The following is a 65,370-nucleotide window of genomic DNA, read 5'->3' as shown; positions in this document are numbered from 1 at the left end:
GGGATACCCAGACGTGGCTGTGCCGGTTCCTGCCGTCTGGGGTCCTCCACTCTACAGCCAGGGGTGAGTCATCAACCATGAGCAACAAGGTCTCTGTCCTGGACCCCACCTGGTCCAGGGAACAAAGAGAAACCCATCAGCCCCAATAGCACGAGGCCCACATCCATGATGCTCTCCGGCAAAAACTGCAGGACTCACTAGGAGGGGCCGAGAGAAGGAGACAGTCAGACAGGCCTCATCCCGGCTCACGTGCAGGCAGCGCAGGGCATCCTGGGGGTCAGCTGGGGGGAGACACAACCTCAGGTCTCCTTAAATCCCTCTTCCAAGCCCTAAAAGCCCAGCCTCTTTCCCCACTGCTCACCTCGCCCCAGGAGCCAGCGGTGATAGAACCAGGCACTCTGATCATTGGGGTCGGTGAAGAAGGCGTTCTGTACCAGCTCCAGCTCTGCGGGGACCAAGGAGGCACAGGCTGTGACCAGGATCCTCATGGGCTCCTGGCTTCCCCAACATCTCACGCACACCCAGGAGTCCCTCCAGCCCTCAGTTTCATCTATCTGTTGGCTTTGCACGGTGGCTACATATATCAGCTGTGTCTTTCCCAGGGGACACCTGAGTTCCCTGTAGCCATCGATCGACTCTTATGCACCCCCAAGGCCAGGCACAAAGCAGGTGCTCAGTAAGCCCAAGTAGCAGGTTCAGAAACAGGGTTAGGCATCAGGGCTGGAAAGTATCACTGCAGAGTCCTCAGCACCCTCTGACCCTCCTTACCTTTGAGAAGCACATCCTCGGGGAGGCGTCCCTGGGGTCCAGACTCTGGTTGGGGGTGCAGCTGGGGCAAGAGACAGGAGCGGTAATGCCAGGAGGAGTAGTTGGAAAAGTTTCGGGTGATGAGACTGTCAGTGAAGGCTAGCTCCTCTGCAGGGGGCACGGCTGCCTGTGCAGCCACAAACCGCCGGTAGTCCCAGCAGTGAACTAGGAAGAAGGGGGACAGCACATCTCAGAAGCTGGGCAAGAGGTGCTCCAAATGCCTGGAGTTCCCATGGAGGCCCTTAGAAACACCTCTGTGGAACCATGGAGCATGCGTTTGTCTCCAGCATCCCTTCTGCCATCAGCTCAGTGGGCCTGTCCCGGCCATGCCTCCCAACTCTGGGCTTCACTGAGGCCCCATACCACGAGGTGGGACAGAATCAGCAGGCACGTACAGTTCCGCTCATCGACCTCGAGGAAGCGGGCACATAACTCCAGCTCCCGGGCCCAGTTGGGCTCGGGCAGGCGGCCCAGCAGCCAGCAGCGGTGGTGCCAGGTACCATAGGACTTGGGGTTCACCCGCAGGCAACTCTCCAGGAAGCCCAGTTCTGTTTTCACCAAAGAGGCCAACTCCTCAGGGGACCTGCACTCAGAGGGAAATGGGGCTCAGGGATCTCCAACACCCAACCTTCCTACACTCAGCCCTCCACTCCCCTCTGCTTATGCCCCTGGCTGCCCCATTCTTCCTCCATCGCTGGACCCTGGGCAGGGCAGGGCCAGTGCCATCTTCCTGGGGCCTTTAACTCCTACGCACTTTTGGGCCTCCAACTGCTGAAGCACCTCTCGTCGACAGTTCCAGAGGGTGGCAAAGTCAGGATTGGCTCCCAGAATCTGGCTTGTTAGTTCCAGCACAGACTCATCCAGCTCACCAGCCTGGCGCTTAGAAGACAGGTAGCAAGGTTAGAGGTCACAGGTAAATAAATAAATAACAAATAGAACCACCAAATATTCTGTGAGCCCCATTCTATACAATAGGTAGCATGCAGAACGTTTTATGTGTTTAAGGGTATTCTCTCATTTAATATTCACAACAACCTTATTCAGTAAGCCTCATTTTGCAGATGAGCAAACTGAACTTAAAGAGATTCAGTAAGTTGCCCAAGGTCACACATCTTCTAAGTGACAGAACCCACATATGGATCCAAGCAGTCCAACTCTAAGGCCCACCTCTTGGCCTCTGTGCTATCCTAAGAGGACCACCTGGTAAAGGGGCTACCTCCTGAGGGCCCCACCTTCTGGAAGACAGTCTGGGTGGCTGACTGGTAGAGCTTCAGCTTCTGCTCCCGCTCTAGCCTTTTGGCCTCTGCCTGTTCTTCCGATGTCTTCACCTTCAGGCGCCCGTGCTACAGGGATGGACGAGTTGGAAGGGTGCAGGCTACTCTGCAGGGGCTGACCCACCGAAACCCCCACTGCGGAGCCCCAGGTTTATACAGGGCAACGGAAGCAACGCCACGCGGGGCATGGACATGCGGAGGTGAGGGGCTTTGCTCAGACTTCTCACCATGGTGCCGGGTCAGGGTTCAGGACAGGGGAGGGGTCCTGTGGTAGCCTGAGAAACCTGGGGGGAAAGTGTCAATCATGGGAACCCCGCCCCCGCTAGCCCCGCCCCCAGCGATTCCCCGGTAGCCGCCCGCAAGCCTGGGAGGAGACCCCTGGGGTGTGAAAGGGTCCGGGGAAGAGCAGCGCCCATCCTGGAAGAACGCTCACCCAGACTGGGACTCGTACCCGTGCCGCCCTTCCCACAGCCGGATCTTCCGGGACCAGACCCGAGCTGGGGCACTTAAGCAATAGGGACGACTCCGCGCCTGGAGACTGCCGCTACCCGCCCACCCTACAGATCCCAGACACTCCCGCCCCCCGTGGGCCGACCCACCTGCGCGGAGGGGAGGCGTGGAGGACGCTTAGCTGCGGCGCCTGCCACCGAGTCCGGGCGGAGGCTAGAGCGGCGCAACGCCCCGTCTCTTCAAGGCGCAGCGCCCTCTGCAGGCCTGGGGAGGGGTCGGCGGCGGAGTAGGCGGGCTTGGTAGACGCGTGCGCCGGTACTCTGTAGAAAGGCTAAGTCCCTGTTAAACTTCTTGTGCCTAGGAGTGCGCATGCGCAACAGCGCGAGCGCCCGCGGTAGGGTCTGCAATTCTAGTCAGCTGCTAGAACTGTAGTCTAGTTGCGTAAGTTTCTTCTACAGCCAAGAGCTCACGCACTGGCCATCCTACTGACCTCATTCCGGCCACTGACCATCTCCTCAGTGCCACACCTAACTGGTGGAGTTTCCTGTCTTTATCTCCACTGATCTCGGAAGCTTTCATGTAGCTGACTTCCTTCCACTTGACACCCTTTCCTGGCTTCTCCTGTGCCTCTGCCCCTATCTTCTCATCTGTTCACCTTCGTTTACCCTAAATGTTGAGATCTCCACGGCCCTTTTCTCACCTTCTTACACATCACACACTATTCCTGGGAAGACGTTTACAAATCAAAGCCTTCTCCTGCTTGGAGTTGGAGCTCCCCAGACCTCTGTCCTGGGCCCACATATTCTGGCCCCACACTTTCTCTGGGTGAAGTCATCCACACTCATAGTTTTAATTACCACCTGGGAGCTGATAACACTCAAATTTGTGTCCTCAGCCCAGATGTCTCATGAGCTGTAATAACAAACATATATGTGCACACATACTCAAAAGCCTATTAGATATCAACTGGGTGTTCCAGAGACACCTGAAACTCCAAAAGTAAAAAGGTATCATGGTCTCCTATTCATTCTTAAACTTTGGCCTTTATGTTTCCTATTGCAGTGAATTGCAGGATTCCTTCCCCACTTTTCCTTAGTATCTCTTAAATACTCGCTCCATTCCCACCACACTAGAATTTAAGCTCATTTCTTCCCAGATTGTTGCAAGTCTTTTCAATGTTCCCCCAACTCCACTCTGTCCTCTCCATTATGAATTCATTCTCTGTGCTGTTGGATCAACTTTCCTAAAATGCAGGTTTGATTATATCATGTCTCTGTCTAAAAGCCTTCCATGGCTCCTGGACCAGCTCAGAAAGGTTTCCTGGAGAGGCTTCATGGCGTTCAAGGTGGCCAGTGAGTGTATATGCGTGAGTGAGCATATGTGATGCATTTGTGAGAAGTGTCTGTCCACATGGCATGTGTTCCTAGCTCACATTTAAGAATGTATGGCTTTAGGGGCGCCTGGGTGGCTCAGTCAGTTAAGTGGCCAACTTTGATTCAGGTCATGATCTCACAGTTCATGGGTTTGAGTCCCGCGTCAGGCTCTGTGCTGACAGCTCAGAGTCCGAAGCCTGCTTCAGATTCTGCATCTCCCTCTCTCTCTGACCCTCCCCCACCCATGCTCTTGTTTCTCTCAATAATAAATAAACATAAAAAATTTTTAATTATAAAAAAAAGAATGTATGGCTTTCAGTTCTGTGTATTTCTTCCACATCTTTCTCAGGCCCTGGAAATGTATACAAATTGCCCACTAAATAGTCTGTCTTTTCCTAGCCCCCATAACAAATTACAGAGGAAAAGAGACACTTTCACTGGCCTTGCATACTTGTGGTCCCAGTGAGGAAAGAGTCATACCACTTCCTGGTTGTCTTTGTGCTGGAGCTTTGCATACACACAGGATTACATGTGGAGGCAGGAAGCAGAGTACTTGTGAACGGGACTCTTGGGTACCTGGGTGCAGATCCTGGTTTGGCCACTTATGAGCTATGTGCTCTGGGAAAGGCACTTAACCCTCTGTGTTGAGTTTTCTTTGTGTCTCAGTTTCTTCAGTAGTAACATGGAAAAAATATTACTTACTGGTGAGAGTTCAAGTGAAAATTAAATAAAAGGACCTAATGTAAATGCCTAGCTTAGACAGTGTCTGTACCAAGTAAGGGTTCAGTAAATACTAATAGTAGTAATATTATTATTATTTCTAATCTTCATGATAAATATAGAGGACATTGAGGCTCAGAAAGACTAAGTAACTTGCTAAGGGCAATCCACGTAGTAAGTGGCCAAATGGGACCTGTGCGAGGTCTGGTCCAGCTCTCTCAGCTCGTCAAACTCTTTGTTTGCTTCTGTAAACACTCATGTGTGCAACCAGACACCTGGGAACACAGATGCCCACAGAGGCAGATTTGCCAGGTAGAATCTTATATCTTAGTCACCAAGGGAGGAGGAAAGGGGGAGGGCCGAACCAGGCATGAAATATTTTTTAGTGATTAGCAATCTTGAAACTAGGGAGGCTGAATCAAGTAGGCTTAAGAGAGGAAATGAGTCTTACTTATGACAGAATCTGCTTCTGAGAAGGTAGGGCCTGGTTTAGGAGAGGGCAGGAAGGGCATTTCAGGCATGTACTGTGACGTGAAAAGCGGGCAGAGAACAGACTTGGCTGGCTGGCAGATAGCAGGAGAGCCAGGTGCCTTTGGAGATAAGAGCAATGGAATGAATGACAAGCCGCTTGCTTTAAGGCAAAGAGAGCTGTCAGGAGTTATATTTGGTCACCTGTGTGTGATAAGTGGGAACCATACAGGTGCCTGAGGGTTATGATATGATTGATGTTTAAGGAAGAGATTTTTACTGCCCTCTATGTAGAAAAACGAGTAACAATAATTGAAGACCAACGGAACCCCAAGACATTTAGTGTAATCAGCACCTGTATGAAGTTGGTGTTATTACCCATATTTCATCATGAGGTAACAATGCATACAGTGGTTTCACAGAGGTTAAGAGGGTTGCCCAAGGTCCGAGAACTGGGAGGAAACACTGCCAGAATTTAACCCAAAGCCTGGGTGGCTGACCCCACCTATGCAGTGGGCATTACTAGAAGCTCAGTTTTGAGCTTCTTGAGGCCTGGAAGCCTGGGTCTCTTCATGCTGACCACCTCTTCCCCTGCCAATTACCTCTCTGCAGCCACTCCCCAACACACACACACACACACACACACACTCACACTCACACACAGGCGTGCGCACATTTACAATGTCCTTAGAATCCTGAGCCAGTCATGGACCAGAGATGGTTTGGAGGAAGGAAGGAGACCATGAGCCCTGAGTCGGCGCCCCTGTCAAATCTTGGCTAGAAGCCGTGGTCTGAAGGCAGGGAGAGCAAGGATGAGGTGGGTACTGGCGCTGGCGCTGCACCTTGTGCAGAGAGTGGCAGTGTGTGAAGTGTGTTATTTGTTTACTATCAGAGCTGGGATGCAGTGCAGGGCCAGATGGACTTGATCTCTGCCTTCCTGGAGCTAGACTTAGTGCAGTGCTGGGCTAGACTAGATACCTTTCTGCAGTGTTGAAATGTTCAATGTCTGTGCCAGCCAATATGGTCACCGCTAGCCCCAAGTGGCTACTGAGCACTTGAAATGTGGCTAGCGCAACTGAGGAAACACATTTTTAATCTAATCTAATTTTAATTTATTTCCATTTAAACAGACACGTGGGGCTAGTGGCTAATATTGGACAGAACAATTCTCATGGGTGAGACAGGCATGCCGGTATGTAAGCTAAAGTAGGATAGGGGCCCAGGGGCCCACAGAAGGGGCACTGACTCAGATTGAGGTCAAGGGGAGTTTTTCTGATATATAATGTTTTATAATTTCTTCTTTTCTTAATTTTTTAAAAACATTTACTTATTTTTGAGAGACAGAGAGAGGCAGAGTATGAGCAGGGGAGGGGCAGAGAGAGAGGGAGACAGTGAATCCGAAGCAGGCTCTAGGCTCTGAGCTGTTTGTTGGCACAGAGCCTGAAGTGGGGCTCGAACTCACAAACCATGAGATCATGACCTGAGCTGAAGTCGAATGCTCAACCAACTGAGCCACCCAGGTGCCCCACAATTTCTCTTCTTAAACTCCTGTTACTTTTTTCTTCTTGTAAAACTTGTCAATGAAGCACAACATATATACTAAAAATGTACAGCTTTGATCTTCCTACTTTAAACTCTCCAGCCACAGGTATGGGGAAGGGGGTTATCATTATCATCTCCTAGAAATACAGGGTGTAGAGAAGAATGTGAGGACAGGGGTCAATGAGTGGATATAGACCTCGTTATGAGGAAGGACATTCTAATAATTAAAGCTTTCCGAAGATGCAATGAGTGAGTTGTGAGCTTACCATCATGGGAGATAATCAAGCATGTGCTGTTCAACCACTTTTTGGCAATGTGGTGAAGGACATTCAAGGACGCACCCCAAAGTTCTGTAAGGTTCTGATCCTTGGGATGGGCCAGGGGATCAGAATGAGTGAAAACCCAAGAAGATCCTCTCTACCGCCCATTCCCCCAGAGTCCTGGGGTTCCTTGGGCACTTGGTCTGGATGATTGGAATTTTTGTCTGCTCCCCAGTTGCTTCAGCCAGGCTGGGAGAATTCTTCAATGGCCAGCAGTGTCACCATATGCCCATAGCACACTTGTGTGCTGAGGGAAAGGAGGGAACAGGCTAGCTGATGAGAAGGGCGGGCAGGCTCCAAAGACAGAAGGGCCTCAAAGGGAAAGTCCCTGTGATAGAGCCAGGGCACAGTGGGTACTGACTCAGTTGGTATTTTATGGGGGAAGAGATGCTGGGAGAGCAATTAGGAAGTGGGGCTGAAAGCTGGAAAAACTCCCTGCACCAGAACTGGAGCCATTCTTACTGGAGCCAGGCACTGCACAGGGTTGCTGAAGATGACAGCATTGCCTTAAAATTGCTCAGAGTGAGACAGGGAAGCTAAAGGGACTCCATTTTAGAAAGGCTCCATTTCTGTTGTTTCTCTGCTAGGCCCCATTTATGCATACTCTATATTTCCCTTTGCATCTGAGTAAATCTAAGAAGCTGTGCTCCCTTTCCAAGAGGGAGGCTAGAAAGTTAATTGTTCTTTGAGTTTCAGCCTGGACCCCTACACACCTGATAACGTTTAAGAAGAACCAGATCCTAAACACATTCCAGGAGATTACCTTTGAATAAACCTCCATGGACACTGGCGTCAATACCCTCTACCTTCAGTGGTTTATGGACTAACACCTGACACTTGCCTTTGATGGGCCCCTACGCTGGATGCCTGAAAGAACATGTCCTCTGGACCCCTTTCTGATATAAACCCCTAAGCCCAGGCGATGGAGACTCTTCTTTTCTGAGTCTCACAGATACCCCATCTGCTATACTCTATCACTTACACTGTTCAGTAAACTCACTCTTACCTCCTCCAGGCTCAACCTTGAATTCAATCCTATGTGAAGCCAAGGACCCTCTGAGCTGGTCCTGTGGAACCCCTTCTGGGTCTTGGGACTTGGCATGCCTATGTCAAGAGCACGGGTAGAGTTGGGAATATGGCCATGAAGCTCGCTGCCTGGCAGGGCCTGAGTGGCAACCACCACCACCCAACTCCAGGGGGTGCTTTGGGTTTAGGGCATATAAAATGTGAGTAGTGCCAGGAGGCAGCAGCCCTGAGGTTCTATGTCCACGTGAGAAGCAGAAGGCTTGGAACAAGGTGAGACTGTGGGCATCTGGACCAGGAAGGGGTGGGCACTTGGGTTGGTAAATGAATGCAGGGGATGAACAAGTTGTCCCAGAAAGAAGGTGGTAGGTGGACCTTGGACCAGTGGCGTTGGGCAGGGGGGTGTTCAGACCTTTCCCCTTCCCTGTGTCATTCATTCATTCAACAGATAGGAACTGAGTGCCCTCTGTGCTGGACACAATGACAGGCATGGGGGTCATAGTGGTGAGGCAAACACAGCCACAGTCCCTACCCTCATGGAGTTAATGGCCCAGAGTAGGACTGTCCAGTAGAACTTTCTGGATGATGAAAATGGTGTAGAGAGACAGTCACATAGGTGTATAAGCAAGTGTAAGGTTACAGTTATGCGCTTAGAGAAAGGGATGTAGTGCTGGGTGTGTCCTGTGGGTGGGGGAACTGCACTATCTGGGGAAGGGGGTAGGATTTCCCAAGGAAGTGAGCTTAGAGCTGAGGCTGTTGGTGTGGGACAGGAGCCCTGGCTTGGGGCTGGCCGCACACCTCCTCTGTGCTTCTCCCACAGTGGGGTCTGTGATGCCTGCATTCTAGCTCATTCTGTGGGGTGGAGCACCCCCATTTCCACTCTCACTGTCAACTACACAAGGAGGATAGTTTGACTACATGCCCCTCACCCAGCCTGGTGCCACAGGGGTTGCTCAACCTTTACATAATCCAGCCAATCATTAAGCAATATTCATGGAACCCAGAACAGCTTACCCCACAGCAGTGACTAAGACCACCAAGGCGCCTGCTCTCATTGAGCTTATATTTGAGTCTGGAAGACAAAACCTGTAGAAGCAAATACATACAAGAAATGATTTTAGTCAGTCATAAGTGCCTCTAGGAGAATTAAACAAAGTATTGACATAGAGTTGGTGGTGGTGATGGGACTGCTGGGAAAGAATGACTGACTGACTGACTGAATGAATGAATGGGTGAGCAGGGAAGGTCAGAGCAAGCACACTGAGCCCCACTGGGCTGGGTCAGGGATTAGGAGAGGAGCCAAGACTCTTAGATCCCAGGGTAGGGGAGCTTGGGGCAAGGTAGGGAGGGGTGGTCAGGGATGGATGCACTTCAGGCCTCATGGGCAGGTCTGCATGACAGGGCAGGAAATGGACAGGGAGTACTCTAGAACCTCAGAATTTCAAGAAAGGAAAGAGAATACGTGGAATTGCTGACAGGAGCAGTATTGGGTGCCAGTCCCCCTGTGTGCCCAACCATGTCTCAGGTTTGAGTTCTGAGGGGGAGAGGGGGAGGGCAGGGAGGTCCTGGAGTGGATGTTCGGGGAAGGTTGCCTTGGGATAGCCAGCCTCCATGGGGCCTGCCCCCACAGCGAGCAGCCCTGATCACAGGGCCTGGAGGCCGAGGTGTGTGTTGTGAGTGGGACCAAGGCTAAGTGCTGAGGAATACTAGAGAGCAGCAGGCTGGGGACGGTCAGTCTTGAGCACATAGGCTGGCCCAGTCCACCTGACTCCAAGTAGGCAAGTGGGCCCTCACCAAGGGCTCTCCTCGGATTTGTGGGCTTAGTCACACACTGGGTGGTGTGGACACTGCAGGCACTGTTCTGTTCCGTCTGCAGGGTTCAAAGATTCTGTAGGTGTGTGTGTGTGTGTGTGTGCGTGTGTGTGTGTGTGCGTGTGTGTGTGTGTGCATGTGTGTGTATCAGAAGGTGTGAAGTATCTAAGACACAGCCCCTGACCTGGGGGGACTGTCAACCTTATCTAGGGGATGGTATGAGGACATCCATGGCTCTGATACTAGTCGAGAGGCAAGTGACTGTCATAGGTTACCCAGAAAAGGGCAGGAGCAATGGAAGAAGGTAGAAATTTCTAGGAGGTTGAGATGAGCCTTGTGAGAAAAAATTCTGGCAGGTGGAAAATGGGGCTGGGGTTGGGAGGAGGTGGTACCTCAGGGACAGAACAGCTGGAGCAGAGACATCGAAGGAAACGTGGTCAAACAGAGAAGGGCAATTCTGAATTTGGCCAGGGCATCTTTGGCTTGAGTGAACTTGGGAATGCTTTCACCACTCTGCCCAATCTCCAACCCTCTTTGCCAAAAAGAAAAGGTCCTCCAAAACCAAAACCAAACCAACTCCCCAAAAAACCAAGCAGCAGACACAGGGGAATGTGGGGAAAAGAGCTCACACTCTGGAGTCATACATTGAAATGAGACTCTTTTGCTATAAAGATTTGCGACCCACAGTGCCTGGGCGGCTCGGTTGGTTAAGCGTCTCTCTGTCTCTGTCTCTGTCTCTCTCTCTTTCTCTTAAATAAAGTTTATTTATTTATTTTGAGGGAGATAGCATGAGCAGAGGAGGGGCAGAGAGAGGGGGAGAGGGAGAATCTCAAGGAGGCTCCACGCTGAGATCATGTGGATCATGAGGTCATGACCTGAGTTGAAATCAAGAGTTGGATGCCTAATAGCTGAGCCACCCAGGGGCGCCAAAGTGTCTGACTTTTGACTTTGCCTCAGGTCATGATCTTGCAGTTCATGGGTTCAAGCCCTGTGTCAGGCTCCACTCTGACAGTGAGGACCCTGTTTGGGATTCTCTGTCTCTCTTTCTCTCTCTGCCCCTCTCCTACCCTCTCTCTCTTGAAATAAATAGATAAAATTTTTAAAAAATTGTGTCTTTTAATCTAGACAAGTACTCAACCTTTCTGAGACTCAGTTTCTAAAACTGTAAGATAATATTTACCTCATATGGCAGGTGTGGAATGATGAAGTAAGACCTAGGCAGAGAGGTTAGCTGGTGCTCATAAACATGAATTCTCTCAGTCCCTAAAATAACACAAGTCTCTGGCTGTCTCAGCTGTGTTAAAGGGACAGGGAAGGTCCAGAGCCAAGTCACCTTTGCTCCCTCCTACACTAGCCCCTCTGGGGATGCTGGGCATTATCTGTTTGTGGAGTTCTGGCTTTGCTTGTTTCTTCTGGAACCACCTCTTCAAGAAGTGGGGAGCCAAGACTTGCTCACTGGAGGCCAGGTGCCTACGTGTCTGTACTTGCTAACAGAAACTGCGCCAAGCTGACCCTACTTCCTCCTTCTGCCTCTTACCCAACATTTCTCACAGTCTCCTACATTTTCAAGGGCCTAAAAAAGAGTTCCTTTTCTCACCTAGATTCTCCCATTATCAGGTTAAGCACAAGCAGCTTCCAGTTCCTTGGCTCTTCCAGCACACAAGTCCAGGCCAACTCTGGACTCCTTGACCTTACTCCAGGTAAGCTGGCCCACTTCTAAGCACCCTGAGGCACCTTGGTACAGAGGGCAGTGGCATTTACCCAGAGAAGGACCAGCCTGTTCCTGTCCTTAACCCCTGTTCAGGGGATGTTCTGTCTCTGCAGCTCAACATGAGCTTAACATTGGCCAGGTAGCCTGGTCAAACAGGAAGCCTCAGGGCTCTGTCCCTGGGCTGAGGTACCTGGGGTTGAGTGTGGAGTGGGGTGGCTGGCTGAGGCATATGTCAGGGAGGAATCAGGGCTGAGTTGAGCAAGAGTGTCCCTGGATACCTGGAGGCAGGAACCGAGACAGAGAGATGAGGTTTTGCAGGAAAAGGCAGGGAGAAGAATGATGTAACACTCTCAGGAAGGTGAAACCTGAAAGGAACTAGAGTTGTGTGTGGCCTGGGGGGCAACCTGGCTACGCTGACCCTTCCTGCTTCTTTGAGTCCTCACCCTGGGTCTCCCCATGGTTGTCTAATTATCTCATGATGTAACCGAAAGCACTTTGAGAGCCAGACCTTTGTGTTACAGGCCTGCCTGTACCCATCTGCCCTTCCCTGCCCAGGGCTGGGCACGGAGAAGGCTGCAACCAACGCCAGCTGACTGGGAGATGGGAGGGCAGGGAGAAGACCCTGCGCAGGGCCCAGGGAGAGAGGGCAGGTGAAGATGGGCTGTAGGGGCAGGAGGAGCAGTGGAAGGACGGGGCGCCTAAGAGGGCATAGGCAGAAGGGCCCAGGAGAGGGACTTTGTAGAGGGGTAGACTAACCAAGGGGGTGAGGACTAGACCAGACAGGATGAGGGTAGGCTGCAATGAAGCAATTTCTGAGGTTACTGTGGAGCTTCTGCCCAGGGATGGGGAGGCCAAGGAGCTGAGGGACCTCAGGAAATGTCTTAGAGAGAGTGTCAAGGCCTCTGGTAGGATAGGGTTCATAGGAGCCAGAATGAGGAAGGAAAAAGGGCTGGCCTGGGCCCAACCACCTCATCTTGATTTGTCCATTGAGCTTGGGCTCCTGTGGGGTCCTCGTGTGGGCTTTTCTTTCCCCTTGCCTGAGTCCCCACCCCCACACTCTCACTCACATCACCCCAAGGGGCCTTCAGGGGCCGATGGGAACTCCTCCTCACTGACTTGTCCTGAAAGCTGGAATCCACCTCTTGGTCCAGCCCTTGCTTAAGGAAGTCTCTGGCCAATATTACTTCCTTCCTGTTATCTAGTTGCTTCTTGTATTTGTAGGGTGTTCTGGGCTATTCTCACTAACTTCTTTTTTTTTTTTTTTTTTTTTTTTTTTGGTTCTCACAAACTTAACGAGTCTTCCCTGGTGCCTGGCATGGTGCTGGGAAGAGGGTGGGCATTTAATAAACTTCTTTTGAACGAACATTGATCATCCCTGACATCCTGAGACTCTCTGCTATTTAGTTTCTTAGATCTTGTCTCTTCTACCTCCTATCAAAACTCACTGTCCATGTTTCATTCCCTCAGAGCTCTGTACTCTTTTGCTTAGGTTTCCATGAGTAACTGATACTAGTTGGAGGGAAGCAGGGTGGTGTTCTGGAAAGAACACTGTACCCTCCGGTTTCTGGGGATGCCAGGACTGAGGTCTAACTCCACACAGTGTGGACACTTGGGGCCTCAGTTCACTCACTTCCTCCAGTCAGTGGAAGGTCTAGATGACTTCTAAGGTCTTCAAGGGCTGAAGTGGAAGTCCTCTGTGGGCCAGGGCCTGGTTTGTCTTATGTTCTGCACTCCCAAAGCCAAGAATGGTGACTGGTGCAGAGTGTGTTCTTAAAAATTTGTTGCGAGAAGGAACTGATGACCTTGATGGTTACCTATTGCCTGCCATTTTATAGGTTTTATTTCATTTCATTCCCAGAGTAATGGAGTCAAATTTGTATGTACATTTGCATGACTCTGAAGCCCATATTCTTCCCATAATACCTTGCAGCCTTTAGGAGACCATGCCGTCACACAGGATTTGATCTAACGATGGCTGTGGAAGGCTGCCCGAGATCTGGAGGTCCTTATTCTTATTATAGCATGTAGGCAATGCCTCTGCCCCTCACCGACCTTAGAAGATAATAGGAACTTAGGATGGTAAGTGGAGGAGGGTGAGAAGGTGGTGAGGATATCTGATCACTGTCATCTAAGTGGGGTGCTTGTGGGGCGACTGGGTTGCTCAGTCGGTTGAGTGACTGACTTTGGCTGGGGTTGTGATATCATGGTTTAGGAGTTCAAGCCCCACATTGGGCCCACTGCTGTCACCGTGAAGCCCGCTTTGGATCCTCTGTCCCCGTCTCTCTCTGCATCTCTCCTGCTCACATTTTCTCTCAAAAATAAATAAACATTAAAAAAAATAATAGATGGGGTGTGTGGTTAGTTCCAGTCATGTGCTAAGCCATCTCTCTCTCTCTAAAAAAATAAAAATAAATAAATAAAATCCCTGATTAGTAGCATTTGTTGGTTTCTATGGCATATACACTCTCACTGGGGCTAAATCCAAGCAACAAATGTGAAGTCACCACTGACTGCAGAGCTGGAAGAGAAGCACATAGTCAGCTCTTTTGCAAGCCAGTGAGTCACCCTAGCACACAACTGGAACAGCAAGCAGTGATGTCCCAGAAAGTCACAGGAAGGTCACAGCTTCTGCACATGCTATGGGCAGCTTTGTGAAACGTCAGCTCTCCCTTTGCCATTTTCAAAGATTAGAAAGACCAGACTGACAGTAGCTGTCCCATTATGTCGATGGCCATCTAGGCTGCTGCTGGGAAGGCTCCTTCAGAATAGTCCCGAGCTCCCCTTTGGAACACACTCCCTGCTGCTTTGCCTCAGGCTGGGACAGCCCCCAGAGCTGGCAAGGCAGCCCTAGAGGGCTCTTGCAGTGATTCTGCAGGAAGCACTTCAGGTGGTACCACCCGGAGAGGAAGGATGAGTGTGTCGGTGCCATCAGCTTCTGCCTCTCACTTGGACTTGGCTTGTGCTTTCCTCCCAAATTCCAGGAAATCATAAACACCAAGGAATCTGCCCTTGCCGTCCCGAGATCAGGCCCAGCTAGAAGGCAGCAGGCATCCCTAAAGAGATGGTGGAACGAGGGGGTGGGAAAGTACCGAGAGAGATATGTGTGCCTGCTTCTGGATGTGGAGGGACCTGCTCCCCAGCTGAGGCACGGAAATGGGCCTCGCAGCTGAAGGACAGGTGTCCCTGAGCTGAGCAGCTCTAGAGGGAAGAGCAGGAAAAGATATGGAGGAAAGGGGCTTCGTCTTGACAACGGAGCTCCTTGAGGACCTAAATATCTTGCGTGTCTTGGAGTCTTTCTCTCAAGCACTTAACACCTGCTGAGCACAAATAGAATCAGCAGTCAAAAATTCATTCAAAGAGAAATGAGACTTTTATTAGCCTGCAAAGTGTTTGTCAATACTATGGCAAGAAGTAAAATGTAGGGGCAAGTAAAATTAAGGCATTGAGAGGGATCCAAGGGCCCCCAGGGCTCACCCAGGACATACACTGGAGGCCTTCTCTTCATATCAAGCATATAAAGTAGGCAGAAGAGGCTGTCTTGTTTCACGGAGTTAGGCCCTACCACCTAGCCCAAGGGAGAACAGTTGTGATGTCAGGCCAGGAGGGTTAGAATTTGCTAGTGTAGAGGGTCATAATCCACTTGGGCACACGGAGGAAGCCAGGCAAGTAGGAGGCCAGCCAGCCCATGTTGGAGACATGAGAGAGAACTGAGCTCCAAGACAAATAGTCTTGGACGGGGCGGCCTGTGGACCACAGGAGGAAAAGAAGGTTACACTGTCATTTCCCACTCCTCAGACACCTCCACCTAGGCTGAAGCGCCTGAGTGGGATGTGAGGGAGGAAGGAACAGGGAGAAAGTGTGGGAGGAGGAGGAGTGAGCAGGGAACAGAGGAAGGGAGGTCAAGGCTGGCTGCGGGGCCAGAGTTCTTACCGTCTACATCTTGAAGGCCATAGCGTCCAGCAAGGTCACAAGATGGCAGCACTTTCCCACTCAGGCTCAGGATATTGGGGTCTGTGGGCACAAAATCAGCTGAGAAGGCATGGTTGGTGATGCAGTGTGACAAGGTTTGGGCCCAATGGGACAGGGTACCACTGAAACAGGCTTAGGTGCCCAGAATTATTTCTTTCTGTTCCTAGGCCTCTGGCTCTGGGTACACTTCCTACAAGCCAGTTCCTGAGCCTCCCAAACCTCAACCTGGGCCCACTTTGGTCTCCAGAAGCCAAAGAAAAGAAGGGCATATACCTCAACCACCTCCTGAGCCAGGACCCAGAACTGGCTACCACCACCCTGCAGATTCTCCATGCCCTTTCTTGTTACCACCTGCCCCTGGTACCTGTTGCCAAAGCTACCACACATTTGCCGCTCATTTCCATGGTCTCTGCAGAGGTGAAACGAGCTTTGAGCTGAAACACAGGGGCAGAGAAGTGAAGGGTTAATTTCCAAGAGAAGTGCCTGAGTTTCTTTCCCACTTTTAGCTTCCATTCCAGGAGAGACAGGCCCTCATCACTGCACCTGCAGGGCTCAGAATCTTCAAAGGTGCTGGAGCCACTTTTTCCTACATCCTGGTACATCTTGAACCCTGGCACCAGGACCCACTGCCTTTTCTAAGTAGAAGGATCTTGGGAAGGATCTGGACCTTCTAGGGTAGTTCAGTGCAGGGGTCAACAGCACGGGCTTCAGGGAAGGAAGCTTTTCCATTTATGGCATACATGACCTTGAGCAAGTCTCTAACCTTCCCAGGTTTTGGAATTGCCCTCTGTAAAATGGAGATTGTACCTTCCTTACTGGATGAAAGGATATAAAGTGTGCACAATGCTCAGCCCTGCTCCTGGCACAGTAGGCAGCTAGGTATTTACTCTTTGTTACCGTCTTGTCACTGAGGAGGGAGAGGCTGAGTCCTCTGCATTCCCCACCTTCCTCGCCCTCCCCTTGCCAACCTGCTTCAGTATGGGATCATCAGCATTGTTGTTTTTCAATAAAATCTCCTTCAGCAGTTCTGTCTGCACCAACCCTGGCCACAGAGACACATAGCTGACCCCATGGCGCCGTAGCTCCTGGGCACAGTCAGCAGCCAGCCTGTCACACTGTAGAAGGACAGAAGACAGGGTGAGAGCCAGGGCACCTGGCTGCATCACCTTCCTCCCCTGCCTTCCTTGTTTCTGCCAAGGATGCCCCGGCCCTTCCCAGGAGCCCTGTGCCAGCTGTCTACCTCCCCTGGTGTGCAGCCTACTCTGGGCACCCAAGAGGGGCCCAGGCAAAGAACTATTTATGGAGGGGCAGAGGGAGAGGTGGGGGCCAGTGGGCCTGACTACTCTGACCATTGGGGATCGTACATCCTGAGCTTTAGGTACCGTCACTGTCTGATCTTCCCTAACCCCTATGCTCTTGGGTCCTCACCGCAGCTTTGCCAACACCATATGAGACATTGAGGAGATACTGCAGTCCCCCAACCGAGGAGCTGACCACGATGAGTCCCCGGCCGGCTGGCACCATGAGCCGTGCTCCATATACTGAGCAGAAGTAGTGACCTCTAGAAGGTGGGGCAAGGAAGGAGAAGGAATAAATGATGTTCACTGCTGGCCTGGCAGCTTCCTCTGCCCTCTAGTGGTCGTGGTCAGCAGAGAGAAGGCCACACAGGGGCAGCCCCAGACGGGGGAAATCAAGGGCTAGAGGCCGCTTTCTGGGAAGAACACTGGTAAAAGGAACCACCAGTGGATGAGTGCGAAGGAAAAACTCAGTTCTCTACGTTTCTATGTAGGGAACACCCAGCACACACATACTAGGTAACAAGAAAAACATTTCATTTGCATGGGAAACAGGACCCTCCAAGTGAAAGCAGGTAGAGAGAATCATAGTGTCAAAAGGAACGCCCAACCTAAGGTAATGTAGAAGAAAGGCATGGTACATGGGTATGTGAATGTGTGAAAGGTAGGATGTGTTGGTGGGCTTCCAAGAGGCTCACAAAGTGGCCTTCATCTTGGAAAATTCATCAGGGGGGACCAAGGCCTGGGCCTCTGTCTTATAGGCTCAAAACTCTGACCCACAGAGATGAGGGAGTGGAAGGCCTCTCTTTGGAGGGCTAAGCATGGGGGCATTGCCAATTATGAGCATTTTGGGTTTTCTTTTCTTGCCTCTTGGCTGACCATCCCTCTCTGTCCTCATAATCTTTCTTCTGCCTTGGAAATCACAGCTGGATTATAATCCTGCTTCCTTGGTATTTCCACTAGAAGCTGTGGGTGTTCTTGAAATGCTGTAGGCACAGATTTTCAGATATTCTCTTAGTTACTCCCACAGCGCTGATCACAGCCTCATGGAGTGCAGTTTCTGAGGGCACCACTGTTCCACGATGAAAAAGAGACACAGCTGGCGCTTCATGCTAGGTGAACTCTCGTGCTGTGTTTCACCCCACTCCCATGCAGATGTAGGTGTAACTCTGACGTGGGAGTGCCCTCGCCTGTGAATCTGGAGTGAGGATGTGGAGGCTAACGTGGCTGGCACTCATTCTCTTTGACCTTCTCTTGACCTAAGACAAAAGAATTTCTTTCTCTAACCATTTTTATTAATATCAGCTACAAGTGGTGTGCATTATTGAGAGAAGCTTCTTTCCGATCATTCACTTGGATGTGCAGAGTGAGGCTGGATAGAGGCCTGTCAGTTCTGACAGAAACAAGGTAAAAGTCAGTGTTCCCAGGTACAGATCCACCTGGATAGAAATTTTCCAGAGGTGTGGGACAAACGGGACAAAAAGGAGAAGAAGGAGATGGGGAGGTCAGGGGACAAGGGGAGGGCATATGAGGAATGGTCTAGGCCCTTGGCTGAGTGAGGGGAACCCAGGCCCTTGCTATGGGACAAAGGGAACACTCACCTGAGTCCAGCATTGTTGATATCATCCCAGATGGAGGCAGGGCTTTCCCAGAATGCCTTGTTAGTGTTCTTCATAACTGCCTGGAAGGCAAAGGGAGTGTGGTGACTTGGGTGATCTAAAGGCAGGCAGGTATGAGGGGCTAGATAATGAAAGGTACAATGAATGGGGATAAGGACTCAGGACTCAAGGGTCAAAGGGGGAGGTTACGGATATAGAGCTGGAGTCAAAGTTTAAAGGGTACCTGGACCCCGGCATAGGCGTTGTTGACCAGCACATCCAGGCGCCCCTGCTGTTCCCGATCCACTTGCTCAAACAGGCTTTGCACTTCACTCTCCTGGCTTGAATCGCATACCACAGGCACACACTGGCCCCCTCGAGATTGTGCCTGGAGAGAGACAGAGGGGATATGAACTTATAGATGCACATGAGTGTGAGACACAAGGCAACTCTCTTTAACTCCCAGCTTGGGAGCACTGAGAAGGCAAAAGTAGGAATCAAAGTCCGCCAGGCTGAGGGAACATGGTGAGCAATACCACCCTCTGGTGTCTATTTGAGGAGTTTCAGGACTGCTAGATCCTCTCTATAGAGGGAAACAGATTGGGATCTCAAGCTTAAAATCTACATTTACAAAGGCCTACCATGTGCAAGGCATTATACTCTCTTCGTGAAAGGCAAGGGACAAAAAGGGAAGGGGGTGAAAGGCGTATCTCTCTTTTTCCTCATCCTTGATCATTTATATCTCTCATGCTCTGAGCTCCCACCCTTCACCACTCACGGGTAACGTCTCTTCAGTCCCAGCCCTCTTACCCTCACTTCACCAATGCTCCTGCCTAGTTAGTAAGAAACCAAACTCTCAGACGTGAACTATTTCTACTTTCTGTTCTATCTCACCCTCCATAAATGAGTCCCGATCCTCTAACTTCAAAGGAAAAAGAAATACCTTATTTAAGACCAATCCTCCTATTCTCCAGATCCATGCTCTGGTTCCCACCTCTTATTACCTTCTTGCTCTCTAATTGCTCACCCATGATCCCAGAACATTCTGTGTCTGCCTCTGATTTCTCACTGGGTCCTATCTTTCCAAAGCAGAAGTGACATCTTATTAATCTTGGTAAACCCAGGGCTTCACCCTGTGCCTAGCAAACCAAATATTTATTTAACTGAAATCCAATTGAAAAAAAAAAAGCCAAGTGAAAGTGTACAGCTCAATAAAGTCTTCCCTAAAATAAAGGAAAGCACAGGTCCACGACCTTTCAGTTGCAATTCTAAAATCCCTGAAGGTCTCAAACAGAAGGGTTTTTCATAAAACTCTCTTAGTGGTAACATTTGACCTGATCTGACTTCATACGGGAGCTTCATTTGTTCCAGTTTGAAAAAATATTCACATTTGATTGAAGAAGATAACGATTTCAGGTAAGGGGATAGTGGAAGGCGAGGTTAAGGGGAAGGGCTACCTCAGGTGATTTCTGCCCCACTTGGCAGAGAGCACCCACCTCCTTAGCAGTGGCCCGCAGCGTGTCCATATGGCGGCCAGTGATGTAAACCGTGGCACCTGCCTGACAGAGTTGCAAGGCGATGCCGCGGCCAATGCCTCTGGAAGCACCTGTCACCACGCACACTTGGCCCGTCATGGGAGTTTCCATGGCTAACAAGCAAAAGGGAAAAATCTGTGGAAGCAAAGACTTGCTCTGAGGGATACCTGCATCTTGTGTATGTGGAAGGGGGACCCGGATAGCGATAGAAGCGGGAGCCAAAGTTGGGATCCTTTGAGGAGAGAGAAGTTTCAGAGCGGGGCAACAGTGCAGGACTGTTTGGGCTTTTTGGCAAGCCAAGGAGTGAAGAAAGAGGCTCGGTGGACTGTCCAGGGCTACCCACCCGTAAGGACTCTCTGAAAGGGGCTGACCGAGTGGGGGGCTTCGGGCGCTGAGGCCCCTCACAGCGGGTCCACGCAGCATTCTGGGCTATCTGGAGCTCTGGCCTTTGGCCTGGCCTTGTGGGGCTGAGCCCGGAGGCGCGGCTTCCAGGTCGGGGGTAAGAGCGAGGCCCGGGATCGCTGAATCCTAAGTAGAGGGAGTTCGCGCCCCTTACCCGTGCGCTCTTGCAAGCCCGCCGCCGTCTAGCTGGCGAAGTCCTTGGACTCTAGAACTTCGATTCTGGCTGAGGGGGCGGTATGAGGTGACTGCCACTGGATTCGAGTGTGAGGCCGGGGTGCTAGTCTGCGTTCCAGTCCGGATCAGCGAGGGGAGTGATGGAGAGTGTCAGAGCGCACTATAAATGCAGGTGGATTCTGCTCCGGGGCAAGGACTGGCGACTGGAGGCGGGGCGACCTGGGAACACCCACTGCCATTCCGCCTGGGGCCGTCGCGGGACTGTGACGTATAAGGTGCGCGCTGAGGGCGCCGGCCTCCCTAAACTCCGTCCGCACCCCGCACGCTCCTAGCTGCGTGACGTTCCTGTGCGACTGGAGAAGGTTACGCGGACCGACACGAACTTTAGCACTCATGGGACAGGGTCCGCGCTCCTTCCACAAGGCTGGGCGCCGGTTTCCATCTGGTGGCAAAAGGGGTCGCGGGGCCAAGGGGTCGGAGCGCCCCCCACCGGGACGCCGGCGGCCTCCCGATGGGAGCTCGGAGCCAGCCTTAGATGCGCACCCTCACCTCAGCACCGAAGCTCTGGGGTATTTCCGTCAGGCGCTGTCTGCCCTGAAAGAGTCTCCTGAGACCGGAGAAGAACGAGGTAGGGCGACTGCAGGGTGAGACTTAGAGAGGGATTCGTTGGGCATAAATTCTGGGACAGGCAGGGGAATTTTCATGGGTCTAGGTCGTAGGGACTTAGTCTATATCTCCCAGATCCTCTTCATTGCTCCCCCCTCCCTCATTTGGTTAACTGATGGAACATAACCATCCTCCTCTTAGTCTCTAAAATACATCTTTTCTTGTCTGTTCAGAACTGATGGTGCACAATGTTTTGAAGGAAGTGGAGGCTCAGGCCCTAGCCTTGGCCACAAACAGGACTGGCAGTGAGATTATGCAGGAACTGCTGGGATTCAGTCCTCTGAAACCGCTGTGTCGAGTCTGGGCTACTTTGCGCTCCAACTTCCGCTTTGTGGCCTGTCATCGATGCGGGGTGCATGTATTGCAAAGTGCTTTGCTGCAGCTGCCTCGATTGCTGGGGAGCCCTGCAGAGAAGGAGGAGGAGGATGTGGAGGAGGAAGAGGATGGCGAGGATGGCAAGGATGGCCCCGTGGAGACCCTGGAGGAGCTGGTTTTGGGACTAGCCTCCGAGGTGTGTGATGATTTTCTTTTCTACTGTGGAGACACACATGGCAGCTTCGTGGTCAGAACTCTGCTGCAGGTATTGGGAGGGACTCTTCTGGAGTCTGAGAGAGCCAGGCACCAAGGCTCTCAGTCACCTGGTAAGTGTTACAAGAGAGGGAAGTGGACCTAGAGGGGAGGTGGGTTTAGGAAGTCCAGTAGAAGAGAGTAAGCAGAAGAGTAATTCTTGATGACGGTGAAGAATTGGCAGACAAATTAGGCCAAGGCTTAACAGGCCAAAGATGAGTACACACAAAGGCCCAGTTGTGATGATGCATAGGTGTGTTTGGGAGACAGCTGATAGAATGGGCCAGGGGTAAGAGGTGATTCATGAGGAATGGAGGTCAAACTTTTTTTAAACTATAACCCACAGAATTTTTTTGTTTTAATGTCACTGAACGTGCTTATGTGTACATATACATATATTGGACTCAAGCAGAACTTTGAGAAACCATATCCTTAATATATACAACCCACTTTGTTATTTCCTGCTCTGTTTTACTTTATTCTATTCTATTCCATTGAAAAAATGCTGGTTAAGATCCACTAACGTGATTTCATGTTGCATTCATAGGGAGTGACCTACATTTTTAAAAACTCTGGGAAATAAGGTTAGAGAGTTTAGATGAGGCCTGATTTTGGAATACCGTGAATTCTGAATTCCTGACTGAGAGTTTGGCCTATCTTCTACGGACCTCTGAGGCACTGTTTGAAATTTCTTAGAAAAACTAAAACAGAATTGTAGTCTTGGTCCTGTCATCCAGATGAGAAGAGATATCCATATGTGTTCTGCATCTCCAAGCTGAGTCCTTGCTCATCCATGGAATTATTCTCCTTCCTGGATGGTAGTTTATGATCCCAGCATCGCACGTGTTCTCATTCTTTCAGAAGTGCAAAGGGCCCCAGCTCGGGAAGGTAGGCCAACTGATTTTGAGGTCCCTGAAACCTTCTTGAATCGCCTTCAGGACCTGAGCTCCTGCTTTCTGAAGGACATTGCTGGTAAGGCGGGCAAAAGGAGGAGGGTCTAAGACCTACTTTTCCGGAGGTGTCTGTCATCATCTGGGGCCCTTCGATCAGTCTTACTCCTTTTAAAATCTGATCTGGTTTGGTATTTCAAAGACTCTGTATAGAGTCTTTGCATCCATAGTCCCTGATACTTTACTGCTTGAGGTTTGAGGTTGTATATGTTGTCTGGGTTTCAGAAGAGCTGCTTTTATTATTTCTGCCCTCCCCCACAGTATTTATCACTGACAAGATCTCCAGCTTTTGCCTTCAAGTGGCCTTACAAATCTTACATCGCAAGCTGCCCCAGTTCTGTGCTCAGCTCTGCAGTGCTGTGATTGGCTATCTGAGTAGCCGCAATCCCTCAGCTGACGGCAGGTATGGTCTGGGCCTCAGGGTCCCCCAAGCCTGATGAGGCTGCAGGAAGTGAATGGAGTGAAGTGGGTATTTTAGATGAAGTAAAGGTTGCTTGATCACCTTCTCCTTGTCCCTAGTCCCCTACTGCTATTTCTGCGGGATCAGACGAGCTCCAGACTCCTGGAGCAGGTGCTGCTGGTGTTGGAGCCCCTGAGGCTCAAGAGCCTCTTTGAGGATCACTTCCAAGGGCAGTTGCAGACCCTGGCTGCACACCCTATTGCCAACTTCCCTTTGCAGCGTTTCCTGGATGCTGTTACTACCCCTGAGCTGGTGAGTCGAAAGTGGGGCTGGATCTGTTTCTGTGCTGTTATTTCTGCTAGTTTTTGTTCACTGGGCCTTATTGTATTGTGTGCCTGCCTCTGCGTCTCCTACAGTGTGCTGGCCATTCCCCTGAAGTTATTCCTGGGGGTTATTCAGAGCTTGTGACCAAAGTGCCTTCTTCTCAGAAAGGATTTAGTTTGGCTTCTCAGGTGCCAGTGCCAGCAGGTGACTGGCTTAATCCAAATAGACAGCTTCAGGTTCCATGGCCCGTATTTTTGGTCAAATATCTGTAGCAATACAGACTTGGGAGTTGGGATAGAAGAGTAGGTTGTTGGTGTTTTTTTCCTTAAGATTTTATTTTTAAGTAATCTCTACACATGACTTGGGGCTTGAACTTACAACCCAGGATCAAGAGCCGCATGCTCTACTGACTGAGATAGCCAGGCACCCCTTGAAGAGCAGATGTAATTCTAGTACCTCCTCATATTGAGAGTGTGGCCATTTGGGGCACCTGAGTGGCTCAGTCGGTTGAGCGTCCAGCTTTGGCTTAGGTCATGATCTTGTGGTTCATGGGTTCAAGGCCCCATGTCAGGCTCTGTGCTGACAGCTAGCTCAGAGCCTGGAACCTGTCTTTGGATTCTGTGTCTCCCTCTCTCTCTGACCCTTCCGTGCTCACACTGTCTCTCTCTCTCTCTCAGAAATAAATAAAATACATTAAAAAAGTGTGGCCATTTTTTTAATGTTTTATTTTTATTATTGAGACAGAAACAGAGCACGAGTGGGGGAGGGGCAGAGAGCGAGGGAGACACAGAATCCGAAGCAGGCTCCAGGCTCTGAGCTGTCAACAGAGTCCGATGCAGGGCTTGAACCCACAAACCGTGAGATCACGACCTGAGCCAAAGTTGGACATCCAACTGACGGAGCCACCCAGGTGCCCCAGAGAGTGTGGCCATTTAATGTATCCCTGCTTTCCTCATGTGAGGCAGCTCCTCTAAGACTGCCCCCTTGTCTTGGACTTTATCTGGCCAAACCCAAATCCTGACATTGGCAGTGCTTATCTAGCACCTCTAGTTGTTTTCCACAGGAAGATTTCTCTGAATAACTCAGTCCACTGTTACAGAATGCCAAAGATTCTTCATTCTGTGTCTCCCCTCAGCTGTCCCCCGTGTTTGAGGAGCTCAGCCCTGCCCTGGAAGCTGTGCTGGCTCAAGGTCACCCAGGGGTGGTCATTGCCCTGGTGGGGGCCTGCCGCAGAGTTGGGGCCCACCAAGCCAGGGTCCTGCAGCTGTTGTTGGAGGTGAGTAGGTATTACCCATAACCCGTTTATGGCCTCAGTTCAAATTCCACCTGTTAGGACTTCTCTGATCTTCAGTGGTTGTATCTCTGGACTTAAGAGGTCTAATGCCTAGGGAGTTCACAGATCAAGGGAGAAATGAGGCCAAACCCATTTCACAGCCCTGGAATGAAAATTGTCTCCCAGAACTAAGCAGTTTATCTAAGGGATAAGTGTTTATTCAACCCCTGTTATGTGTACAGAGGCTGGGAATACAGCAAGGCAGATGAGATCCTGCCCTTATGCAGCTTATGTTCTCACATCTCTTCATTGCTGTCTGTCTAGAGAGTCGGGGTTAGGGATGAGGTAGTTCTCCAATTCATCCTGTCCTGTCTTCTCCTCTAGGCATTCCACTGTGCGGAGCCCTCTTCCCGGCAAGCGGCCTGTGTGCCTCTGTTTGCCACTTTGACGGCTTATGAGGTGTACTATGGACTGGTGGAGGAGGAAGGGGCAGTGCCCACAGAGCACCAGGTGAGGTAGGAGAGGGGCCAAGTCAGTTCTAATTGAGGGCCAGGGCTTAAAAAGTCCTTCACCCATGTGGTGAGGGTGGGGAGATCTCTGGCTTCATCCAGGCAGGGGTGGCACTTTGGTGGCTGCCTCCTAAATCCCCATCTCCGACCTACCAGGTGGAAATGGCCATGGCCAAGGCCCTAGGGGAAGTGACAGTCCTTGGGTCTCTACTGCTCCAGCATCTGCTGCACTTCTCTAGCCCTGGTATCATACTTCGAAGTCTGGGCGCCTTGACGGGACCACAACTTCTGACTCTCGCCCAGAGCCCTGCTGGCTCCCACGTGCTTGATGCCGTCCTCACCAGCCCCTCCGTGATGCGCAAGCAGCGCCGCCGTGTGCTGAAGACCCTAAAGGTTCTGGTTTCTGCTCTGATTCCCCCACCAACATCCATTTAAGAGAACATAAGCTCGGCCTGAGACTGTCCTCCAGAGTCAAAGAGAGGATATATAGTTCCCAGACACTTTTGACTCAGCCTGTAAACTTCTGAAACTTCACTTCCCCATTGCCCTCCCCAGTGCACTTTTGTGGGATGCCCTAGAGGGACCTACCCTGCTTGTTTCACTGCAGGGACAATACGTGGCTCTGGCCTGTAGTCGCCATGGCAGTCGAGTGCTAGATGCCATCTGGAGTGGAGCAGCCTTGGGGGCCCGGAAGGAAATTGCTGCTGAGCTGGGTGAGTACCAGCACCTCACTCTGACCTTTCCGAACTTCCCTCCCTCCAGGTGGCTGAGTGGCTAGCGGGGAGACTTAAATTCAGCAGAGACTTCAGTTCTAAAGGGTGGTATTGGCCATGGGTTCTAGGCAGTCTGCCCTCCTCCCCTTCTGCTCTGCTCATTATACAGCCCTGTGCTCCCACCCTCTCCCAGCTTCCGTTCCTTGGAGACTGAGATATTAATTATCCCTGAGGCCAACCCAAGGCCCAGGGAAAATGGAGGGACCTTCACCCAGAGAGTGTCCCTTTGAGCACGGGGGTGGGTGGGTGGGGGCGACTGCATGATGATACTGAACATGAGTGATTCCCTTTGCAGGAGAGCGGAACCAGGAGCTGATAAGAGACCCATTTGGCCACCATGTGGCTCGAAACGTGGCCTTGACTACTTTCCTCAAGCGCCGAGAGGCTTGGGAACAGCAGCAGGGGGCAGTGGCCAAGCGGAGAAGGGCTTTGAACTCAATACTTGAAGACTGAGGCGTTTGGACCTGGAACTGACTGGGTGTGGATGAGGAGGGGTAAAGAGTGTCTCTGTCCTATCCCCTTCTTAGTTTAAGTTGGAATCAAAAGTCTTATAAACAAACATTTTTATATTTTTATTGGAAATGTTTTTGTTGTTTTAGGGGAAAGGATATAAAGAAATAGAGACCTTAAGGTGAAGTCAGAGAGGGCTGAATTCAGTGCACTGGGAACCTTAGGGACGGGGAGTTGCAAGGAATCTAGATGTAGATCAGGGGAGGGTGTCAAGATACTTGTGGCCTTTCTGGGTAAGTGGGATGCTGGAAAGATGGCTAGGAAGGGACAGCATTCTTCAGGAAAGGGTATAGGCTAGGGGTGTAAGGCATTATGCTGATGGGGCCTGTCACAACGGGGTCAGAAGGCATTGGGGAAATCAGGTGGGTTATCTAACCTGCACTGTCTTCAGATCTCCAAAGCTGATGCTGCCACAGTCCTCACAGTGTCTCTTGGAATGAGTCTAAGGGCAGAAAGCAGCTTGGAGCCCCTTCTCAGTAGGGATGGAGGCGACCCTGCCGCTGCCAATGCAATTGCTCGGCCCCTTCTATTAAATGGCGGAGGCTGGACGAAATTCCCAGTAACATATGGCCCAGCCCTTGCAGTAGTGCAGAGATCCAACGGAGGAGCTCCCTGAAGGGCAGAGACAAGATGAAGTCGGATGGGTGGGGGAACGTGGGAGAAGGCTATAAGAGGGGGTTTTCCCCAAGGGAGAGATTATGGGTAGGTGAGTACTGGAGAAGGAATTTGGGGTGCTGCAACTGGAGGGGGATGGGGAAATATGGCATGTTGGTCTCTGACCTGAGTACTTTCTTTGGGCCGAGTCCTTGAAAGTCGCAACTCATGGAGTAGAGCCCGTAGAATGTGGCTTTGATATTGAGGCTGCCAAAGAGGTCTCGAGGGTTTTGCTTGTATACATCGAAGGTGATACGGGCAATGTCCTTGCTGTGCTTGGGCTTCTCCCGGCCCAGGCCATATGACAGCATCCCACTCTGTAGGGAACCCTCATCAGTGCAATGCACCCTCACACACTGACACCCACAGTGTGCACTGGGTCACACAGTCCCCCACCAGCACTGGGTCAGGCCCACCCTTGCTTGGACTGTTTGCCCCCTGTATGGTGTCCTTGGCAACTCCTCACCTCTCCCAGTGCCTCTGGCCCCAAGATCATGGCTAGGCTAGAGGAGTTGGGAGAGATATAAAGGACTGGTGGCCTACAGCAGCCCCACTATGGGCCTCTCACCCTGCTGGGGGTCCAGCTCTGCCCGCGCTCCAACACCATCAGGCACGTGTCATCCTCCAGAAGCTGGAAGAAGTCCTCACTCTCCACGGCGGTCCCATCCTCTTCCAGCACCAGTGTTAGCATCCCATTCAGCAGCAGGGCCTCCAGTGCCTGTCCGGCCACAGGAAGCAGGAGGGAAGGGGCAGAGCTTATCCATGCCCCTCCCTCTCCAGCTGCCCTACATCCACCAGTTAACTCTGGATGTTGGTTGACACCCCAACTCTACTTCCTGAGAAACTGCCATTCTTCAAATGGCTCCAGCTCCTGGTGCTCAGTTGCCAGGGGACCCTCACTAAATAAAGGCTGACTTTTTTAACCTATTTGCTCCTCTGTTGTTGTCCTCTTCCCCTGTTACCCTCTGAGCCAATCCTACTGGTGTGGAATTGAAAAGCTAGCTAGGTTCTCTTGAGGTCCATCCTTCTGTCTTCTCTCCAGTGTCTTACCTCACTGTCCCCCACTCTCAGAGAACTGTTTTCAGTAACAATGACCCTTAGCCTTTTTGAGTCTTCACTAGTACCAGGTATCTATGTAGACTTTATATACAAGTCCTCTTTGATTCCTTTCAACAACCCTAGGAGAAGGGTGTATCATCATTCCCTTTTTGTAGATCAAGAAACTAAAGTTTTGATAGGTTGAACAACTTCTTACAGTTTGACACTAGCAAGTGGTAGAATCTGGACTTGAACCTGACTTGTCATAGGAATCCCCCTTCCATACTGACTTCTGAATGTCATTTTTTCAACCCTCCCTATCAATTCCTCCTCCTACCCCCTGGAAAAGAAATAACCTAAATACAGCATTGGTCATTGGGATGAACTCCACCACACCCCCACCCAGCTTTAGTCCTTAGAGGGAAGGAGCAGCCATGTAACTAACCTCAGCCTTTCTGCTCACTCATTCCAAGTTCTCACTCTTCTCTAGCCCCTGCAGTAGGAACTTAGGGATTTGGCTCACTTACCTTGTCTAGCAGTTCCTGGCGGGTGGCAGCTGTCAGACCTTTCCGGGTGGTTCGCTTGTGATCACAGACCCGGAAAGGTCGCTGGGGCGGTGGAGATGAAGTCCAGACTTTCCTGCCAAACTCAGAGCTCATACTGGATACTGACCTGGTGGTGGGGAAGAAAGGTCAAGAAGTGAGGAGTTTGGTGAATGCAGTGGGGATGATGAGTGCCTGGGGAGTTAGGGAGGGATCTAGGTTTGCAGATCAGAGTAACCTAGGGAGAGACCATGGAGTGGGGGTGGTGAGTGGTGGTTCCATAGCTTGACAAGCCCATTGTGGAAAGTGGGGGCAGGGAGGAGAAGGGGTATGTGAGTATTTGAGTCTCCTGGGAGCTGAATGGAATTTTGTTGCCATGCACTATCCTCAGAGTTGGAGGGTAGAGAGGAGGGTTAGAAATCACCTGAGCAGGCCGCTGGGGTTCAGGGCTGAGAGGTACTCCATGGTGGAGGGAAGGAGCTGGAGAGTTGCCTCTCCCAGTGAGTTCTGGGCTGTGTGGTTCTCTGCTGTGCTGGAGCTGAAATGGTGGTGTTTTCAGCTACAGAGCTGGGATCTCCGCTCCAGTGAGGTGGGAGATGAGTCAACCTGGACTCTGGTCCCCCCTGCTTGGCCAGTAAGAAGGGCAAGGTCCAAGGGGAGGGAGAGGAGGAGGGGCCTAGATGGGATACTGGAGGTGGGAATGAGGTCCACAATTACCGGCAAAAGTCATGAAGTGTGTGTGTGTGTGTGTGTGTGTGTGTGTGTGTGTGTGTGATGGCAGTGTGTGCTGAGGATAAATGGGAACTATGTAAGAGGATGGAATGTGATCTCTGGTGTTTTTCATTCTATGGAGAGAATTTCTGGCTCCGAACCCTGGAGAAGCGGCATTATACATGATCTGTACCGTACTTGCTGCCACCTACCGTGGAAGCCATGAACTGCAGCCTTAGGAAAGGGGAGGCCAGGCTGAGGGTAGAATCATGGGCAGGGCTTGGATGAAACGGTGAGGCAGTATGCCAGGGTGGCGTGTGAGAAGAGGATGGGTCCTGCTCCCTGGATCCAGGATCACCAGGATCCTGTCTGGGACCCTGGCCTTCCACTTTTCTGCTTCTTCCTCAGTCTAGGGGAGGGGCTGGCTCAGCATTTCTCAAAATGGCTTCATTCTCCAGAACTGCTCACTTCAGCCACATTGGATTAGTCACTTTCTCTCTCGTCTTTGTCTTTTGGCCCCTGAATGGGCATGAAGAAGATGTGAAGGGGGAGGGGGCTGTCCTTGGATGGCATCAAGACTAGCTTTGGGTGCCCTGAGTCCCATTTCTAATTTCAGCTATAGCTGTGGACAGCTGTATGGAAGCTCACAGTCTCACTCAGACTGAACCCCTCACGTGAGTGTAAATCTCTACTTTCCTGCCTAGGTGTTTGAAGCTGTGGCAGCCCACTCAGACTCCTAACGAGTTTAGGCTGCAAGTGTGGAATGCCTCCAGGACAGCCCTCAAACAGTGGGGAAGGCTGGGCACCAATGCCCCAGTCTTCTTTCTGGAAGGTATTCTGTGTAATTTTGAGAGGTTCCTAATCCCTACTGAAGAGACTCAATAACATACTCTTATTGGCCCTCTTTTTCCCTCTCCTCCCCTGCTCCCTCACTCCTGCTTCCTGAGCTGACTTTGCAGATGCAGGATTATCTGTACTCATGCTCCTAATTCAGGCTGTGCTTTGAAAGTAACCCAAACTGAGACAACACTGGTGTCCCAGGTCCCAAGGAGTACACAGTTCTAGTTGTTAACTGGGCAGGGGTCTTTCCCCTTAGCTCAACTTTATCAGTTTACTAGGCCCCCCTCAAATTTCTGCATTTCCAGGCTTTGCCTGATCTCCTCACCCAGAAAACACTTCTTTTTGGTATGTCTCTACCAATGCACACATTCTTACCTTCTTATCTTGTAGCTCGGTATTATGGTCTCTTTGTGGTTGTGTGTATGGTTCCTCAAAGTGCTGAGAAGCCCCTGGTACCTCCATGCATCCCCTAGAACTCTGCACTGTGGCTGAAAGCTGTCATTGGTAGCCCTTTGAGAGCTCTGGGAGTGGACCGAATGGGGCAGGGCAAAAGGGAAGAGAGAGTGATGTGGGAGCATAAGGCAAGCTGAAGGCAAAGCACAAGCTAACAACTCTCCTGCCCCCAGAGGGGATATGCGTGATATTCCTCAGGTACTCCTAGCTGCCCAAGAACAAAGGAAAGGATAGAAAACAATGGTTAGACAGATAGAGATCACAGCACCTGAGTCTCCATCAGTTACAAATATCTCAGTAAATTACAAGAAAAGAGCAATTTCATCAATAGCCTAATCTCCAGGAACTCCCAAGTGTCTTAATGCTAATACTTTGTTAGAGGGCAACACAGCCTTAGCTTGACAATAGCTAGGCCCCCATAATCTGTAACTCCTCTTCAGCATATGGAAATCCCTTCAAGAAGTTTCCTCTTGACTTTACCTCCCCCAACTCCACAATATATAACCACCCCCTCACACTTATAAACTGCTCTTCCTGCCCATGGGTTCTGTCCCTGTGCTTTAATAAAGTCACTTTTACGCACCAAAGATGTCTTCAAGAATTCCTTCTTGGCCGTTGGCTCCGGACATCACCCCCACCACCCCAAAACCGCATCAAGAGGAGTAGGTAGGAGGCTGAAGAAAAAGGGGGCCCAGCAGGATCAGAAGTTTGGATATAGGTCAAGATAGAGCAGCTGGGGGAACAAATAGTTCGGGTCACCTTCTCTGTTGAGTGTAGGCCAGGGAAGCCTTAGCACGTAATGGCGTAATGGTCGTGGCAGTTGTCCCAATAACTGGAGCCTAAACTGCGGGAGGGATGAGTGCAGATGCAGGGCCCAGGATTTGGCAGTGTCCCTACTCACCTGCATGCTCAGGGAACCTTATCTGTATACCTGCAGATAATCCTGTTTCCTAGGGAAGCAGCCCTCACATGCCTGTACCTGTTAGTGATGGGAAAGGGAAGAGTTCGGGAGGGGCCCCATGTAAGGCTGGAGAAAAACTCCACCTCGTCCCTCCCCATTCCTAGTCTCACACTGCAAACCTAACTGGCAGAGGACAGGAGTAGGCACCTTACTCACCGCTGCTGTGCCTTTCAGCTTCTCCAGTCCCCTCGTGGGCCTCGATCCTACTAGCTCCCAGCTGGGTAAGTAGATCTGCCCATGCACCTTTACTTCCCACCACTCATTTTGCCCTAAGGTATAAGGAATGGGGCTGGACAACCGAGAGGCCCAGCTACAGGGGTGGAGGTGGAGGTAGAGACAGCATGGGAGTCAGGATTGGGGAGGTCAGCTAATTGACAGCAGGGGACTTGGGTTCCAAGAAGTAGTGTTTGAGCAGGGGCTAGGGTAGGTCAGGATAAGTCAAAGCTCCTAGACAGAAGAGAGGAAAGTGGGAGATGCGGTCCCTTCTCACCTGGCATGCGGGGTACCTACCCCAGGCTTTTGGCCCACCCCCTAAATGCCTTCTGTGGCCCTTTCCATCTCCCGGTAGGCGCAGAAGAATGCTGGCCTGTTACCGGCCCCCGGGGAACGAGACCCTGCTGAGCTGGAAGGCCTCGCGGGTCACCGGCACGGCCTTCCTGCTGCTGGCGGCGCTGCTGGGACTGCCGGGCAATGGCTTTGTAGTGTGGAGCTTAGCGGGCTGGCGGCCCGCAAGAGGGCGACCGCTGGCGGCCACGCTGGCGCTGCACTTGGCGCTGGCCGACGGCGCGGTGCTGCTGCTCACACCGCTCTTCGTGACCTTCCTGGTGAGGCAGGCGTGGCCGCTGGGCCAGGTGGGCTGCAAGGCGGTGTACTACGTGTGCGCACTCAGCATGTACGCCAGCGTCCTGCTCACCAGCCTGCTCAGCCTGCAGCGCTGCCTTGCCGTCACCCGCCCTTTCCTGGCGCCCCGGCTGCGCAGTCCGGCCCTGGCCCGCCGCCTGCTGCTGGCCGTCTGGGTGGCCGCTCTGCTGCTCGCCGCCCCGGCCGCCGTCTACCGCCACTTGTGGGGAGGCCGCGTGTGCCAACTGTGCCACCCGTCGCCGGCCCACGCCGCGGCCCACCTGAGCCTGGAGACTCTGACCGCCTTCGTGCTTCCTTTCGGGCTGGTGCTCGGCTGCTACGGCTTGACCCTGACGCGGCTGCGAGGCGCCCGCTGGGGCGCCGGGCGGCATCGGACGCGGGTGGGCCGGCTGGTGAGCGCCATAGTGCTCGCCTTCGGCTTCCTCTGGGCCCCCTACCACGTGGTCAACATTGTGCAGGTGGTCGCCGCGCTGGCCCCGCCGGAAGGGGCCTTGGCCAGGCTGGGCGGGGCGGGCCAGGCAGCTAGAGCTGGAACTACAGCTTTGGCCTTCTTCAGCTCCAGCGTCAACCCGGTGCTCTATGTCTTCACCGCCGGGGATCTGCTGCCCCGGGCAGGTCCCCGCTTCCTTACAAGACTCTTTGAGGGCTCTGGAGAGGCTGGAGGTGGTGGCCGCTCTAGGGAGGGCACCATGGAGCTCCGAACTACCCCTCGGCTCAAAGTGGTGGGGCAAGGCCAGGGCGATGGAGACCCTGGGGGCGGAGTGGAGAAGGACAGTCAGGGATGGGAACCTTGACACCAAACCCTACCAACCTGGCCTGCTCTTCCCTATCCCCTTCCATCGTCCCTCCCCCAGAACTCAGGGAACACCTGGAGCATTTGAATCCTTCTCTGGCCACAGTTTGGATCTTTCTGGGAAGGCTCAGTTTCCTCCAAACTAAGGGATTGCAAGTGGTGGTGGTCTATGTTACTGAATATTGTGTGCTTGCAGTTTGGCATGAGCCCACATGCCAGAGCTGCTTACTTGTTGCCAATAGCTACTGTGAAATACCCTGAGGGTGGGGAGCATTACGTGATGGCTTAAGCATGCCCCCATTGGTAGTTCATTATGCCTGAGTTGCACTGAAGCCATCTGGTTCTCTGCTGGGTCAGTCCAAGGCTGGGCACTGCCAGCCTTCAGTGGCATCTTGACTTGTCCTCCCCAGTCCGCGTGGCCTGGTTTCCTCTGGAAACGGAGAAAGAGAAAGGAAAGGTACGGGTGCTTGAATGAAAGAATGGGATGGGAGCCATTTTCTGGGGTCTGAAAGAGCTGAGTGGAGAAAAAACCGGCTCTGGAAGGGGAGAGAGTCTGTGGGGTTAGGAAGGAAAGTTTTCCTGTCTTAATGTTGACACAGTGGGAGAGAGAGGCTGGAGCCCTGTCTTCCTCTCTGATTCCAACTCTTCCCCCCTAAAGGTCACCTGACAAAAAAGAGCCCAGGAGCAGGCACAAGCTCACCCAGGGACTATTTGGGGTTTGAGGTGAGGGGAATGTGTGGACGGCTGGAGGATGGGAAATTCTCAGCGAGGTGGCATCTCTCCTTTGTCTCCTTTTTCTCTCTGCCAAGTCTTGATTCTTCCCAAGACTCTAGCTGTTGCTCACTGCCCCCCAGAGTTCTTGGCCCCCATCTTTTGGAATTTCTCTATCTCTAGGTCCCCAAACTGTTCTGAATCCTGACACTTTTGAGTTTGGGGATGTAGGATGGGGTTCATTTTAGAGAATGTCCGCGTGCACACACATGTGGTCACTGGGGTGACTAACTCATCCCCATTTGCCCAAGACTTTCCCAGTTTCAGCACCGGAAGTTTCTTGTCCCAGTCCTCAATCCCTGGCAAACTTAGATGGCTGGTGACCTGAGAGCGCTCACCCAAACTGACATCCCAGGTTCTGCTTTAGTGACTGTTCACATCACTCAGACAGGGGGCCAAGAAAGAGCAAAGGAAATTAAGTCCTCAGAGTCACGCCAGGGCCACCCAAACTGGGACCGGACGGAGCTCTGGATTTGGGGGGGCAGGAAATGTGCTTAGAGTATCTAGTCTGGGGTGGAGGAAGAAAGGCTGTTGAGAGACATGGAAGTGGGGAGTAGTTTGGGAGAGAAGGCGAAGACAACCCAGTTTCTGTCAGGAGGGGCCTCTGGTTGGCTCCCGAGCTCTGAGCCAGAACTTGCATCCTCCGTCCATCACCAACAGTGGGAGCTTCTTCCTCTTCTCATGTGTCAGAGTAGAAGCTCCCTAACTTCCTCTCTTCCACAGTCCCTGTCTCACAACCTCTGTGGTCAGAAAGCCCTTCCTCAACTCTGCCTTCCTGCTGTGGTTTCAGCCTATTTCTTTGCATCACATCCTCTGTCTCACAGCTACTGGGTCAGCTATGCACTGGCTTTTCTCAAAGCAGAGTGGTCTCAGTGACCACTACTACATGCTGCATCGTTCCTGGGAAGTGACACACTTGGAAGGGAAGCAGGAAGGCTCATGGTCAGACTGAAGGAAAGACTTTTCAAATCTTAGTCCCTGCAGGAGGGGTCAAAGGGAGAGATTGCCCTCCTTCCAGGAAAGAAGAGTGACCATTTGGGGGGCTGTTCCTCCTTGCACATATCTGGCTTCCCCTCCAGGCAGAGCAAGCATAAGGCATCACTGTCCCTCCTTCCTCTCCCCATGCTCGGCCTCCACTTCCTCTGTGTCTGAAGTGGGACTGGACAGTCAACTATGAGAAGGTAGGAAAAAGGTGGTGCTGACCTCCCTGCCCAGCGCCCAGATCTTAAATCCAAATTCATATGGCAGGGTAGCCACACGGCCAAGCACAAGGGAAATGGTTGGGGAAGGGGGGAGAAATTGGCATTCTGTGTGATACAAAGGAGATCCTTTGGACTTTGGCTTCTGCCGAGAATTGAACCAACCTGTTTAAATGAGGGAGCGGGGTGGGGGGGGGGGCGCCTGGGTGGCTCAGTCGGTTAAGCCTCCGACTTCGGCTCAGGTCAGATCTCACGTTCGTGGGTTCAAGCCCCAATGTCAGGCTCTGTGCTGACGGCCAGCTCAGAGCCTGGAGCCTGCTTCCAGTTCTGTGTCTCATTCTCTCTCTGACCCTCCCCCTCTCATGCTCTGTCTCTCCTGTATCAAAAATAAATAAAAAAATTTAGAAAAAGTTTAAAAAAAATAAAAAATAAATGAGGGAAGGGATGGAAAAGCCAACCCCCCAACTCATTCCTCATGGCTTGAACCCAAGCCAAGGATAGAGTGCTGACCTCAAATCCCGATGTTACCTAAACCCAAACCCATAACCTAGCCACATCTCTCTTTTTTTTTAAGTTTTTTAAAAATTTATTTTTGAGAGACAGAGAGAGTGTGAGCAGGGGAAGGTCAGAAAGAGAGGGAGATACAGAATCTGAAGCATGCTTCAGGCTCTGAGCTCTGAGCTACCTGTCAGCATAGAGCCCAATGGGGTGCCCGAACCCACTAACCGCGAGATCATGACCTGAGCCGAAGTTGGTTGCTTAACCAACTGAGCCACCCAGGCACCCGCCCCCAGCCACATCTCTAACCTACACTTCCTATTAATCTAAAAATCTACATTACTTACACAACATATAAAGATACTCAAAATTCTGGCCTCTCAATCTGAGCCGTTTCCCTTCTCCAGCTTCCTTCCCTCCTTCTCCTGTATGACCCAGTCCAATTCTCCAGTCTAGACCTGCATCCTACGCCACACCCCAGCCTACTCACTCCCCTCCCCCCTCTTTCCTCTCCCTGCACCTTCTTGGGCTCTTCTCATCTGGTCCCACCCCTGCAGAGTCCTCCCTGCTAGGCTTTTCTGGAACACAAAGACCGTCCCCCACCTCCAGTAAAGGAGGTTCAGCTAGGAGTTTCAGCCCCACCCTCAGGAAGATGTGTCTTCCCCCTCCTCTGCTTCTTGGTACTTCCTCTCTGGCGACGTAGCTGACAGCACCCAGACCTGGGGCCAGGACCCTGGAACTGGGACAGATCTGGTAATAGGCTACACCACTCTGCCTTGGCCTTGGAATTGGCACCAGCCTCCAACCAGTACCTGGCAAAGTCTACGTAAGTATCCTGGGAGTAGGGAGGTAGTGGTGGGGCAGGTTACAGCCATGAGAGAAAGGGCAAAGGAAATTACCAGAGAGAGCCTGACTGGAGAGGATTTGTTCCTGTCTCCTATCCACAAACTGTTCCCTCCCTGTTACTCCTAGTGGGCCTTGGGCACCTCTGGAGAGAGTGAGTAGGTGATTGGTATAAGTTGGTGGGACTGAGGGGGCTCAGGGCCTGGCAGGTGACCGAGAAGCTAGCCTTTTGAGGGGTGCGTCATTGTTAAGGAAAGCACCCCCCCCCCATTGGTTCTGGGTTTCAGAAGGGAAGGAGGCAGAAAGGGTCTGCTGCTATTGCTGTGTTTTGCAAATGGGTCTGTGGGCAGGAAGGAGCCTGTGGCCCAGTTAAGAAATTAGTGTTTCTACTCAGCCAGATCCCCTGAAGATCTGTTGACAGTGATGAGGACAGTTTATTGCAGAGCTGCAGCTCTTGCTGCTGATCTTGGAGATGGACTAGAGCATTCGGGCTAGGTGTGTCCAGGGTGTTGGGAAACCTTTGTCCCCTAACCAGATGCTTGTGTTCACCCTCACCCTCCAGGTCCTTGCAGTGGCTACGGACACTACATCTTCTGTAGCACTTCCTCACTAGGGGTCATGTTTATCTCTTTGCTGAGTATCATCCTGCTGTCAGTGGCACTGGCTGTGGGGCTTCCTGGGAACAGCTTTGTCGTGTGGAGCATCCTGGTAAAGATGCCGAAGCGTTCTGTCACTGCCTTGTTGGTGCTGAACTTGGCCCTGGCCGACTTGGCTGTACTGCTTACGGCCCCCTTTTTCCTCCACAGTGTGGCCCGAAGCACCTGGGTGTTTGGACTGGCTGGCTGCCGCCTGTTTCACTATGTCTGTGGAGTCAGCATGTACGCCAGCGTCCTGCTGATCACGGCCATGAGTCTGGACCGCTCGCTGGCAGTGGCTCTCCCCTTTGTGTCCCAGAAATTTCGTACCAAGGCCATTGCCTGGTGGGTGCTGGCAGGCATCTGGGCAATGTCCCTTCTGCTGGCCACACCTGTCATCGTGTACCGCACTGTGACCTTGGCACCGAACAACTGGAGCCTGGTGTGCTTCCCAAAGTACCCCAGCTCACGACTCAAGGCTTTCCATCTGCTCTTCGAGGCCTTCACAGGCTTCCTGCTGCCCTTCCTAGTGGTGGTGGCCAGCTACTCCGACATCGGCCGCAGGCTGCAGGCCCGGCGCTTCCGCCGCAGTCGCCGCATGGGCCGCCTGGTGGCGCTCATCATCCTGACCTTCGCCGCCTTCTGGTTGCCCTACCACGTGGTGAACCTGGTCGAGGTGGGCAGGATGCTGGCCGGCGGGGGAGCAGGGCCGGTGGCGGACCGGCTGCGCATGGCCCGCTACGTGTTCATTGCACTGGCCTTCCTGAGCAGCAGCGTGAACCCAGTGCTGTACGCGTGCGCCGGAGGCGGCCTGCTGCGCTCGGCTGGCGTGGGCTTCGTCGCCAAGCTGTTGGAGGCTACTGGCTCCGAGGCATTTAGCACCCGCCGCGGGGGCACCCTGGGCCAGACGGGGAGGAGTGCCGCTGCCACTCCCGAAGCTGGCACCAGCGAGAGCCTCACTGTCTCCACCAACCCTCTCCAATGAAGCGAATTGAACTAGGTCTGGGTGGTGGTGGTGCTGCTGCCGCTGTTGGAAGTTCGGCTTTCCTCCTGGCCGAATGCCCTCATGTTGGCCTGACCCAGTTCTGTACCCCCAGGAGGAGAAGGCCAGTGGGGTGGAGCGGAAGAGGAGGGAGGGGCGGGGCAGGTCAGGGCTGAGTGAACGCCTGGGGCAGCTTTGCTATTAAAACTGAAGCCTCAAATTGGGTCAACCCTGTGTGTGGGGCGTGTGTATGATGGGGGACTAGGGGTGCCCCTGGGGACTCTTATGGGGATCCTTCTCAACAGTGGAGAGGCACATCCTCCCATGCTTTTCAATTTTGGAAGGGACACAAAGATACAGAAAGCAGAATCCCCTCTCCTCCCCCATTCTGAGGCAGGTAATCTGCCCATAATACTTAGAACACAGGTCTTACAGACTCCTGAAGAAGCAGATGGAGGAAGGCCACCCATGTGGGCTTATCATGCCAGACCCCTTACATCAGCAGATGATCTGAGAAAACAGCACTGCTCTGGGACCTTTACCCTGAAGCTTATGATAGGTATCACTGTTACTATGACTCCAACTTCCTGCCACTTGTCTTTGTCCTGTCAGTGGGTGACATTCTAGGGCACTGCCTTCCCTCCCTTCATCTCCCAAGGAGGCCTCACTTGAGAACCAAGTCATCAGATCTTAGCCCCTGGAATTCTGTACATCAACATTCTGCCAGCCGCCAAAATACACTCTGAAGCCGGTTGAGGCTGAGGGCCCTCTGTGCCAGTCATCACTCTTAGGAAATTAAGATTCCCATAAGTGAGAGGAATGAGTCATTCTTTCCTAGGGATGATTGTTTTAGAGAGCCTTGGACTGGGTCTGACCTGACAGCATTTTAGGAGGATGGTAGCAGAAATGGCAGTGGTATACTTCTTGAATCTCTCCCACAAACAAAAAAAGAGCAGCTAGGAGAAAGACCAAAAATCCACGTGCAATATCTGTAACAAACCTAGGGTGTCAAGATACCTCCCACAGACTGCTAAATTCCCCTGTGCGGGGAATAAGCTTAGGAATTTCCTGAACTGGCACCTAATGGGTTAACAAAGTCACAAGATGAAAGTATCCAAGATTAGGTAAACAGGGTGAAAGCGCCCCCAGTATAGAACAAAAGCATAGAGGAATAGGAAGCCACAGGATGAAAGCATCCAAGATTAGGTAATCAGGGAGGAAGTGCCCCAAAATAGTGCAATAGCAGAAAGCTCCTTTCACAGGAGGGAAGGACCAGAATAGGTAAACAAGTAAAGAGGGCTATTGACTGCAGCAGGGTGAAGTTATCCTTAGTGAAACTAATCAGCAAAAGAAAGGTGCCTTGTTGACTCTGAGGTAGCATGTTCTGTCTTATCCCCTAGGCAAGCTAAGATAAACAGACTTGGCACCTTGTGCCTGCCCTAGACAACCATCTGCCCAGCTCTGGGGTTGTGTTTTTTGTATTGACCCAAGACCTAATACTGCATATCTTCAAAACCCCCTTTTCTCTCACACGCATGAGTTAATGTTCATGGTTTCATTGTCTCTTTGTGCATGTCCAGGACGCTTATAAGCCTCTGATCCTAATAAAAATGGAGCAAGGATCCTTACTCAGGGCTCTTGTATCCTCCCTCTCATTAGCCTCTCTCGAAATTTAATTCTGCGTCTGCTCTCTTGCTGGACAAGAAAGAACTCCAGACCTAGAGTCTCTGACGAATATGAGCAGGTTGGAATGAACTATGGATGCTTCAAGACTCACAAAGTATCGGCATCCACACAGAAAGATGCAGAAGGAAGCAAGAGGACATCTGAGGGACCTGAGAACAAGAGAATCCCAAAACTACAGGTCTTGGCTGGAAAGTACGAGCCAATTTGGTAATAGCAGCTGAAATAGGGAGGGAGCTGATAGATCATCTCCTAAGCCTCTCATCCATGCTGTATAGGAAGCATATAAAAGGTGCTTATTTAGTGTATATTGAATGAATAAAGGTCAAATGATATTCTCCTAGCTTTTCCTTCCCAATATTGGTGAGTGAGGAGCAGGAAAAGACAAATTCCTATTTGAGTCATGTGACTAAATTTCTTTTACGCTTCCAAGGTATACATACAAAGTACTGGACTCAGGCAGGGAGGTTGAGGCAGTCCTCTTCTTGAGCTTGTGAAAACGAATCACTCTTCTCCAGCACAGTCATGATCACCCTTGCATACACACAAACACTCAGTTTAGCTTGGGAAGAAGCATCCTGCTGAGAGGCAAGGAGAAGGTGATCTGCAGCCATACCAGAAGCTTCTGACACCAACTGGCTCCAGTCATACCAAAATCTTTTTGTTGAGGATCTCAGGGTGGATGGGGGTCTCAGCCTAGGGTGGCCGAGGGAGGTCCAGTTCGTGTCAAATCTGTGTTCAGAAAGTAGGTGCAGAGCTGCCCTTTGCCTTTAACCTTGATGACACCCCGGCTATAGCAGGTGTAGCCCAAGGACTGCAGCACCCGGGCTGTCTCTTCAGTCACCTGAGATTGAAAGGGTGTGAGTCAGGAGTGTGGGGATGGCCTTATCCTTGTCCCAGGTGTGGCCTCCTCACCTGGATCTTGCCCAGCACTCCTGTACTCTCCATGCGGCTGGCCACGTTCACAGTGTTGCCCCAGATGTCATACTGTGGCTTCTGGGCCCCAATCACTCCAGCCACTACAGGTCCATGGTTCAACCCTGACAGGAGGTATGGTAAGGAGGGGCCCTGGGCAGGCGGATTTGAAGAGGGAGAGGGGAAGAGGGCACTCCAGGAATTAGGGTGAAGGGCCTGGGGGCCTTAGAGGAAAGGAGTGTGAGTCTGGAGGGGTGTGGCTTAGGGAAGGGGTTACTAAGCCTCAGAGCTCACGCAGCAGATTCATGCTCCATCCCTGGGGGTAAGCTGGGAAGCAGCTAACAAAGAACTTGAGGGAGTCAGAACTTGGGAAGGTGAGGAAGAGGTTCCGGACTGCCCCAGCAAGGGAGGGCCCTCACCCACACGCAAGCGGAAGTTGTTGAATGAGTGCTTATTGATGACGTCCAGCTTTGATCCAAGGGCCACCGCAAACTCCACCATGGTACCAAGGTGGCTGCAGCTTCGCTCAGTATCCTAGCAATGGGATGGTCCACCAGGATGGGTCAGTGAGAACCCACCAGTGAGAGCCCAGACAAGGGTTGGTAGGTAAAGAAAGGATGCTGTACCTGCTGTGTGTCCTGTCCGGAAGTGGCGTTTAAGCCTGTAGCTGCCATGTAGGTGCTGCCGATGGTTTTGATTTTCTCCACCCCACTAAACTTGGGCTTTGAAAGCAGCTGTACAGAAAGGAAGCTGTGTCCCCAGTCTTTCTTGCTCTCTCCTGCCTCCCTCTCAGAAGCCCAGCCCCAAGCCTTTGGAGACTAAAGGATTAGGTTGTGGGGTCAGGGATGATGGCAAGAGGCAGTGTGGTTAGTAGGCAGAGTTGCCAGAGAGCTAGGGGTTGGGAGGAGTGGCAGGGCTGGGGGAGAGGAGGATGGGCCCCTGGCTGGAGACTAAATTGGCAGGAGGGAATGGTGGGAAGTTCTAGCATCCAGGGCAAAGAGTCCAGAGAACCCGTGGAGTGGTCACCTCATCAAAATCAGCAATTATCTCATTGAGCAGCCGCAGACACTCTAGACCCTCATGGTTGATGTTGGACTCAGAGTAAAACTCCTTAAAGTCTGGAACTGAGGCGAACAGGACACAGACACACTCGTAGGACTGGTGGTAGAGGTCCTGGAGGGTGGGAGGGTGGCATGAGGGAGCAAGCCACATTTCTCCCCCTTTTGGGTCTGCATGGGCCCTCCTCTCTGTGTCCATACTCCTATCCCGCTATTTAAGAAGGATCAGAAAGGAGAGAAAGGGGTAGGGCCAGGTCACCCAGGGATGTGGGACTTGGGAGTCAAAGATTGAGTCTCATTATGAATCCAGAAGAGATAGGGGTTTGGAGTCAAGATCACCTCATAGCCATGTGGAGTCTCTTCAAGAGTTGGGATCCTATCAGTGGGAATCATCTTTCTATCATATCTCATTGCTGAGAGGTGTTAAGTCAGCTAAGTCAGCTTACAAAGATGGCTAGAATTTGGAAGATAAAGTAACAGGGAAAAGGGGACAAAGGGGAAATAAAGATAAGATAGTAAAGATGGAATCAGACTTGAAGTCGGTTCACAAAATGGTTGCCATAAAGTCCTCATTAGTCCTAGATTCTTGCTCTGAGCTTTCTAGTAGCCAATGTGAAACTAGAAACAGGAGCAGTGATAAGATTCCCAGTGTCTGTACGAGAAGGAGGTAGGAGACGTAGACCTATCACTGATCTTGAGAGCAGAGAGCAAGCAGTGGGGGCAGGGAGCTGTGAAGTAGCCCCTGACTGGTTTATTTTAACAGTCCTCAACATGGACCAAGGACATTTCCACAGCAGACAGGGTAAAGTGGTGGTGGTAAAATTAAAATGTTGCAACTATGTGGGTGCTTTTCTGATGGTCTATAGTAAGATGTTTGAGGATATAAATCAATATCTTCCAAGGGAAAACCCTGTGGTGATGGAAGTTCTACATATGTGATGTCCAATATAGCAGCCACTAGCTGTAAGCAGCTGTTAGATCCTTGAAATGTGGCTAAGGAGACTGAGGAACTGAATTTTCTATTTTAATTCATTTAAATTCAAATGGCCACACATGGCTAATGGCTACCATTCTGGATAGTGCAGGTCTGGAGAGATGGGTGGATATTGTGTCCTCCACACAACTCCCACCAACACTCAAAGAAGCTTCTGGAAGGTATGGAGTGGCCATGAGTTGGAGAGGACACTCCTTCTAAGTGAGAACTTGGAACATAGAGGTTCTGTGCTCCGCAGGCAAAGCCTAAGAGCTTATGAAAATGTTAGGCACCTACCTGACAGGGACAGAGACTTTGGTGGCCATTTAACTACTGTAGAGACGTCCGGGGGGCAGGGGGCGGGGGGAGAAAGGGCCAAAATTAGTCCCTGTGGCATCTGGAGCTGAGGAGTCAGGGGTGGAAAATCACCTCATTGCGCCGGTTCTGGCCAATGAACTGGGGGGCCACATGTGCAGGGAGCACATTCTCCAACAGCAGCCGAGTCAGGTTCTCCATGGTCTCTGTCTCCTCCTGCTCCTGACGCAGCTTCTTCTTCCACAGGAAGTCCAGGCGGCAGTAATACTCATTCTAGCAGGGTCAGCAGAGTCCCAAGGGGAGACACAGTGCAAGGGAAACCTAAGCTCCAGTGTGTTCACTTCTCCCCCATTCCTTGATGCCTAAACCACATCCCGTCCCCCCAGTCTAGAGAGAAGGCTCAAAGTACAACTATCCCTGGGGAAGCTACCTTGAAAATAGATTCAAACTGGGGTAGACAGAATTGGCAGCAGATTCTTTCTTATGGGTGGTTTTCTTAGGCTTGAGTGGGAGGGATGAGGAAGGGAGAATATAAAGCCACCTCCCTTGGGGAGTGAAGGAGAAAGAAAAGGAGCAGGAAGATTCACTTAGAAACTTCCAATGGGCACCCCATTTGGGCTCAACCATGAAGGTGTAAGATTGAGGGAAAGAGTGAGAGAGAGAGACTAAGTCACAAATATGGGAACTCCCCACCTCACCCTTCAAAGAGAGGCCCTGGAAGGCTGAGCTGGGTGACTTACCTGTCGAGCCAGGACAAGGAGGGTGAAGAAGAAGATGAAGAAGGAGATTGCTCCCATCAGTTTGGGCTCCTTCAGCACCCCTGGCCTGAGGAGGCCACGGATAAGGATTGCCCCTGCCCTGCACCTTCCCGATGGCTGTCCCCCTCCCCCCAGTGCCCGTGTAACCCTCAGCCACCTCCTCCTTTGCCCTGTGGATGGATGATTCAGGTTAGAGAGGTGAGGACAACTCTGCTCTGCTCCCTGGGGGCCTGAGCACCTCTGCCCAGGGGCCATGCACACCTGGAATCCAGGGGATCTGGATAGAGGCGGGCGATGAGGCAGTCAGACAGCCAGGCGTGGGAGTGCAGGAAGAGGGAGCAGGAGGCCCCCAGCCATAGCAGGAGCAGCAGCAACTTCAACTCGAAGCTCATGTGCAGAAAGAGGGAGCAGGACAGGAACCCCAGCACGCAGCAGTGCATAGAGTACTGTGGGGCCAAGCGGGGTGGGCAAGGGTTGGGGCATATCCCACAGGGAGCCATATCCTTCCCTGCCCCTCCCAGGGCCCACAACCTATCTGGGGAGTAGGCGGTATCATACACGTACACACACACACACACACACACACACACACACACACACACACACACCCAAGTGTAACTTATATCTGTCCCAATCCACAGGATGGAATGTTCAACTAAGGAGGTGGGGGAGGGGCCCAGGAAGGCCCTGGAGAGAGAGATTCAGGGCTGTGAAGAATACTCACGGGGACACTGATGAGAGGCAGGGACCCAGGGAGCTCCCAGGAGATGTTGAAAGCCATGGAGGACACATTGGGAGCTTGGGAAGGGCAGTTTGATGCTGCCGGTAAGAAGAACTGCAGAAAGAGGTGAAGAGCTGAGGCGGACAGGCAGCTCCCTAGGCACAGTGGTGGCTTGTGCTGGGTTTCAGCTGACTTAGGGATGGGTCAGGGAGACTCCTCCAAAGGAGTGGATTCTGCTATTCTTGCCTGGTAAGGGAGGCTTGGCTGGGGTGGAGGTGGGGTCCTCTCTGGGGTGTCAGGGAAGGGAGGAGCGGGTGTCCTGAGCACTAGTCTGCCACAGATCCACTACGTGATCTCTTGCTAGCCACCTCTTCTGTTACTTGACTGGGGGATGATTCCCAAGCTATCTTTCAGGGATAGAATTCTAGGAATGATTATAAATCCTGAAAACCCAAGGGTGCCTGGATGGCTCAGTCAATGGTTAAGAGTCCGACTTCAGCTCAGGTAATGATCTTGCGGTTCGTGGGTTCCGAGCCCTGCATCAGGCTCTGAGCTGTCAGCACAGTTTGGATTCTGTCTCCCTTTCTCGCTCTCTGCCCCCCACCCCCACACTCTGTCTCTCTAAAATAATAAATAAATGTTAAAAAATTAAAAGAAATTCTGAAAACAGCCAAATGCAGCTGTAAGATTATAGTGAGTGAGCTAAGCAGTGGAGATCTGCCTATACAGAAAAGATATGCCCAAGTGGCAGATCAAATTTTTCTTTTATACTTGTCCAACATTGCCAGAATCCCCTGGCCTTAGTCCGGCTGTCCTCCCAAATCCCAGGGGTCCCCTTTCAGCTTCTGATAGCTTGAACAGGCCCCGATGGGGGTGCACAGGGTCCCCACTGTCCTCACCAGGCTGGGAATGGCCATCACAAAAACCAGGAGGATGGTAGCTGTGCCCAGGGCAACTCGCAGTCCGGGCCGTGTGGCCACCAAGCCAGACACTGCCGGCAGCCAGTGCAGCATCTTGGGGCCTTTCAAGACACACCTCTGTGGAAGGAGCACAGGAAGGAGCAAAGGAGTTGTAGGTGTGGGGCTGGGGCATCTAGGTTGCAGAGAGGCCCCCGCTCACCACTTCCACCCCCAAGCCCACCTCACCGTCAGGTGGTCTGAGAAGCAGACGAAGAGGAGGAGGAGGAAGAGGAGGAAGGTGATGCTATAGGTGATGGTCAGAGCTGGGGGCCTAAAGGGAGACGAGAGTGAGGCCTTGAAGGGTCAGAATCGGCTCTGTGTGCTGAGAGGGTGCTGTGCAACCCTGTTGGGAGACATGGGGAGGAGAGGCCCTGGGGATCTGAACTCGCTGCCAGTGGGGACTGGGCAGATAAAAGACATTACCTGCTGATGCTGTGGGAAAGCTGAGGGTCTAGGGCAGTGGTGGGGTACAGCACGAACCAATAAGGTTGGGACAGTACTGGAAGAGGGCAGAGGGCTCACAAAGGGGTCGAGGCCACATCAGGCCAGCCTCTGGGCCCTCAGGCCACAGCGCCTCCACCTGGCTGAATGCTGGACAAATCTCTGCAGCCCCTCCTAGCCATGGACTGAAAACAAGGACCTACTTTCTAAGCTCATTTGCTGTGAGAGTTGGGCCTCTCAATGAAAACAGAACTTGCTTGGTAGAAAAGTTGTTAGAACTGAGAGACAGGCATGTGAAAGTGCTTGGGTTATGTAGAAAGTCCACAAGATGTACGATAGTAAATGAGGACTATGATTATCACTGTTTCCCCAGAACACATATTTCCTCTGTGGGTCAATGCCTAAACCCAAGGGGAAGTGGGTAAAGGAAGAAAGTGTGGGTCAAGGATCAAAGTGTCTGTATATGAGAATCAGGGCACCTCTTGCCTGGGCCTCTCACCTGTTTGTAACCAGCATCTGGATGATGAAATTGGAAAGGAACACCAGGAAGGTGCAAGCTGCATAGTATTTGAAGGCGGGAAGTGCAGAGAGTCGGTACTAGAAGGAAAGGGGTCAGTGTGGAAACAGGGGCCACCAGGGCTGCCCATCACCTCGGAGGTGACAGTTCTAGGCAAGAGCGGGTGTCTCAGCCTCCCCATCCACTGTCCAGTTCAGTCTCAGGTAGCCCCTACTGGTTCTCCAAGGAACTGCCCTCCTCCCTCCCATCCCCACCTAGTAATTCAATCTACAGGGTGACAGCCGTTTGGAGAGAAATATAAGCCCCTCACCCCCAAGATCACAAACTGAGCAGACCTCAGACGTGAGGTAGGACCACAGGGCTTGCCCCCTCTCAAAGGCCACCCACACACCTACCCCCAGCCTACCTCTTTCTCCAGTTCCTTCTTTCTAAAGTATAGTGTCAGGGGGTTGAAGTCCTTTGACTGCCTCCACTGTCTGGTGGGCGGTGGGGGGCCAGGAGCCCCAGGAGGGGAAAGGGCAGGGTGGGGTGGGTGGAGGTGTGGTCAGGTGCATGTTTCCTTGGAGTCGAATAGGGAAACCCCCCACTTCCCTCTGGGTCAGTGGGGGAGCACATCCCTCCTGTACCGCAGAAGCCCAGCTCCCAACCCCTCCCAGTCCTCTTCTGTTCTCCATACTTCTGAGAGTTGAGCTGTTCGATGACCTGGAAGAACTTGGCGTCCCCAGTGTCTAGGTCGTCATCTAGCCCCCGGGGGGTACGGCTCCTGCACAGCAAGAGCCCAGCCTGTCACCACAGGAGACCCTTGATGTATCTGGGTGCAGCAGGAGCAGCCTCCCCTAGGAAGGATGGGGGCAGGTCACCCTGAGGCCTCCTCACCGGTCCAGGCTCCACTGGGGGCTGAAGGAGGCCAGAGCCTTCTCCTGTTGGGAGAACACAGCAGAGGAAGATGAGGCAAAGGTGAGCATCCTCGAAGCCTCTCTTCAATGAGCATTCCATATTAACACATGTCCTTGGCCTTGAGCATTTGACATGAGTGTTTTCCCTGCCTCTAATGACTTCCTCTCTCCATCAAATCCCATCTGCCCTTAAGGGAAGGATTAAACCACATTTATTCTTTAAAGTTTCTTCTAGACTCAGGGCACCTAGGTGGCTCAGTCGGTTAAGAGTCTGACTTCATCTCAAGTCATGATCTCATGGTTCGTGGGTTTGAGTCCTGCATGGGGCTCTCTGCTGTCAGTGTGGAGTCTGCTTTGGATCCTCCATCCCCCTCTCTTCTGCCCCTGCCCCACTTGCACTTTCTCTGTCTCTCTCAAAATAAATAAATAAACTTGAAGAAAAAGTTTCTCCTGGACTCTTTAGACACCCGGGGTCTTTACACTTTCATTTCCTCAGTCTCTACGACCAGAGAGGCAACCCTGTATCTTCCACAGGCTTGAGTGGCTGTCATCTTCCCTTGGAATTAGGTATTTTCCTAAACCACTGCTGCCAATGTCCCCCCAGGCCACAGTGTTTCATGGATCTCTGGCCTGCTTTCCTGCTGGGTGGGTTGGCAGGGGAGAGGGAACACAGAAAGGGTACTCTGAAGTCATCCATATATCCAAGTGAGTCTGCCCGGTAGAGAAGATTCAGAGGAAGAGTTGCAGAAAGGAGGCTGGGAAGGTTTGGGGAAGATCAGATAAAATGGAGAAGAGCAGGCCTAGGAAACTAACCCTGGGGCAAGGCTTTGGGGACACAGCCTCAGTCCCTGTATGAACGGGTTCTGGCTGCTTGTCACCAAGCACCAACACGAAGAGCCAGCTGGTGGGAGAGATCGGGGCTCCTCCACCAGCTAGGGGTCATAATTACCTGAAGGTGCTATGCACAAGGTCAGCCAGCCAAGCCCTAGTTTCCTCTCTTCCCTCCCTCCCCAACTCCTGCCTGCTGCGGGTGACTTCTTTCAAAGCCACGTTGGATTTTCACTGTCACCTCATTTTATCCTTGTATAAATGCTGGACAGTAGGGACAACAACTGATTTGTCCCACCTTCCCAATCCTAGTGGGGACTAAAAAAGAGATTGTGTAGTCTCAGGAATGGAGTTTGACAGAGACATTTCCTAGTGGGACTGGGTGTGAGCACTGGCTTCAGAGTCAGGAGGAAGTGTGGTCTATATCTCTAGGGTACTGAGGGAAGGGGCTTCCTGAGTGGAGTTTGGGGAACAGTGGACATGGATTTTGCATCTCAGGTGAGCTCAGAGGGCAGTGACCTTTGCCCTTTCTCTGGAAAGAAGGGCAAGGAAAGGCCTGAACCAGTGACTGGGGCCACCAGACAGTTCAGGACCTTAGGATGTCATCAAGTGACTCACTGGATGGGGGTGGGGAGGGGTTGGAAGGGGCAGTGGGTGGGGTTACGTAAGTGCTAGGGCTCCAAGTGGAGGCGCACTTACCGGGAGAGGGGTGGAGGTGGACACAGGGCTCTCTAGGTGGCTCAGATGGGCAAAAGGCTTGGCGGCACCCCAGGACTCCAGGTAGCGGGTCATCAGCAGGGATGGTCGCATCTTGGGGCCTTCGAGAGAGGACAGCAACCCTCCCGCAGTGCCCTTCTCATCCTCCTCCTCAGCCTGGGGCATAGGAGGGCTGAGAGTCAATTTCACAAATGCTTTCCACATTCTCCCCACACCTCTTGGAAGGTTGTGTCTCCTCCCCCTTGACGCACACACTGGGACCCAGGAATTCAATCTCTGATGTAGGAGAAGAGAATCAGGCCTGTCATCTGTGGGTGGTTAGGATGGGCCAGCCCATGGGGTCCAGGCTGGGCTTTTACCCGGGGGTCGATGACTAGGTAGGTAGGCTCCCCTAGCTCCCGAAGGTATGGGTCCCGGTGTTCCATGGCTGCATCCTCCACAGCATAAGCCCCTGCCAGCAGGGCCAGGGTAGCCCCTGTAATATGTACTCGTCTGGAAGGAGGGGGCAGTGCAAGTCAGGAGGGAGGACCTGCAAACCTCTGATTTCTCTCAAGGAACCTTCCTGGAGGTCTGACTTTAGCAAGGCCCTGTGCTAGAGAAGGTGTCCCCCAACCCCACTCCCTGCACGCAAGGATCTCCCTAAGCCCCACGTGGGATTGTGCTCATTTTAGGAACCTATGAACAGGATGGCAGCACACAGGAGGCCCGGTTGGTTTCCTCCTATGGCCTCCTGCAGCTCCACATCTCACCCTGGCACGCCACCCGCCTCCATGTGGTTGGCCAGTGTGACGTCATGGGACCAGACATCATACTGCCACTTCTGCAGGCCAATGACTCCACAGAGCACACTGCCTGAATGCACGCCCACACGCATGTTGATGTCCACACCAGTGGCTCTCCGGAGTTTCCTGCACAGGGTATGTAGGGGACAATCTGAATGCTGCCTTCATCTGTACCCATGCCACACCCCTCCTCCCTCCAAGAGGACTTCCACTGCCCTGCCTGCTCCTCCCCAACATCCATCCCTTGGTATCCCTCCTGCCCGTCCACCTGAGCTGACCTGATGGCCCGGCACATGTCCAGTCCCATGCGCACGCAGTTGACGGCGTGGTCTGGCAGGGAGAGCGGTAGCCCAGAGACACAGTAGTAACAGTCTCCCAGGATCTTGATCCGCATGCATTCATGCTCCTGGGAGTGTGTGTGTGTGCAGGGGGAGGGGCACCTGGTTAGAGGCCAGAGGTGTGAGGGAGCTGGGAAGAGTGGGAGCAAATGTGGTATTCCTAAAGCACTTCTGAGGCTGTGAATCTCTGGGTCAGATCTAGGGACTCTCTTAACTTGCTGTGGGGCTGGCTGAGGTCTGTGGTTCTCCACATGCAGCTCTGCCATGTGGAGGGTGTATTCGGATTTGAGCATATGAAAGTAGTCTCATGATTGAGGTTTTCTGGGTGACACCCAAGATGATGTTTGTTGGGGGCCCTAACAGGTGGCTGGACTGGGCTGAGGTTGCAAAGGGCAGACATTTCCCTTGGAAGGGTTCCCTAAGGTTAGAACATCTGAAAATCCCCCTAGATTTGGCAGTGGTGTCCAGAGACACCTACGTTGGGACTCTGAGCATATCTGGGGTGTTGCAGTTGGGACATTTGTGTGGATGTTGAGAAGTCTCTTCCAGGTCTGAGGTGTGGTGAGCAGCTCTATAGCTGGGGTTGTTTGAGAGGGTTTCCTACTTCCATTGGAATATCTTCCATTGGAATACATGGGCTCTGAAGTGGGATTGGGATCTGAGGTGGAAGGGGCTCTCCAGGGTGGGGCACTTGAAGATCCCGGGGTGGGGAGGGAGGCCCCCTCTGACCTTGGCAATCTGGTCGAACTTGCCAAAGAGCTCGTTGAGCATGAGCACCAACTCCTTAGGGGAGCACTCACTGGCCAGCCGGGTGAAGCCCACGATGTCAGCATACAGCACACTGGGCAGGGCAGACTGTGTCAGCGGGGCCTGGATCTCAGCCCACAGTCCCCTTCCCTGTGGCCATCCTTTCTCATACCTGACTCCCTGGTGCCTCTTGACATAGAGGCTGTGGAAGTTGTTGGTGCTCTCTGGCCGTGACCCCTGTCCAGCCTGCAGCCGTGCCATGATCTCTGCCTTCATCTCCCGGGCCAAGTAGGCCGGAAGAATGGACAAGAGAAGATGTTCCTGGAGGATGTGACAATGAACACCAACTGTCCTGCAACCTAAAGCCAGGAGTCCCAGCCTCCCAATGACCTAGGAACCTAGTACTTCCCCAGTCCCACTAGGTGTTCCCCAAAGTACTCCCCCAAGATCCTTCCCGTCACATATAACTGGGCCCCTAACACTCCATCTTGCACTAATCACCTTTAGGGATTGAACTCCCAGCACCAATGCCAGAATTAGAGTTCTTTGTTTAGTATCATAAAAGTGCTTTCACAAGCTTCAGTTTGTTCTGAGTCTCAACACAACTCTCCAAGGTGGGTGATAGCCACGTTTTACCAAGGAGGAAAGAGAAGGGTAAGTGTACCTGCCCAAGGTCATTCGGCTTGCATAGGGGCCCGGGTGATTGATATAAACAACTCCTTTTCACAACTCAGTCTCTCCCAGCCTCCCAGGCCCAGCGAACCTGGTGCTTCTTCTCGGTGTCCAGCCGCCGGCGTGAGTGTAGGGAACTAAGTGCCTCTCGGAACGTGGCCTGCAGAGCGCGCTCCATCAGCGCCTTGTGGTACGCTCCCGCCACGTTTCCGCACAGGAACAACACCGCATTCGCTGCCAGCTGTGGGTGAGGGTCAGCCTCAGAGGACGCTGGCCATGGGTGGCATTGGCAGTGGCTAAGTATGTAGCTGAAGTTGGTCTCCAAGAGGGTTTAGGAGGGTTCACAGAGACTCGAGAATTACCAGGCAATCAGTGCTACACTGTGGGGATCCATAGGGGGCGCTTCTCCTCCCCCAATACCCCTGCTCTAGACTTGTCTCTGTGCCAACATGGCCTCTTAGGTCTAGAAACCCTTGCACATATGTTTCCTTTGCCTAGAATACTACTCCATTATTTACCACCCCCCACCCCGACCCCCCAGGCCCCACAGCACAAAACTACTCAACCTCCAATTTTCACATTCTCTGTGAAGGTTCCATCATCCCGTCTGTCCCCACTACTCTGGTCCCCTGGTGAGCTCCCTTGCCCCTGGACACAGAGCCTCTTCTGCTGTCTGCAGGCATCGTGCTGCACTGGTGTACCAGCTCCATGACTGCACCCTCTGGGTGTGTGTGTGTTTGTACTCTGTGCTTAGTGTTGCCCCTCGCCCTGGAGTCACAGCTCAGCAAATGGTTTGTGGATGCTCAGAGGAACCAAAGGTGTGCAGCAGTCAGGCCCGGGCACCACCCATACTATGTGCATGCTCACCTGCGGCAGCAGCGCAGGCCGTGAGTCTGGCTGAGGCCCAAGGTACAGCCCAAGGACCAGCAGGTGGGAGAGCGAGGAGGCAAGGCCCGCAGCGGCGGCATCCCGCATGCCCAAGGGCAACATGGCGTACACGGTGAAGATGATGAAGAGGAAAAAGGACACCTGGGGGCGGGAGGGCACCGGAAGCTGCTGGCTTATGCCAGCCCTGCCGCTGGGCTGCTCCCTGCACTTGGCCTGGATGTCCTCCTGCCCCTTACTCCACCTGCCGTGCCTCTCACCTACCTGGTCCCAGGCGCTCACCAGGCCCCCAGTGAACAGGAAGCAGTGGCCTAGCCCGAGGAGCGCAGCCCATACAAGGCCCGAAAGGGGACGTGTCCAGCGCTGCAGTCGTTGCTCACGGGAGGCCAGGCCCAGGAGCAGTGAGAAGCCACCCAGCGCGCACAGCACAGTGGTCAGGAAACCTGGGTCTGAAGCTAGCTCCTGTGAGGAGAGGGTGTTGCAGCAAGACTGGAGTTCGGAGTATGGGGAGTTCCTCCAAGCTGAAGAACAGGCAGCCCCCCAAGCCACTTCTGAAAAGTGTCTCAAACTCAAGTAGCAAAAGGAGACAGACAGGCTTGCCATTCAAAGTAGGGTGAACCATAGGAAGTTGCCAATAATCTGTTTTAATCTACAGAGCCTGCTGTCTCATACTGTTCAACCTAATATCTTGCTTGTATGCAGGAGTGGTGGTTGAGCCTTAGGCCATTTATCCAGAGTTCCTGGCTCAAAACTCCTTATTGTCCATTTCTGAATCCATGACCTTTCTGAACTTCAGCTTTCTCATCTGTCAGATAGGAATTAGAGCACCAGCCAGGGGTCCTGAAGCAAACGAAGAATCCTCCGTTATAGAAGGCACTTAGCAATGAGTCAATTTGCTCAAGAGATTCCCTGCCCTGGGCACAAGTCTGGGAGTAGTTCCCCCCCCCCTCAAGAAGACCTCCAGCATCAGGGCGCACCTGGAACCTCCTCCTGTGGGGCTGGGGGGCAGCACTACACTTTTGCCACCCACCTCTGGGTGTAGACCTCCCACCACTGTCTCTGCCCTGTGTCCCCATCTCTTCCTGGACTTCGAGGTGGACCAGCAAGAATTGGTCTGTTTAGTGGCTTTCCCAACTTGCCTCCAAAAAGTGAAAAGAAAACTTGGAGCAGGATATTCCCAGAAATGGAATTAAAGACCCCCTTTCTTAAAAAAAAGAAAAGAAAAAGAAAAAAGAAAAATGAAAGGAAAGAAAGAAAGAAACTGGAAGTGTGGTTATTTTGGGACTAAATGTGAGCTGGAGGGAGGGTGCCTTCTGGGAGACTGTGGGTACAACTGCCCCACAACCTCTGTGAAAGAAAGAAAACCAGGAAACAACGGATTCCCACGGGGCCCAGTGTAATTTCCCCTCTGGAAAATTGGAAAATCCGGTGTTGAATTTACTCTAGAACCAGTAGATCACAGAAGCTCAGAAGGCCCGTCAGTACCCCGAGAGAAATTACAAGCACCCCCAGGGCTCAGCTCTCTTCCCAGGAGCCCAGCGAACGTGGCCCCAGAGGTGGAGGGACTTGTCCAGGGTCACTACATTTCTTAGTGAGGCTTTCCTGGGTTTCAGCAAAGAAGGAGTATCGAAAAGAAGACCCTTCCCGAACCGTAACTCTGAAAACGCCCCCTAGGCAGCGACCCTCCCACCACCCTCCAGAAAGCGCCCTGCGCCAGAGCCGCCCCCACTCCCCGCTCACCCGGCCGCTGGCGGAGGCGACAGCCAGCAGCGCCAGGAGCGCGCAGAGCACGATCACCAGCAGCAGCAGCAGCAGCGGGTACTGCTGGCTCAGGCTGTAGTAGGTTTCGTAGAAGAGGTCTTCGCTGGGGGGCGGCCGGGGACTGAAGAGGCGGGCCATGGTCTTCCCTGCTCCGCGCCGCGTCGCCCGGCCGGAGGGCAGACCCGGGGCTGGGGAGGGCCAGGGACCGCGTTACCGCCTGTGGCCCCAGCCGGCCCCAACTGTGCCCCTCTCACTGGGTCCTAGCCTCTTCCACCCCGTGTCCCCAACCTCCTGGCAATCCCATCTTCCAGGCGCTCCCTGTGGCCTCTCAGCCTTTTCCCATTCGGCGGTGAGGGGACTGCCTTATCCCTCGCTCCTTCTTCCTCTAACCCAGACTGCCGGGGGTGCCCCAGCAGAAGTCTCGTCGCCGGGTGGGACGGGATTTGGGGTTGAAGCAAAGGACCTCGGGTTCCCCCCTTCCCCCAAACTCACTGCCCGCGATGCTGCCGCAGCTGAAAGGGTTTCACCCGATGAGGGAGCCCGGGACAGCTGGTCGCGGAGTCCCGATCCCCGAGAAGCTAGTGGCTCCGAGCCCAGGGCGGCAGGCGCTTCCCTCCCTGAGCCAGGGGAGCCCCCTCCCACTTCCCCCGATGGGACCGCCCGGCCCCTTCCCGTGCGGAGTCGGACGCCCCACGCCTCCTCCCTCCCTCATTGTCTCCCCTAACACCGTCACCTTCCCGCTTCAGCCGCCTCGAGAAGGGAACGCAGACCGTGGGAGATGCCAGGGGGTGGGGTAGGCCGGCGGGCTGAAGAGCAAGTGTCGAAATGGAGTGGAACCCCTGGACGTGGGGAGAATGCAGGACAGCTGGAGTGAAGGCTGGCGAGAATGTACGGAAGAATGTGGGGACCACTGGGGGCTAGGATTTAGGTCAGGATGGGAGGGTGCGCTTTCTCCTCTCCTCCTGCCTGGATGAGCGGCTGTGGCTGAAGTCCGAACTGTCCAGGCTCCCATGAGGTCCAGCTCCAAGGGAGGGGCACTCTGTGTGTAGCTTTGTGGAGCCAGAGCTTTCCACTCCCAACACCAGCCAGAGGTCAAAGGGCTAGGAAGCAAGGAGCAGGTGAGTATAGGTGGTAATTGTGGTGGAGGGAAATAAGTACCGGGGCTGACCTCCAAGAGGCTGGGGGTCTGCAGATGCCCACGGAGAGTCTTCTCCCCAACACCCCACTGCGGAGTCTCCAGAGCCAAGAAGAGAAGTGGATGGTGAGACTATCCCCAGAAATTTGGTTTAGGGTGGGGTCTCCCTGATCAAGAGGAAGTGCTCCACCTAGAGATTAGAGCAGCCCCAGGAGCCAGGCCTCTGGGATTCCTTCCTGCCGCCAGCTGGGCCCTGACCTTCTGTGCCACGACACTGCCCACCCCCCAGCCCTGAGTATCCCACTTCCGGCCTCTGCTAGACAGCAGTGCCTCGGGTTCCCTCCCGTCAACTCCCAGCCATGTTTCAGCTACCAGACCTTGGCCTAAGCATTAGCTCCCAAGTGTGGCCACTTTGGTTAAAAATCCACCATGCGTGGAGGTGCCTGGGTGGCTCAGTTGGTTAAGCTTCTGACTTTTGATTGCGGCTCAGGTCACGATCTCGTGAGATGAAGCCCTGGCTCCATGCGGACAGCACAGAACCTGATTGGGATTCTCTGTCTCCCTCTGTCTCTGCCCCGCCCCTGCTCATGTTCTCTCTTTCTCCCTCTCTCTCTCAAAATAAATATTAAACTTTAAAAAATCCACCACATTTATTGAGTCCTCTGTGCAGAAAGTCAGTTTGGCTGCAGGCCAGATGGCTCTCAAAGAAAGTCTCAGTTAACTGCCTCAAGTTCAAGAGGTAGCTCAGAACCTGCTTTGTACTGGCCCTGCAGCCCACTCCAGGCTTCTAGGTTCTTGTGGCCTTTCTTTCCAATCTACTTGTGGAGGGCATGCTGCCAGCCTGTACCCATGCCCCAAGGTGCCAGGCCCTGCAAGGCAGTTCCTCCTTGTATAATCAAGTAGTTGTTGTCTCTGACCTGCACCCCACGGCTGTCACTTATGAGAACTGATGGCAACCCTTTAAGAGAAATTTGGAGTGTTAGTGGGAGGGTTATGTACCAAGGAACTCAAAATTAGGAGCAGCAGGGTGGAGGGGCAGCGGCACCTTGTGTCCATCCTGAGGAAATGCAAGCATGGGGTCTCTAGGCGGGCCAGTAACTGTGTCAAGGTGTGTCTTGGGCCTGCCCCTTCCTGCCTCCCCTCAGAACCAGATTTGCAGAAGCTCAAAAGGAGTGGCAACTAATGTCTGAAACCCGGATATGTGGGTTCTTTTTTTGAGGAGCCCCCCTGGACCAACATAGCAACCACAGAAGTTAGGGGTTCACAGAGCTGGTGCTGGGGAAAGTCAGAAAGCCCAGGGCAAATCCAGGCTTTGCTGTGTGACCTCAGTGGGATCCAGTCCCAGTGGGTGTCAGTTTCTTCATTTTATGAAATGAGAAATTTGGGGTAGTTGGCCACTAGTCCTTTCTCTCCTCTGCTACCCAAGGCACCCTGGATCTATATATGGTCTGGAAGAAGAAGCCAGCAGAAGAATTAAGCTGGGAAAAGGAAGGCGTGGGGAGTGGGTACCTGGTATTGGATTTAGCCCTGGTGCCCTGGTTGGCCAGTCGGTGCCATGTCTCGTAGCCCCCTGTGAACAACACAGCTCTCTTACGTTCCGTGTCCCGGGGCCTGTTCCCCTGCTGTATCCCTCTGAGCCCCAAGTTTTCCCTGGTAAGGGGGACAGGATTCACAGAATTCCTAGTGCATCCTCGAGTTCCACCAGAGTCTCACCTGATTCCCTTTGGGTCCAGGACCTGGGGTCAGAGCCAAGTTGGGGCTGGGCATATGATTTCTGAAAGGTGAGGTCTCTGGAGTTTGGGGAGATGGGGCTGTTGAATCTGAAGGTATCCCTGCGATCCGGGCAAGCTGAACCTTGTCTCCCGGTGTCCTGATCCTCTCAGGAAGATTTGTACATTCCTTAGGAACACAGCTGGGGACTCCTTCAGATTTAGTTTGTTCAGCATTTCAGAGGCCATGGAATCAAGGTTTCCTGTGGTTCCCCTAGGCTCATCCATTTCTGTCCCTCCTGGGCCTGGCTTGGGGGCAGACAACATCCTGTTGCTGCCCCTGTGCTCAGACAGGAACGTCTTCACCTGCAAGGGTAAGAGGAGCTTTCTGGGCATGGGGGTGGGACGGCCAATGTAAACCCAAGGGAAGAATCTCTTGGTCCATAATCTATTACCTGTGAACTCAGCAGTGAGGTGGAGCTAATGGGGACAAAGATTAAGGCATGCATAAAGAACAATGGTCAGTGGGGAGTCACTGGGTGGCCAAGGGAGCCATGTGGTACCACCCTTGCTCCGCTCCAGGGTTGGGAGTAGTATTGGACACTCACTGTGGAGACTGCGGCATCCATCTCCTTGTTTACCAGATTGAAGACTTCCTCAGTATTTGGTCAGCATTCTGGAAACAAGGCAGAGTGGGGCAGCAGATGAACCAGACTTTCCCAGGGAGAAGCGCCTTGCTGAGAGATCCAGGCCTACCCTGGCTTCTGGTTCACCTTGGGAGGAGGGCCTGTCCTTGGGCTCAAGACTCCAGCAGTGCTTCATTAACCCCTTCAGTCCTTCTAAGGCAGGAGTCTCAGGGCCTGGCTGGGGCAGCTTGGTCAAGGGAGGCCGGATCTGCCTCTCACACTGCTTCCTGCACCACTGATTTCTGGGCCACTACCAGGGTGGGGGTGGAGGATGTGAAGAGAAGACATTCAGGGCATAAGGGGCCACTTGCTCCATCATGGAAAGGGAAAAGGAGTAGAGTCCAAGACAAGGTGAGGAGAAAGTCCGGCAGTCAGAGCAGGTAAGCTGGAAGAAGAGGGTTTGGCAGCTCGCAGGAGGAGGGCACCTGGAGTTAAGGATCCCCGTGCCTGCCTAGAGTCTTACTCTCAGCTTCTCTTCCAGCTGGCACTGCCCACATTAGGATCCCGAAGCTGCCGGAGACACAAAGCTGAGGCCTGGGCAAACTGCTGGCAAGACTGCCTTCCCATATACCGTCCCCTGGAAGGGTCCAGAGAGGTAGAGAAATTTGGAATGTGTTTAGAGTGGGTACCTTACCTGTAGACATCACTAGCCATGGATGCTTTCTGGTTTACACCAGCCAACAGCTCTGAGGCCAAGTAGGCTAGGGCTAACATCTCAGATCTTGCCCCTGACCTTGAGCCTCCTTGAAATGTGGATAGGTCAAAATCTGCCAGCTGGAAAGGGATGGAAGAAGGAGAAGGTAGGGGATGGACAGGGTCAAGCAGCTTCCAGAATTCCCTCTCCCACCAAAAGGTGCAGGTCCAGCCTTGTAAAGGGGATTTTGAGTGTTAGGGGAACAGTAAGACCAGTAGGGCCCTTGGGTTGGAGGTCTGGGTACTCTCTTCAAGGGGCTGAGTCACCAAGGCCAGCCTGTGCATGTATTCCCACTCTAGCTTCTCGGTGACCCCAGCAGGTGCAGTACATGCTGGCCAAGCAGACTTACCATGGCCTTCACCTCCCTGGATATCATCTCTCTACACTCCAGGAAAGAGGAAAGAGTTAGAGTCAGGTTCTGCTCTTGGAAGATCCCTCTTTTCCCCAATCAGGCTCTCAGCACAGCAGCGCCTCCTTCTGGGCCAGACCCCAAAAAGCCCTGTTGCTTAGGTCACTCACCTGTTCATGATCTTGACTACCACATCTAAATCCCACGTCCTGTGTCGCACACGGAACACTGCCCTGAAGTTGCCTGCACCAATGAACTTCAGGTTGTCCAATTCCTTGAGGGGAACCCGAGAGGCTGGGGTACCACTGGGCCTGAAAGAGGGGGCCTGGTCTTCTAATTTACGCCCTCTCCCCTGCCCCGTGACTCTAGTGACTCTGCGCCGTCACTGCAAACCCCAGGTCCCACCCTAGTCCCCCCACCCCCCAGAGGTCCTCACTGTGCTCTAGCCTCAGCAAGGGGCTAAATGGCATCTTCGAGCGAGTCTGTGGGACGCCCTTCATGTGTGGGAGGCGGCATATCCATATGGGTATCCCGCTCTCCACTGACCATAACTTGATGCCAGACATCAGGCTGGAAGGTGCGAGTCTGCACAGATGGAGTGACTTCTGGGAGTGGGGGTTTGTAGCAGAGAGAGACAAGGGGTCGCCAGGGGGTCACTGTACGGATTTCACTTCCCATTTTGCTCCTCCTACCCGGAGTGACTAAACCACTTCCTTCTTTTGCTGGTGCATCTAGGGTCCCACCCCAGGGGCAAGAGTCTAGGGAGCTGCTCCAGGGGTCATGGAGGCAGAACGAAAGTTAGTCTTTTTCCTTCCTAACTGTATTTTCTGAGCACCTGCTGTGTGTCACAGCCAGGTTAGCTGTCACTGAGTCCTTAGGGTGTGACAAGGAATCCTCATCTTTCAAGACCCCACAATTCACTCCTGTGGTCACTGTCTCTTCCTTCTCCCACAGGATTTCTGTCTTCACCACCTACCAGGCCTGCTGTGGGGAGGGGATGGTGCTAAGGAGGATTTTATGGTCCTAACATTCAGCTCTCCCCCAAATGCCCTACAATCATAGCTAGCAATTCTGCAAAGCTCCATTGTGCCAGGAACATGTATTAACACATCGACCCTAGGGGGTTTGGTTCTGCTTTTTATTACGTCTTTGTGGATGAGGAAACAGAGAGGCACAGGTTGCTTCAATAGCTTGCCCAAGCCAGTATGGAGCTCACTTTGAGCCAAGCTCAGAACCGTCAGGTTTTCTCGATAGAACCATTAGGTTGTACCTCTCAAATGGTCATGAATGTGGCTAGAAAGTGTGAAGCATCTAGTATCATAGTGAAGGGTCCCTGTCTGTATTTCTGCCCAGTCCCTGACAGCTGCTCTTGCTGAAGCAAGCCCTTGGCTTTGGGAGTGACTTTGCTCTCAGGGCATGATGGTCCATTGGATGAATTGGCCCAGCCAAGGGTGTCTGATATTGTGGTGGACATTGGAGGGGAAAACACATCCCTGCCCTCTCCCTCCACACTGATACCTCCATGCAAATTCCCTGGTTAACACATGTGCCCAGCAAGGGCCTCTGGGAACACATGAACTTGGGGAGCCTTAAGGATTTAGGGTCGACAAAAGGTATCAATGGAAACATACCCATTACTTACTTTACAGCTGGCTACAGAAGGCCTCACCAGGGCTGGAGGCTGTGGAAACTCTATGTGGCCAGTCCTGGGCACTCAGTCCTCCTGGGGAGACCCCACTCTCACTGAAAGGTGTTCACCTTGGTATGCACTTTCCATTCTGTCCAGTGGTCCATGCACTCTGCTGGTTGGAGCAAAAGTGGCCAGCAGTTAACTGTGGTTTCTAGATCCATACCATGAATTCTGGCAGAGTCAGTTTGTGCTTTTTTTGAGCTATTTAGGGAATTCTAAGACTGTAGTCTCTTTCTCTCTCTCACTCTCTCTCTCTTTTAAATTTATGTATTTTGAGAGAGTGGGGCGGGGGGCTCTGATGTGGTACACAGATACAAGTGGGGAAGGAGCAGAGAGAGAATCCCAAACAGGCTCCATGCTGTCAGCACAGAGCCCAATGAGGGGCTTGAACTTATGAACTGTGAGATCATGACCTGAGCTCAAATGAAGAGTCAGATAGATGCTTAAAAGACTGAGCCACCCACGCGCCCCTGTAGTCTCTTTAAAAACCAGTACATGGTAGGCACCCAACAATTATTTGTTGAATTGAATTAAGGAACAACCAAGACTTTGGGGGCTTCCTTACAATTTTGATCACTCCTCTGGAGCTCCATACTCATTGTAAGGAAAAAGGAGGTTGCACTTTGTTAAAGTTTGGGGGCTCTCACCTGTGCCTTCATGGTTGACCCAACCCACCTGATGTCGACTTTATTGTTGAGACAGGATGGCATTTCACAGAATACAAAGGCAAGTGCAACAGGTCCTCCAAAAAGTCTAGTCAGGAGCCAAGAGCCACCAGAGAGGGCAGCCATCTCTTTCATGGTTCTCTTTTGGGAGAAGACCCCAGCCTCCACTTGGGGGAAAGCAGGCAGAAAGGCATTAGAAGGGTGCTGTGTATCTTTAGATTGGGATAAGGCCCTGAGAGTCAGGGGTAAGCCACGATAAAGTGTGGATTTGGGGATAGTGTCAGAGCCTATACTACTTTTGACTCAAAACAAACCAAACCTTTTTAAAAGAAGTAGGAGCAAGGAAAGGAGCCTGGACTGAGTACCTGAGAAGACTCTCTGCTTCTAGATTCGGGGACCTGGCAAAACAGAGCTGATGCCTGGATTTGGAACTGTGGCCTTTCCTGAGGCCTAGTGCTGCTGACCCCTAGCAGAGCCTCTGCCCCAGTCCCAGGCTTTTGGAGTCTATTTGGTTGTCTCTCATCCCTTCGGTCTTTTGCTCCTGATTGTCTTTGGTTACCTTCAGCCCATTCATCATACCATTCTGGTTCTCTCTCCTTAGTTGTGGGGGTGGGAGGGCAGAGGGTGTGGTTTCTCTTCTTACAAGTGCTAGCCCTAACTAATTCTTATCTGTTGTCTGATTAAGAGACTCCAATTATAGGGTGCCTGGGTGGCTCAGTCAGTTAAGCGTCCATCTTTGGCTCAGGTCATGATCTCGTGGTCCATGAGTTCGAGCCCCCTCGTTGGGCTCTGTGCTGACAGCTTGGAGCCTGGAACCTGCTTTGGATTCTATCTCTCCCTCTCTCTCTGTCCCTCCCTCTCTCACATTCTGTCTCTCTCTCTCAAAGTAAATAAACATTGGGGAAAAATGAAAAAAAAGAGATTCCAATTACAGATCAAATGGTATTAATTGAGGGGATGGTAAAAAGGCTTATGGAGAATTTTCATTTTCCTTAGTGTTGGATGGTTTATGTTAGCATATATTACTTTTATAAACAGTTAAAAAAGGAAGATCATATGTATGCAATAATTCAGCTGTAAGGATATTCACCGAAGTATTGTTTGACATAGTAACAAAAATAGAACCCTAAATATCCCATAACAGGAAAAAGGTTATACATATATTACAAAGATTATGAATAAATTATATGGTGGATGACTATGTAGCCATTAAAATGATACTCTATACACATATTTATTATCATGACAGGTGTTTGTCGTATATCAAGTGGGGAAAAAAGCAGGTTATAAAGCAATATGTACCATATAATCACATTTTCGTTTGATTGTTTCAGAAATTCTATTCCAGTAGTAGCACAGAGTTCCCATAACAGGATACCTAAATGCGATGTAAGGCATAAGGAACACATTTAAAAAATTCCTTAGTGAGCTCCCAAGAAAAGAAAGGTAACCTCCCAATGGCATCCCCCTGTGACTAATAAAATAAAACAATACAGATCAAAAAGTAAACAGTAAGTAAAAAGAGAGTCAACTAACTAGAAGCCTAGAGTTTTGGGGACTGGAAAGGGGGAATGGAAGGTTGGGGGAGAAACAACCGAGTGAGCCCTAAGTCCTAAGAAGATAAAAGAGCTAAACGTGAGATACCCTTAGTCCCCACAAATCTGGGACCCTCGACTAGGCGACATTCTCAGTGGTAAGGGAAAAAAGTACATCTGCTTACAGAGGGATCTTACAGGGAAACCTGTCTAGGCTGCAGATGTTAAAATTAATAACAATGTTAGTTTCCATGTGAGATCTGCTCTAACAAGGATCTGTGGTTGGAATTTTTACTTTCCCTTGATCTTCAAATCATAAGCTGAAATTTTTAAGTGGCCCCAGATTATTAATGCCCTCTGCAACCCAGCAGAAGCAAACTGAATCCTCTTTAGAGGAAAGCGTCATCGACCCAAACTTCTAGATTAAATTCTGCCAAATACAGACTTACACAAAAAGAATTTTATTTTATTTTTATTTATTTAATTTTTTAAAAAATCAGAATTAATTTTTGAGAGAGAGACAGACTGTAAGTGGAGTAGGGGCAGAGAGAGAGGGAGACACAGAATCTGAAGCAGGCTCTAGGCTCTGAGCTGTCAGCATGGAGCCCAATAAGGGGCTCGAACCCACAAACCATGAGATCATGACCTGAGCCGAAGTCGTACATTTAACTGACTAAGCCACCCAGGTGCCCCTATTTTATTTTTTAACATTTATTTATTTTTGAGAGAGAGAGAGACAGTGAGAGCAGGAGAGGGAGACACAGAATCCGAAGCAGGTACCAGGCTCTGAGCTGTCAGCACAGAGTGTATCATGGGGCCCAAACTCACAGACCTCAAGATCATGACCTGAGCCGATGTAGAAGTTGTGAACTCAACCCAGGTACCCCACAAAAATAATTTTAAATATGTAAGTATTCAAAGCACCATGAGAGAGAATCAGCAGGAACAAAAATCAACAGGTTTGGATCTTTAAGGACTTCAGAGTTTGTAATAATCACATGAAGAATCTAAAGAAGCTTCTGTGAACTGTTTAAAGAAATAAAAGGTGGAATAGAAAAAAGTGAGCAAGGAATAGTGATTATAAAAAATGCCCAGATAGATTTAGGGAAAAAAACCCAGAATATCCAGAAATAATAAAGTATGTAACATTAAAGTTGAAATTGCAATGCTTGATTAAATAGAAAATACTGCTGAGGGGTTCCTGGGTGGCTCAGTCCATGGAGCATCTGACTCTTGATGTGGGCTCTGGTCATGATCTCACAGTTTAGTTGAGTTTGTGAGATCCAGCCCTGCATGGGGCTCCATGCTGACAGCATGGAGCCTGCTTGGAGTTCTCTCTAGGGTGGGGACTGAAGGGGGAGTTCCTGTTTTAATGAGCACAGAGATTTAGTTTGGGAAGTTGAAAAAGTTCTCGAGAGTGTTGGTGGCACAACAATGGGAATATACTTAATGCTATTGAACTGTACAGTTGAAAATTATTATTAAAAGATTTTTAACATTTATTCATTTTTGAGAGACAGAGCAGGAGTTGGGAGCAGAGAGACAGGGAGACACAGAATCTGAAGCAGGCTCCAGGCTCTGAGGTAGCAGTCGGCACAGAGCACGATGCGGGGTTCAAACTCACTGACCCTGAGATCATGACCTGAGCTGAAGTCGGTCGCTTAACTGACTGAGCCACCCAGGCGCCCCTGGAAATTATTAAAGTGGCAGATTTTATGTTATGTGGGTTTTACCACAACAAACACCTGCTAAATTATGATTCCATGTTTTAGATAGGGAGATGTGAAGATTTATGTTAATACACATTTAGTTATTTGATTTGAATTTAGACTTTACTGGAGAAAAAGAAAAATAAACATTTACATAATATATATTTAGAGGGGCCTGGGTCCCTCAGTTTCTTAAGTGACCAACTTCAGCTCAGGTCCTGATCTCAGTTTGAGAGTTCAAGCCCTGAGATTTCAAGTCCACTTCTTATCCTCTGTCCTCCTTACTCTCTTCCCTCCCCCTCTTGTGCTCTCCTCCTCTCTCTCAAAACTAATTAAACACTTAAAAATATTTAATGTAGGGGCACCTGGGTGACTTGGTTAAGTGTCTGACTTTGGTTCAGGTCATGATCTCACAGTTCATGGGTTTGAGCCCCATGTTGGGCTCTGTACTGACCACTCAGAGCCTGGCGCCTGCTTCACATTCTGTGTCTCCTTCCCTCTCTGCCCCTCCCCTGGTCACACTTTGTCTGTCTGTTCGTCTGTCTCTCAAAAATGGATAAAAATTTTTGAAAATTAAAAAAGTTTAATATATTTTTAGAAAAATATAATATTTATATTTTAATATACAAAACATTCAAATATATTATAATATATCCATATCACATATTATTTTAATAATACATATTTAGAAAAATTATATAATACATATAATATATTTATATATCATATATCATAATTTATATAATACATACTTAGAAAAACATTTAAATGGGCAAATAAAAAATTTAACTTATGGATGGTAAATTTACAAGTGATTTTTATTTTCTTATGTCTTATATTTGTAATTTGGGGGGGGCACCTGGGTGGCTGAGTCTGTTAAGCATCTGACTTTGGCTCAGGTCATGATCTCACAGTTTGTAGGTTCGAGCCCCACATCGGGCTCTGTGCTCTCAGAACAGCCTGCTTCAGATCCTCTGTCTCCCTCTCCCTTTGCCCCTCCCTTGCT

At 51.8% G+C, this 65,370-nt stretch overlaps 8 protein-coding genes across 16 annotated transcripts in view; 3 read left to right on the top strand and 5 right to left on the bottom strand.

Moving 5' to 3' along the window:
* The window catches only part of RABGGTA (Rab geranylgeranyltransferase subunit alpha), a 6,581-nt gene extending 3,744 nt beyond the window's left edge, over positions 1-2,837 (bottom strand). The window contains exons 1-9 of one of the 4 annotated variants that reach the window (XM_029952435.1): positions 2,681-2,837; positions 2,309-2,365; positions 2,040-2,150; positions 1,562-1,686; positions 1,203-1,390; positions 769-972; positions 362-445; positions 199-281; positions 8-109 (exon numbers count right to left, since the gene is read on the bottom strand). In XM_029952435.1, coding sequence (XP_029808295.1) covers positions 8-109; positions 199-281; positions 362-445; positions 769-972; positions 1,203-1,390; positions 1,562-1,686; positions 2,040-2,150; positions 2,309-2,311 — 900 coding nt within the window. In that variant the 5' untranslated portion in view covers positions 2,312-2,365; positions 2,681-2,837. Of the gene's footprint in view, positions 1-7; positions 110-198; positions 282-361; positions 446-768; positions 973-1,202; positions 1,391-1,561; positions 1,687-2,039; positions 2,151-2,308; positions 2,366-2,514; positions 2,642-2,680 lie in introns of those variants that run through there. The other 3 variants (XM_029952438.1, XM_029952436.1, XM_029952437.1) reach the window with 3 other exon arrangements.
* Positions 2,838-14,847: 12,010 nt separating this feature from the next.
* Positions 14,848-20,712, bottom strand: DHRS1 (dehydrogenase/reductase 1). Of its 3 annotated transcripts, none has more exons than XM_029951301.1 (9): positions 20,454-20,711; positions 19,859-20,032; positions 18,607-18,750; positions 18,366-18,445; positions 16,898-17,030; positions 16,438-16,584; positions 15,834-15,903; positions 15,431-15,511; positions 14,848-15,243 (listed from the first exon to the last, which is right to left on the bottom strand). In XM_029951301.1, the coding sequence occupies exons 2-9, from the start codon at positions 20,006-20,008 to the stop codon at positions 15,107-15,109; spliced, it is 942 nt and encodes a 313-aa protein (XP_029807161.1). In that variant the 5' UTR covers positions 20,009-20,032; positions 20,454-20,711; the 3' UTR covers positions 14,848-15,106. The 3 variants fall into 3 exon arrangements, with proteins under 3 accessions (XP_029807161.1, XP_029807162.1, XP_029807163.1); XM_029951302.1 differs by having other exon boundaries at positions 19,859-20,010; XM_029951303.1 differs by lacking the exon at positions 16,438-16,584 and having other exon boundaries at positions 20,454-20,712.
* Positions 20,713-20,759: 47 nt separating this feature from the next.
* NOP9 (NOP9 nucleolar protein) lies at positions 20,760-28,026 on the top strand. Its single transcript, XM_029952082.1, has 10 exons — positions 20,760-21,101; positions 21,313-21,780; positions 22,568-22,678; positions 22,918-23,059; positions 23,176-23,368; positions 24,516-24,656; positions 25,038-25,163; positions 25,319-25,555; positions 25,770-25,875; positions 26,231-28,026. The coding sequence occupies exons 1-10, from the start codon at positions 20,867-20,869 to the stop codon at positions 26,386-26,388; spliced, it is 1,917 nt and encodes a 638-aa protein (XP_029807942.1). The 5' UTR covers positions 20,760-20,866; the 3' UTR covers positions 26,389-28,026.
* CIDEB (cell death inducing DFFA like effector b) lies at positions 26,482-29,293 on the bottom strand. Its single transcript, XM_029952083.1, has 5 exons — positions 29,104-29,293; positions 28,665-28,809; positions 27,668-27,817; positions 27,226-27,416; positions 26,482-27,057 (listed from the first exon to the last, which is right to left on the bottom strand). The coding sequence occupies exons 1-5, from the start codon at positions 29,142-29,144 to the stop codon at positions 26,919-26,921; spliced, it is 666 nt and encodes a 221-aa protein (XP_029807943.1). The 5' UTR covers positions 29,145-29,293; the 3' UTR covers positions 26,482-26,918.
* A 2,929-nt stretch (positions 29,294-32,222) lies between these two features.
* Positions 32,223-33,299, top strand: LTB4R2 (leukotriene B4 receptor 2). The gene has a single exon (XM_029953037.1). It carries the CDS (start codon positions 32,223-32,225, stop codon positions 33,297-33,299), a length of 1,077 nt encoding a protein of 358 aa, XP_029808897.1.
* A 3,123-nt stretch (positions 33,300-36,422) lies between these two features.
* Positions 36,423-39,881, top strand: LTB4R (leukotriene B4 receptor). Its single transcript, XM_029951510.1, has 2 exons — positions 36,423-36,592; positions 37,172-39,881. The coding sequence occupies exon 2, from the start codon at positions 37,228-37,230 to the stop codon at positions 38,227-38,229; it is 1,002 nt and encodes a 333-aa protein (XP_029807370.1). The 5' UTR covers positions 36,423-36,592; positions 37,172-37,227; the 3' UTR covers positions 38,230-39,881.
* A 417-nt stretch (positions 39,882-40,298) lies between these two features.
* ADCY4 (adenylate cyclase 4) lies at positions 40,299-54,774 on the bottom strand. Of its 4 annotated transcripts, XM_029951506.1 has the most exons (26): positions 54,685-54,774; positions 54,172-54,380; positions 52,696-52,893; positions 52,414-52,575; positions 51,638-51,787; positions 51,047-51,195; positions 50,857-50,968; positions 50,068-50,195; positions 49,757-49,915; positions 49,367-49,499; positions 48,990-49,163; positions 47,443-47,486; positions 47,243-47,329; positions 46,973-47,042; positions 46,549-46,646; positions 45,795-45,879; positions 45,549-45,686; positions 44,653-44,763; positions 44,190-44,374; positions 43,911-43,995; positions 43,285-43,443; positions 41,851-41,997; positions 41,451-41,558; positions 41,244-41,358; positions 40,825-40,949; positions 40,299-40,753 (listed from the first exon to the last, which is right to left on the bottom strand). In XM_029951506.1, the coding sequence occupies exons 2-26, from the start codon at positions 54,328-54,330 to the stop codon at positions 40,601-40,603; spliced, it is 3,234 nt and encodes a 1,077-aa protein (XP_029807366.1). In that variant the 5' UTR covers positions 54,331-54,380; positions 54,685-54,774; the 3' UTR covers positions 40,299-40,600. The 4 variants fall into 4 exon arrangements, with proteins under 4 accessions (XP_029807366.1, XP_029807367.1, XP_029807368.1 ...); XM_029951507.1 differs by lacking the exon at positions 54,685-54,774 and having other exon boundaries at positions 52,696-53,271; positions 54,172-54,260; XM_029951508.1 differs by lacking the exons at positions 49,757-49,915; positions 50,068-50,195 and having other exon boundaries at positions 48,990-49,108.
* Positions 54,775-56,142: 1,368 nt separating this feature from the next.
* RIPK3 (receptor interacting serine/threonine kinase 3) lies at positions 56,143-59,331 on the bottom strand. Its single transcript, XM_029950247.1, is given in 12 exon segments — positions 56,143-56,285; positions 56,837-56,897; positions 57,041-57,240; positions 57,243-57,402; positions 57,645-57,712; positions 57,810-57,943; positions 57,945-57,972; positions 58,186-58,232; positions 58,357-58,732; positions 58,735-58,796; positions 58,936-59,076; positions 59,312-59,331. Coding segments are annotated over 12 exon segments (1,440 nt in total).
* Between the last annotated feature and the right edge of the window lie 6,039 nt (positions 59,332-65,370).

Source organism: Suricata suricatta, chromosome 9 (assembly GCF_006229205.1).
Source record: "Suricata suricatta isolate VVHF042 chromosome 9, meerkat_22Aug2017_6uvM2_HiC, whole genome shotgun sequence".
In the NCBI taxonomy this organism is placed as follows: domain Eukaryota; kingdom Metazoa; phylum Chordata; class Mammalia; order Carnivora; family Herpestidae; genus Suricata; species Suricata suricatta.
This window is presented reverse-complemented; position numbering and strand designations above follow the sequence as displayed.

What these genes read in the sequence shown, in the direction of transcription:
- CIDEB (XM_029952083.1), bottom strand. Translation starts at nt 29,144, where the DNA reads ATGGAGTACCTCTCAGCCCTGAACCCCAGCGGCCTGCTCAG. An exon ending in AACCCCAGCGGCCTGCTCAG is followed by an intron (nt 28,810 to 29,103) that starts GTGATTTCTAAC and finishes CCCCACCACCAG; the next exon opens with GTCAGTATCCAGTATGAGCT. An exon ending in AGAGCTGGACCCCCAGCAGG is followed by an intron (nt 27,417 to 27,667) that starts GTGAGAGGCCCA and finishes GGTTCCCTACAG; the next exon opens with AGTGGGATGCTGTCATATGG.
- ADCY4 (XM_029951506.1), bottom strand. Translation starts at nt 54,330, where the DNA reads ATGGCCCGCCTCTTCAGTCCCCGGCCGCCCCCCAGCGAAGACCTCTTC. An exon ending in ACCTAGTCATCGACCCCCGG is followed by an intron (nt 49,164 to 49,366) that starts GTAAAAGCCCAG and finishes CCTATGCCCCAG; the next exon opens with GCTGAGGAGGAGGATGAGAA. An exon ending in CCACCTCCACCCCTCTCCCG is followed by an intron (nt 47,487 to 48,989) that starts GTAAGTGCGCCT and finishes TTCTCCCAACAG; the next exon opens with GAGAAGGCTCTGGCCTCCTT.
- LTB4R (XM_029951510.1), top strand. Translation starts at nt 37,228, where the DNA reads ATGTTTATCTCTTTGCTGAGTATCATCCTGCTGTCAGTGGCACTGGCT.
- LTB4R2 (XM_029953037.1), top strand. Translation starts at nt 32,223, where the DNA reads ATGCTGGCCTGTTACCGGCCCCCGGGGAACGAGACCCTGCTGAGCTGG.
- NOP9 (XM_029952082.1), top strand. Translation starts at nt 20,867, where the DNA reads ATGGGACAGGGTCCGCGCTCCTTCCACAAGGCTGGGCGCCGGTTTCCA. An exon ending in CCAAGGCTCTCAGTCACCTG is followed by an intron (nt 21,781 to 22,567) that starts GTAAGTGTTACA and finishes TCATTCTTTCAG; the next exon opens with AAGTGCAAAGGGCCCCAGCT. An exon ending in TCCTGCAGCTGTTGTTGGAG is followed by an intron (nt 24,657 to 25,037) that starts GTGAGTAGGTAT and finishes CTTCTCCTCTAG; the next exon opens with GCATTCCACTGTGCGGAGCC.
- DHRS1 (XM_029951301.1), bottom strand. Translation starts at nt 20,008, where the DNA reads ATGGAAACTCCCATGACGGGCCAAGTGTGCGTGGTGACAGGTGCTTCC. An exon ending in ATCAACAATGCTGGACTCAG is followed by an intron (nt 17,031 to 18,365) that starts GTGAGTGTTCCC and finishes CCCACCTTCTAG; the next exon opens with AGGTCACTACTTCTGCTCAG. An exon ending in TGGCCTTCAAGATGTAGACG is followed by an intron (nt 15,244 to 15,430) that starts GTAAGAACTCTG and finishes TGTGGTCCACAG; the next exon opens with GCCGCCCCGTCCAAGACTAT.